Source organism: Amphiura filiformis, chromosome 8 (genome assembly GCF_039555335.1).
Source record: "Amphiura filiformis chromosome 8, Afil_fr2py, whole genome shotgun sequence".
NCBI classification, from domain to species: domain Eukaryota; kingdom Metazoa; phylum Echinodermata; class Ophiuroidea; order Amphilepidida; family Amphiuridae; genus Amphiura; species Amphiura filiformis.
The window spans coordinates 33,212,088-33,284,176 of record NC_092635.1 but is presented as its reverse complement, the minus strand read 5'-3'; the positions used below and the strand labels follow the sequence as shown (position 1 = coordinate 33,284,176).

Sequence of the window (72,089 nt, the reverse complement as noted above, 5' to 3'; positions counted from 1 at the left end):
TAATCCGGTACAAGCTTTAATAACGGGGGAGCATGCATTTGTATGAGAAAGGAAATCTACCATCTTATCCAAACTCCCGTGTTAATCCAATGTACATTTTGCTTCACCGGGCCGCCCTGACTTGGTCGCGTTTAGAAGAGGAGTGCCACCAAACCGTAATAGGTCCAAATTTAGTACTTTCTGTCAATCAAGTATGGTTTATTTTCTACATGTCAATCTTTAAATTATTAGCATGGTAGTTCGTATAATAACGGTGGAGCGCCTTGATCAGTAAATGATAGCAAACCCGTGAAAAATCCCCAAAACTCAGTCAGTGGAGCTCCACCCGTACATGTCAATAGCGTCATTATCGATTGGATTAGTCGACCGTAGCGAACAATTCGATCGCTCATTGGATTAATATTATCACGTGGTAAGAAATGTGCATTGGACAATCGATTACTATGATGGTTTAGTACTACATATTTCGGTTTAATCTTCACTAAGCGGGTTTATGGCTGAATTTGCCGTGGACAAAACTGCACTATGAGACCAAGTGACAAACTCTAATAAGCTGTGACATCATCACCCAATTTACATCTCGCCGTCCACAGCCAATGCAATTGGACATGACATATCGTCAGCCTGCTACGCTAATTGCCTAAGTCATTTTTTTGTAATTTTGAGAACAAAGAACAAAATTTGGTTCAAGCATGCATCAGTTACGTAATCACCCTAATTATTTCGGATTATTCCCTTTCATTTGTATCATTATCATTTGTTCTCGTGAAAAGATTGGTGAATAAATATGTTTAAATCCATGCTTGAACCACTTTTTGTACTTTGTTCTTTAATTACAAAATTGTCTTAAGCAAAAAGCGTAGCAGCTGACGATATAATTTATACACAATGCGACAGAATACGATGTATTATGCAAACAACCAATTTCCTTGCTCCACGGTGCATCGGGTGCAACTCTTTATTATACTAAATAGCCTTCCCAATTGTACGTGGTGAAGGCCACACTCTACATACCTCGGTAAAAAGAAGATAGCTGAAAATGTATGTAATGAGCACCATTGGCATGTTTACCTAACAGCTTCTGATATAGCCAAACTTTATGAATATTGCAAGGTACATGAAGTGAAAATATACGGATGGTGTCCAGATTTGGCTCGAATACATCTTAACTGGTCGATAATATCGAGTGAGTTTGATACTTTTTATGAATGAACTGTAGTATGAATGGTAGCAATGGCATTATCGGGCCTTGATTCACTACAAAACAGTCAAAATGCTTGGTTTCAATTACATCGGTACGTGAGTCGGCATGAAATATAAAGAAAACATATTCAAATCAATATTAATTGCGATATTTCGGCCTAAATACATTTGTTTAGCAAGACTCGGCTTTCGAAAGGAGTGGATACGTGCAGTTGGCCTATACACTTGAGTGTGTGATTATTACGTAGTCAATTCACCACACACGGGTGAATGGGAGATGTCCTCCAAATTTTTCTATTGTACTCTCCTTGTGGGTCACCTATTAGAATAAAATACGAAGCCAACGTTAGCCCTTTGTGCAATCCCAGAATTCCGAGGTCAAAGTTTATACAGGGGTCAATTTGCAAAGTTCAAATTTTATTAAAACTTATTCCAAAATAGTACTGAGGTCAGAAAGGATTCAGAAAATGTATAGTTTGATCTAGCTACGGTTTATCGTGACGGAGTTATGAGCGAAAAGGTCGAACATCAACATTTGGCCTGTATATGTTTCAAAACAGAAAATATTTCGCCTTATAATCAAGAAAAAGAATAGTTTTCACTATCTACGACAGTTGGTTATATTGAAATTACAGCAAAATAGGTCACAACCAATAAGTCTGATTGGGTATTAGGGCGGGTCATAAATAGGGAAGGTTTTTATTTCAAATCAGCCATGGCCAAAAGGTGTTCCACTTGACCCCACTTGAACAAATATGCACTTTAAAAAATAATTGAAGTGGGTCTTCAGACCCCACCACCACCCTTATTCCGCTATATACTGAAATATGCACATTTTGTCAATATTCAAAGAACAGATACATAATGAGAGGACATGTTGCTTCAAAACGTACATTTTATCCACCCAGAACCACTTTTCAAACACAAATTAATCATCTACTATAGACAATAGTCTATATACAATACTTTTCTCTGAATTTCATAACACTTTGTATGCTAAGATGTCCAATATTCACCATTATTATGTTTTGATGGATCCAAGTTGTGATAATATTGGATCCAAAACATAATAATGATAAAATTGGATGCTTTACGCTCAATATTTATTGGTCTCGCTATGAGTTGTAAAATATTGAACTCGACTACGTCTCGTCCAATATTTTAAAACTCATAGCTCGACCAATAAATATGAGCTCAACCGATCCAATTTTATATCAATATCGCATAAATAATGCACATACAAAACTGGGTAACTTCTAATAACATAGCCATGACAAAATTAGGTTGATGTATTATTACCGGACTAGCTTAAAAAGGAATTAAATGAATCTGTAGCTGTTTATATGTGACCCATCATGACAAAACCCGTCATACGTCGCCACTTTTGAAGATAGATCCCAATAAACATTACATTTTATATTTTCATGGACACAAAAATTAGCAAATATGACAAACATGACAAATGATATTCCACTCATATTAGCGGTTTACTGTTTACCTTCAGGAAATCAAAAGTCTTTTCAACCATTTTTGTGTATATATACTGGACCTTAAAATCATCCTTGTATACTTACCTTTTAACACGTTTAATGTCACTGGTGATGCAAATTATTGTCAACTGACACTACACTTGAAAGTCTTTCTTTGATTCAAATACTGGCATTAAGGCACGTGATCGGCAGATTTGACGAATGTAACCATCCCTTGCCTTCTGCCCCGGTCCCCGCACTCCGCGCATCTGCGGGTATTCATGCTTGTCGGTGAACTTTAAAAACACCCCCTTTTGCATCTCATTTCGCGAAGTTTTTAGGGGAAAACACCCCTTTTTTTACCGATTTCGCGAATTATTTACCCTTCGACAATACCCCTATTTTCGCTAAAACGCGAACGATATTTCTAATATACCCTTTTCTGGCAGAAACGCGCAGGCTGCTCGATGAAAATACCCTTTTTTTCAATTTCGCGAACATGTGGTTTGAAAAAACACCCTTTTTTGTGTGTTTCGCGAATCGCGTTTCTTCAGCTGAAAACACCCCTTATTTCGCGAAATTTTCGACGAGCATGAATACCCGCGGATGCGCGGAGTGCGGGGACCGGGCCTTCTGCCCATATATATGTGAACTACATAGGGCATATAATTTGACAACAATATTTGCCAATCTTGTCAGTCCAACAATCTTGTCAGTCTCTGGAGTGCTCTACCAAGGAACATTTGCTGGTTGGCGAGCAGGTGCAACCCACTACCTACAGATGTTCCTTGGTAGACCCCTCAATGGCAAATTTGTCTTTTGCATGGTAATGAGTTGCCATTCAGAGCTTTGTTTACTCACTATGATGGGCCTACCACAGGCCCAACCTCATTTGGTGGAAAATCGGTAGTCAACTTAAAGAGCACCTATCTCAAGAGACATTGTTGATTTCAAACCAATCCGCAATCAAGACTTCCCCATTCCCCAAGTTGGGATCAAAAACTCTTGTACAAATTTTGTATGGCAGTGATCTCAGGTAACTGGCCAGAAGATCTACTCAATGAACCAGGTGGTCTAAATCATTCATGTTGGCTAACAACTGCAGAACGAATTCTATGCTTGTATATCAGAACACCTGAGCCTTCTGTTGGACTGACAAGATTGGCAAATATTGTTGTCAAATTCTACGCCCCTATGTGGTTCACAATCAAAAGCAATCCTTCTATCACAGATGCACCTAGAAACTTCTTCTAGATGATAAAACTTTTGCGACACTTGACAACCACTGAGAAGAACATAGCCAAGAGGGCAATGCAAAGAAATGCCTTTTCTGCTCACCCAGAAAACCTCCTCCTTGCAATGGCAGCTGACAGCACTCAAATCATTCGTGAAGAGGCTGTTAGATGGATACTTTCTGCACGGAAACACACGGTCAATGTTGCAGAGCATTTTGACGGCACAGGTGAAGATGTACAAGACGAGCTTGCCAATGTAGAAGTAGAGGGATATAGTGATGATGAAGCAGAAGGAGACACGTTTCCTGATGAAGACTACCCAACAGATGAGACTGTACGCTTTTTCAAAGTCCCTCAGATCAAGTTTGGAGCATCGGCTTACAGCAAAATGATAGATTGGCGCAAAGAGCCTGTCACTGAGCCACCTCTGACAAAGCACGTAACTGATGAGCAGGTTAAAGATATAGTAAATGTCCCACTAAATGTACCCAAATATCCATGCCACACACAATCAGTAGAAAGAGCGATAAAGTTGATGTCTGAAGCCAGTGAGAAGGTATATGGGCAGAAGGCAAGGGATGGTTACATTCGTCAAATCTGCCGATCACGTGTCTTAACCCAAACCGCCTAAGGGCGTTTTGGCGACAGGAAGGAAAGAAGGAAGGAATAAAGAGAAAACAAAGAAAGAAGTTGTTTGCTCTGGGTGGGATTCGAACCCGCGACCCCTCGCATGCCAAGCGCTGGGTCGGCGACACTTTGCCACGGGTGTTGGGCTTCGCTGGCCAGCGAAACCGTGCTTATATATCACTTAGGGCGATTGCGTCCACCACGTGGGATGCACGCACGAACAGCGCATATATCAAGTAGTATTTTGAAGTACCCGTCCTGTTAGGGTTAATGCCAGTATTTGAATCAAAGAAAGACTTTCAAGTGTAGTGTTAGGTGACAATAATTTGCATCACAAGTGACATTAAACGTGTTGAAAGGTAAATATACCAGGATTATTTATAAGGCTAATATGAGTGGAATATCATTTGTCATATTTGCTAAATTTTTTGTCCATGAAAATATAAAATGTTCCCGTCAAAATTCCTTATTTTCAATGTAATGTTTATTGGAACGTATCTTCAACAGTGGCGACGTATGACGGGTTTCGTCATGCTGGGTCACATATAAACAGCTACAGATTCATTTAATTCCTTTTAAGCAAGTCCGGTAATAATACATCAATCTAATTTTGTCATGGCTATGTTATTAGAAGTTACCGAGTTTTGTATGTGTATTATTTATGCGATATTTGTGAATATTGGACATGTTAGCATACAAAGTGTTACGAAATTCAGAGAAAAGTATTGTATATAGACTATTTTCTATAGTAGATGATTAATTTGTGTTTGAAAAGTGCTTCTAGGTGGATAAAATGTACGTTTTGAAGCAACATGTCCTCTCATTATGTATCTGTTCTTTGAATATTTGACCAAATGTGCATATTTCAGTATATAGGGGAATAAGGGTGGTGCTGGGGTCTGAAGACCCACTTCAATTATTTTTTAAAGTGCATATTTGTTCAAGTGGGGTCAAGTGGAACACCTTTTGACCATGGCCGATTTGAAATAAAAACCTTCCCTATTTATGACCCGCCCTATTGGGTATTGACTGACTTATTACTTAGGTAACATGGCTTTTCAGGTATTGCAAAATAAATTACTGGTTAAAATGGTTATAACAACTTAACAAGTAGACCATTTTAAGACCACTTTTTCAAAGTCGGGGAAATTTTTCTATTTTGACACATGTGGAGCCCAAATGCAGACCTTCGACCCTTTTGCTCATATCTCCGGAACGATAAGTCGTAGATAGTTCAAACAATATATTTTCTTAATACTTATGACATTATGAATATTTTGAAATTGATTTATGCCAGTTATGTTGCTTGTATCACCCTGTCATGGGCTTAATTGATTCGCTAATCTGCAGTACTAATCAGAACGGTAAACTGCATATCCTTCAATACACGCTTTTTCAATGGGAAATGAACTTTGCTGCTTGGATGATGTCACGAGAGGTTAGCATTTATTCCGTATTGAAAAGCGTGTACTGACGGATATGCAGTCGACCGGCCTCTAATATATAAGAAAATCACGAAATATGAAACAGTGCGCCTGAATGGATCTGGTATATTGAAAAGGGCAACATCTACTCTCTGGTCAGGGGATACTAGTAAACCTGCTTTTCATGATCTAGATCAATATATTATTGAAAATTAACACCTTGATGTTTTGCAAAAGTTCATTCTACAAATCGTATACTTTGCAAACTTGCTTAATTTATTGTTGTTAATGAGTTATGTACGTTTTACAAAAGTGTTGTTGTTTCAGCCCTCTTTACAACGTAACTCAAGAACCGCAGCACCTATAAAAGTATATATGTGATATTTTAATTCTTCTACACGCTCGCTATGAATTGAGCAATGCAGTTTTTGCCAAAGCTCACTACCATTCGTAAGATGCTGTGAACTACCAAATCACAACAGTTTAAAATAATTAATAACCTTAATGTCGAAACACATAATTATTAAATCTTTCATTAAAGGTAGTATTCTATTTTGGGACACCCGGTTTAATTAACCAAAGTCATAGATAACATCAAATATCCGGACAATAGAATAACATTCTATCCGGTAACCGGACATAATGAGATTTTGCTCACACGATCTACTCATATGCAATGTCATTGTCATCGTGGTACTTTGGAGTCATATCTGAATTGCTCAAGGTTTATCTGATGGACAATGTGAATCAGCCATTATTTGCAAATGTATGGTTCAGTTTTCAGAGCATCATCTCAGCTGATTATTGGTCATTTCTGTAGTATCATATCAATTTGCAAGCGCTCTTTAGCAAAGTCATAGTTCAATGAATTTACAACCGTATGACAAAACAGGCGAAATCAGTAACTTTTTGCAAAAGATTTGCAATTTAAAGAGAATTGGCCATTGCTCATTCTAATGAAGCTGGTATATGGCCAATATAAGTGTGCTCTTTCATTTAATGACATAAAATTTGAAAAATATTGTAAGGAACACTTTGAGGTTGTGACTTTTAAAACCTACATTTAGGTCAAAAATGTGCTTGGATAGGGAGTTTTTTACAGATTTACCACATTCGCCTTGCTATAACATTGAATTGCGTTATCTGTTAACCTCATGTAAAAAGTGTTTTAGGGGGGAAGTGTTAGCTTTCATTCGATACCAAAAAAATTCTGATTGGATGAAGGGAACACTTGAGGTTTTGGCAAAAAGCAATCACAGAAGTATATTTTCCACTAGATCTCACACAGCCTCTCTTATGATGCTATGCACTCAACCGTGTAGTATAACTAGACTCGCTAGTTGAAGACTAGAATAATCAGACTTGTAGTGACTCGACTCGAAATGACTCGACTCGACTCGACTCGACTCGAGTTTTGGTGACTCGATGACTCGACTCGAGGCAAGGTGACTCGACGACTCGACTCGACTCGAGTGTTGATGAATCGATGACTCGACTCGACTCGAAATTTAATGACTCGACTCGATGACTCGAGGCTTGTGACTCGAGTCACTGTAGCTGAATCGACTTTTTAAAAATGACTCGAAAATATAAATTATACCTTAATTTTTCTAATAATACCTGCATGTTTTCTTCCACACATCTCAGTGTATTGTGATTCTTATATTTTACAAAGTGGGCTTAATATCTCTCAGCATTTTTATAATAACTTAAAATATAAATTATATGTATGTGTGTACAATGTACATGTATGATTGCCTGTCGATCTGGCTAAAGGATCCACCATATTTTGTCTTCGGACTCATGGACTGGGACCCGTACCCGTACCCGTACTCATGGCCTGGGACCCGGACCCATACTCATGGCATGGGACCCGGACCCATACTCATGGCATGGGACCCGGACCCGTATTCATGGTCCGGGACACGTACCCATACCCATGGGTACCATACAGTATAGGGCTACACAAATGCAAGAAATCCCACTGTGAGTCCTCTGATCATAATCAAAACAAATAGGTTACATCATGGATGGGGTTGGGTTGGGAGTAACGCATGGATCCAGATAGCAAGCTATAGCAAGTGCCCTTAATTTTAATTTAGCCTGGTCCTGGGCCCTGAAAAAGGTAAATCCAGCCCTGGCTACACAAAATGTACATGAATGCTACACACATGTCATTGTAACAGCCTGTGCACACACCCCTACATGTATGCTACATGTCTCATTCACACTATGACTGATCAATACAGAAAAAAAATCCAGCAAACTGGGAAAACATGTCGAGATACTTTCTTTTCTGTGGTGAATTTCAAGTTATCATGTTAAAATATCATTATTATAGCTTTTATAAATCATTTTGATTATTCCCCATCCAAATACACTCCTCTACATGCTGCACACATGAAGAACTTACATTGCAATGTGACTGACTGGTGTGAGCATTTCCACCAACCACATGTACTTCTTGTGCCCAGGCTTGGGCTTGTGCATCTGAGTCAAATGAATAGAGAGGTTCTTACCATATACAGACATTTGGGATGTATATGAATTTTAAAATATTAATAAAACATGGATATAATTATCCAGATGTGCATAATAAGACTCAAAAGCTACATCATTGCTAAATATATGTTGAAATTAGTATTGCACAGTCTGGCTGTCCATACTGTACATAGACATGGTTTTTTCACTTGCATCCCAAAATATGCCACCTTTAGGCTAGATTCACTATGACCACCAATATTTGATCTCTTTTGTACTTGATTAATTAATTTCTTTATACCCATACCCATAATAGGACACATACAAGTACTTCAAGTCCCAATTTCCATACCACTACTGGACCAGTACCCGTACTCGAGTCCCAATTTCCGTACCCATACTCGTACCCGTAAACATGGCTCCGTACCCGTACTCGCACCCTATTTTGGAATGAACCCGTACTGAATACTCATGGCTAGGGATTCGTACCCGTACCCTTACCCATGACCTGAAATCCGTACCCATGGCCTGGGACCCGTACCCGTACCCGTACAAGTACTCGTGGTCCGGGACACGCACCCGTACCCATACTCATGGCGGGTCCTAATGGCAATACTACAAGTCTGACTGATTACTGATTTCCACAATGCACTGGATGGAGCACATAAATTAATATTATGTACTCTCACTGGGATTTTAATTTCAAAAAAGTACAAATTCATGCAAATTGGGCTATCAAGTTGACAGCTGGTATCATGAGCATATAAAACGTGAAGTGACTCGAAATGACTCGACAAAATATATCCGACTCGACTCGACTCGACTCGACAGAATGGCCTGACTCGACTCGACTCGACTCGACTGACAACTTCAAATGACTCGACTCGACTCGGACTCGAAGGCTTCATGACTCGACTCGACTCGAGACTCGAGGGCTCGATGACTCGACTCGACTCGGACTCGACTTTCAGTGACTCGACTACAAGTCTGAGAATAATATCTGTGTACTCGGGTCTCGGGTGTATCGAGGTGGAAACTGTGCGTAGATGCATTTACAAGAGAATCGTTTTTGTAGTCAAACCTGTTCATATGGGGATTATCCTTTTTGGCAGTTTGAATTGTGCAAATGGATGACGCATTGGAGTGTGTCGTCCTTCGGTGGAGCAGAGAAGATGTAAAAGAAGGAGATAGATCCAGCTATCCTCAAACAAAATATGTGTGTTGCCGCTCATTCAAAAGCAATCACGCTATTTAGGTTTAACAATAAAATACAACAAAAGGGTTCGAACCCATGACGGGTGTGATACACAAGTTGCTGCTTACTGGTTTTAGGGAAAGGTCAGTGTCTGTAGGGGAGAGCGGGGAGTGTTCGCCCTATTTTTTCTGACCAGCCTAGCGATGTCAATTTTAAGGTTAGGGATGACCTGATTAGCCCATGTGAAAGCCCTATGTCTTAGCTATATACGGCCACAATCCAAGACCTATAGGCCTTACAATAGCAACAGGATAGAGCAAACAAAAACGTTTTGCAAAGTGGCGAACTTGCCCCATATTGTGGCAGGTTCGCCCATATGGTGGGGTAAGTTCACCCTAATCACAAAAAAGGTTTAAACATTGCATAACAATAACATATTCAATGCAAACATTTAGCAAGAGTATACAGGGCATTCATTCTCTTCTGGGGAGTCACTAAATTTGTTGCAGGGGTCGGGTCAGGGTAAAATGTAGGGGTCCAAAGTGAGCTTAAACGTATCATGTTTACAACTTCGGGGAGAAATGGATTAGGACATAAACTGTGGTATGAGTAATACCGATATCACATAACTTTAAAAAACATGTTTTTCAGTAGTTTTACCTTGTTTAATGGTTTAATTATCAATATTTTGCATAATACGCTGATGGGGCAGGTTCGCCCTCCAGTTTGGGGTAAGTCCGCCTGGGGAAGATATAGGGCGAACATGCCCCATCCTCAAAGGGCGAACAGAGCCCCTTGTGCACATTTTTGTATTTTCTTCAGGGTATGCAAAACACAAATCGAATAAGGAGATTATAACTGCATTAAATCTTTGACAAATCCCATATGTTCCCAATACAGATTTCCATTAAAACCATCTGTATTTATGTATCAATGATAATACAACATTATGAATGCAAGAACAAATTACGTTTTGGTGTAATTTTTTTTTTTTGGCTGCAGTTCGATGAACACGTCCCTATATGTCGCGTAGCTAATATGAGAAGTTTATAATGACCTATGTCACCTAATGTTGCCATCACCAAATTCCCTGATAGCCGTAGTGCTGAGAAACAAGGGGTGGGCGAACCTGCCCCTAGGGCGAACACTCCCCGCTCTCCCCTATACCATCAATACCATGCATACCATGCATGCAGATCCTAACATCCGGCAGTTTATTTCAAATAAAATATGACCGAAGTTCCATGGCAAATAATAATTTTGCACGCTTGGTTACGCTTTCAACCTCTACGATTTATGATACAGACTATTTTCAATTATCAAAATATCTTTATTAGGTTTGCAGGAAATGACAGGAAAATACATTAAAACAATAAAATATAGATGATCAAAAATTATCCGTTTCTAACAAAATCCTAAAACACTCTCCTAAATAATTAATATATATTCCAAAATGGGCGGATTTTTTTGGAATCTTTACAAAACTACATTTCTTTCTTATAGTATCCACGTGCGGTATCCCTGCAGAGCAACATCAGGTTCTTAACACACACGTGTGTTACGGCTGCCTTCGCAAACAGCACGAACTCGCAAACCAGTTTGCATATCGGTCTTTGACGACGGAAACGCAAACTTTATCGGGTAAGGAGAATATAAGATACAATCGTACGTATGAAGATTACACTGATTAAAGGTCGTATTAAGGGCGCGGTACACCAAATAACTATGTAAAATGATATATATTATAATAGATAGATGTTTAGCAAATAGGGTATTTCTTAAAGCAAATACTACTTTCAAATAATAGTGCTTAGAAAGTGTTACAAGTAAATATATGTGATATATTGAAGTGTTCAAATAAGTATTTAAAACCTGAACATTTTAACAGATGAATCAGGGTCCTCTCCTTTCTTTATAGCAGAAATTTTAGATGCATGATACACTTTTTGCATGAGTGAGTGATTTAGAATAGGCCTACTAAATTCTTCAAACCGAATCATGCTCACAAGAATGTGAAGAAAAACCTCCAAGAATACATCGCAAGACTATTTTTTCAAATCTTAAATAGAGTATACTTTGTTAAATGTTCGTATAATATACTATACTAATAAGGGGTAGTGGTGTTGAATTATAGGGGGCAAGCATTTTTGGGCAGGTCAAAAGGGTGGAAGGGGCAACGATAAACCCTAACACACATACGATGGACCTGCTGATGATGCAGTGAATTCTCCTAACACTGCTTACTGTGGAACTTAAAACACTGTTAAAACTAGCTGCCTAAGAAAGAGGGCAGTGTGCTATTTTGAGTGGTTATTTTGTACAGAGTTTGCGTTCCCGTCCAGTTTGCGTTTACGGCCTTCACACACGTGTCATACTTTCAAGGAATTATCTATAGAAACATTGGACATGGTTTCAATTCTGGAGTGAAAATTAATCAACCGTAGTCGACAAGGCACATCACATCAAAGGCTACTTTCAAGTAGATGTGTAACTACTTGAGAATAAAGGACTATGAATAGGTGCGACAGGATAACCTACGGGATTATCTCAAGGATATAATTCCGTTCTTCCTCCTTCTTTTTCAACTTTCCTGGGTGGAGTACACGAGAAAGTACTACCGTAAAATTTACAGTTTTCTTTTCGATGAGAAATATATAGCATAATCGTACAATTGGCCATATTTTTCAGTGTGGAGATGATGTTGACATTATTTAAACTTGAATAATTAATTACAGTTTCATTATCGTCCTAATAGGCCTGGAAAATACAGTATTTCACTGCTTTTGTTAATTACTGACTTATCCTGTCAACTTTTGGCCTGTTTTACAGTATTTTACTGTCATTTCTTCTTTTATTTTTTACGATGTACAAGATATGTTGCGTAATGCAATTGATCTTCCTATATCCATGCTGTTTGTCTTTACATTAGGAAACGAATTTGGTGAGCCACCAGCCTGGGTGGTTCACGCTCCAGTAATTTCAGATGATTGAGCTCAGTAATACATCAAAGAATGTCTTCCAATTCATGAAAACAAATAGATAATCAGCTTATCGGATTAAAAGCTTAGAGAGAAGGTCTTGCTGCTCAGCGAGTGTTTGTAATTATCAGAAGCTTTTCTCCAAATTCATTCTCTAATGACACTAGTGACGATCGTCATAAAATGTTGCAGCTATCCAGCAAACAGAAAAATGTCGGGTTATATAAAGGGTATAACGTTTAAATAACATTCAAAAACATTTCTAATGTTATTTAAGTGGTGATAAAATAATTTACAAAACTGTTTGCCAAAAATATTTTACAGTCATTTGACAAACATTTGACAAACATTTTTTGTTTGTTTATATAATATAAAACGCTTCTAAAATGTTTTCATGAACAAACAACAAAGGGCGTTATTTTTACAGTAATTTGACAAACATTTGACAAACATTTTTTGTTTGTTTATAAAACGTTTCTAAAATGTTTTCATGAACAAAGAACAAAGGGCGTTTTAAAAACATTATTTTATGATTGCTGGTAGGATTTATTACCATTAACTAAAATGTGGACTTGAATCACTAAAGGTCCTTTACTTTAAAGAGATAAAACCCATTCCGCTTGTTAATTAGGCCTAGTTGTGCCTTGACAATGAACTTTTTGTGTCATTCTCTCAATATTTCCACGACAAAAGCCGGGGACAAAAGTAGACCTATATGTGAATTATGTGTCTTCCAAATTGAGACGCAATGTTAGGCCTACATGCGTTATTTATTTACAACAGTCATAATAGACAATTTCACCTTCTTGCATTTGCCTTGCTTAAAACGTGCTTTACCACTTAATGTAAGTGAAAGACTCCCTTGTGTCGTATCATGATTGAACTTTAATGAACTCATGTTTAGATTTTTTTGGGGAAAAGTAGTGGAATGATCAATGGCATAGAGCCGATAGCGCCGATTGGAGAAATTGTTTTCTAGCCAGGGTAACAGGAATGTTCTGGGACGAAATCATAGGTTCAGTGATTCCCCTCTAAACAGTAACAGCCTATCAATCATATTAAAAAATAATAACCTCCAACTTTTCTCATGAACCATGATGCCCTTCCAATCCCGGAATTCCCCAAAACGCGACATTTTCTAGAAACATTATAACATTATGCATGCAAACATCGCCCTCATTCATAAACCGGAACTTTGAAAAAGCCATGTCCATAATTGGAAGTTTAAACTTTTATACAAAGCTAAAGATAACAAGAAGTTCACAACACCGGGTTCAGTTAGTCAAGGTTAAAATCCCCGCTCCGCTGGATATAAACTGAGACTTGAACCTCGACAGAATTAATTGAACTCATGAGACGTGAACACTTGCTTCTGTGAATTTGAACATTTATACGGGACATTTATACACGTGAACACTATGGCACAGTTTCTTATCAAAGACTTCATGCCATTCTCATACGATAGTGCAGTGAGCAAAAGAGATTTCATCGAGGAAAGAACTAAAGAGATTTGCGATAGAAAGGTAATGTTTCATTGATTCTTTCTCCTTGAATTAATCATAAGAACTCTGATATACAGTATTCAACGTCGCCTTTCGATGGTGATTACTTTTGGATGTTCACCCTTTTAAAAATATGGGGAATTTTAATCTTGGTCTTCTTCAGTGAAGTTTTGTAAACTTAAAGAAATAATGTTGAATCTTTTATATGAATGGGGATTCTTTCAACCCTGATGACTTTTTGGCATATTAGTAATGTTTACACATGTTCCAATTTACACCTGATGGAATCAGTCAAATTTGTTATGTAAAGGGTTAACATAAAGAGTATTGTGAATCTTCCATGGAACTCCATGGCCATGATAGTTTCTGTCATTTTACCTCATTATTTTTCCTTAACCAGTTACAGTAATAAGCATATCATTTTATAATATTTGGCAAAGAATAACTAATTTAAAATGTTGTATTAAAATTATTATAGCTGTTAAGTTTTTTTAAAGTTTTGTTTTTAAATTTATTTGTACGTTTTCATTAAAAAAAAATAAGCTGAGCCAATTTTGGAAAACAATCGCTAAGTTAAACTAATCGTTGTCTGTATGACTTCCGAGCTATGCAGGTGGTCCGCTCATATTAATAAAGGTTGGCAACAAAAGGTGAACTTGGCGAACTTGAGGATCATTAAAGTGATCGTTGAGTTGGTAGACTATTAATGTTCTTTAATGTTTGTGTTCACATAGTATCTTTATTTTATTACCATTGAATTTGTATACTGCATAGTTTATGTCAGTACAACTAAAAGTGAATACAGTTCAATAAATTCTTCTTTACATCGATGTTTACTTTATGTTAAAGGCCCATTCAGTGATCACAGCGAAATTGTAAACAAAATTAAATTAAATTGTCTATAAATATTGCCTCGGGTATTTTCGAAATGAAAAATTTGGCAAAAAAACAAGGAACACAGTCATGTTGATGTCCCCTGATGAGCAAATCACTGATTTTCTATAGGAAGACGTCATAGCATAAGATAACTATAAAATTATATTTAAATACTCTAAATTCCTTAAACTAAACATTTAATCTATTCGAATGTAATGAGGGATATATCCATATAGGCTAAAAATGATTAATCTAATAAATTAAAATTGAGCTTTAACTTTTTTAATCTAATAGATTGAAATTCAAATTCATTAGATTGAATATGCATTACTAGGATTAGTGCTATTTCAATCCAAGATTATAATCCATGCTAAGATTTAAAAAGTCAATCTTATGGATTTGAACTTCAATCAATAAGATTACCGGTAATTAAAATGGTAATCTAAGCTCCATTTTAATATTAGATTAAAGTTTTTCTTTAATCTTGGATTTGTCCTTCATCGCAATCTATATAGATAACTTTTTAATCTTAGGAATTTACAGAGATCTTCATATCTAGTTTTTGACAATCATTCAATCAATAAGAAAGAAATGTAGACAATCAATGATTAATGTTAATTTAAGATTTGTCAAACGTTTTGCCGTTCTAAATATTTATACTTTATGTTTTAGACCAACAATTTCGCAGTAACGAGACCTAAAAGTTTCTATAATTCCAGTGTTATATATGTCATATTGACATAACATCACGAAAGTAAATTACTTGGTAAAAGATGATTCACGTGTAAAACTATTGCAAGTTTTCTCACCATACATCATAATAATAGACGAATGTGAAAGGAAATTTCCCTTAATACTTCAAGTTCAAGGTAGGCCTATTCAATTTGTCAAAAATGCACCGAACGAATCTCATCCTCGCTTCCGGATATGTACGTACTGCGCAAATATGTAAAATAGTAAAGCACACTACAGACACCATTGACAGCATAGTTCACACCAAAACCGCTTAAAGGAAGAACCAACATTGAATAATTTCCTAAATTGGCCGAGTATTTCTGGTGGTAGGAATGTTGGCAAAGCTTTCTTTGAACGACCTTTTGCCCAGAAGGGTTCCGGGATGAGCAAGTGGTTTCTTTGTTGTGTTTTGTCGAAAGATATTATTTCTGGAATTAATTATACTGTAAAAAATCCCGGATAACACTTTTTTAACTTTTCAACACGTTTATTTCCGTACTTTACACCCGGACTTTACACGTAAAAGTACTAAACACCTCAAAAGAAATAAGTCCCCCTCTGAACATGTCGTCATAACATCGTAAGGTTTCGTTTTGTACCAACAAAACTAACTTTGAAATAATTATATGACTGTTTACTAAGTGCTGTGTGAAAATGAGAGATTTCCATGACTTCAGGGCTGAATGAGCCTAAATTGAAGACAAAAAGTGCCCTTTCCAAAAGTCACAAAGTAGGCCTATGCTTGTTAACTGCAAGGCGTATTGGGACAAGGAAATGTATTTTCTTACGGAGCTATCAGCTGTTGAACAAAAGTTGTTCAGCGATTGTATAATAATATCGCATTGATCGATTGGTTATTCAGGCGTTTCATTGAAGGATGAAAGTGATCACTTTTGATTCACTTTACGCTTGGCGGTCGCCCTGGACAGACCTGTTGTGCTTTTATCTAGATTTGCATCTAGATTTCGCGGATTTCTTAGTTCTAAAAATAGTTCATGCCCGTTGTATTCTATATAGCATGTGCCCACTTCATAATCTAATTCACTATGGTAGCAGTTTCCACGCTTTTGGATGAGTTTATATCAACAGAATTCTTCTAGCTGGCTGGAAATTACAGCATATTGGCATTGCTCAAGAGAAGAGTAACGCAAGTGGCGCTTACAGACAGACACGTGTTTTTGAAGCGGTTTCGCAGGTAAATGGTGGGATGACCATTAATTGTGGTAAGCTCACCAATGATACGTCTATGAAATGGCGATGGTAAGCAGCGAGGCAAGTTCTATCCTTTCTCCGGTTTTTCTTTCTCCATGTTGGACAGTTTTTTTGTACGAGGAACTAGCCAGGTTAGTAAATTTTATGCATGCATAGCTTATAATAATTCCGTCGGTGATCGGAATTTTGATTAATAATTCGAAGACGTGGATGTCATTTATACACCGATAACCGAATGGAGAGTTCATTACAGGAGCGTATTAGTAGCTGCCTGAAGTCAAACTTAATGGCAATATTGCACCGATATCTGTATATGTCGGGTGAAATGAAGGAGCGTATCAATAGCTGCCTGAAGCCAAAATATGGCATCATTGTTGTCAGCATTCCGTGTTATACATTATTAATAGGATTACAGGATATTCATTTCAAAGTAGAAGTCAAAATATACATTAGCGTTTTTTGCAGTTTTTTGTAGATTCTAGATTTGTTATCATAGATAATAACATTAATAATAATTTGGAAATAGTGTAATTTCAACCATCAGATTTTATCACAGAATACCTCAACCTGGAGCAGTCGGAAGTCCCGGGGTTTTCGTTGTTACGAGGTAGAAATATTTGGTTTGTGCAGTTTGAGCGCTATGTTATAATCAACCCCTGATAATAAAAGGGTGGTTGAGATGAGTTGTTGATATTCAGATCTTGCCTAAAGATTTGGACTCCAATTTCGTGGTGTCAGAGTTTGAGTAAAACATGTTTAAGAGCAATAATTCCGCAATTACATGCAGATGCAGTTTTTAAGAAGATACAACTAAGCAATCTGATTTTGGTTAGCAGAAGGATTGGAAAAAACAGGTTTAAAAGAGGAATTGTGCCAACATTCAGAGGTCATTAATTTTGATATTCTTTGTTTCATATTGAGGAACTCAATCATGAGTTTCCGATTGGATAGGGGAATAATGTCATCTGGCTATGATTGCCTTTATATTCCAAAATGTATTGTTTTATTTCTAATGTTTCAGAGTTCGAGCTAAAGAGCAAGATTTTAGCTTTCGATAAGTATTCAGATGTTTGTTCAAAATGTATAAAGAAAAAATAAGCGCAAGTGCGTGAAATGCCAAATCTTTTAAGATCGTTTACTTGATTCAATTCATTTTCATTTTTTGGTCAATGTAATAGTATTGATTACAAGCAGGGTTGTCGTCTAGTCTTGCCAGCAAGACTTCAGGCTTTATCATAAACATAATGACATCTACGGACCCGATCAGATAATGTCATAAAGATAAATAAAGATTACTGAGTTACAGTTACTGGAAATAGGTTGTAGTCATTTTTTAGAATAAGCTTCCAAAATATGCAATTTTTTTTTTTTTTTGTCTGGTTATCAGAATTCTGTCACATTGGCATAAAGTCTCAATATTAACAGTTATTGAGAGTTTTAATGAGAATCTTTAAGCTCAATAAGTTACGTATCATTCTTTTTATATTGATTTGATAAAATTGATAGCTTTGCGAATATAATATCAGGCTTCTTTATGTTAACGGTTTTTGTTTGGGATCTCATATCTGCATAAATTACCGTACGTTTATCTAAGTTATCATCATTGGTTAAGTTCCGGAGAATTTAAGGATTGCTCCTCGAGTTTGGTGGAGCCCCGGATAGATTACTTCTCCACTGGGAAGAGTTCAAAATGTTGAGATTGTTAAGATTATGTTTCTTTGTTTTTCTAAATTCCCCGCGAAGAGATTGCAGATGGATATAAACGAGATGTAGGATTTGGGTAATTGAGTATTGAACAGCTAGTGGTGAGTTTTCTTTCGCGCAAGGATTCTGATTTTGGTTTTCACAGGGTAGAGTAGATTCAATTGTCTTCTATGTAGATGAGAATTCTGCTTGTCGTATTCTTTTATGTCAAGAGGGAGTAAGGCTGAGTTACATTCCTTCAGGTGCATTCCCTGGTTTCCAGAGCTGGTGAGGGTAGACGATGCCTGCATAGCTATCTGGTAATCTGTTACAATTAGGCTTTTCAGTCTAGTTTGCATAGCATAGGGCTAATATCTGTGCTTTGGGCTAAGTGCGGTCCCGTTCATTAATGTCATACATAAGTTAAGGGCAATCTTGGTTGAGGGAGAAATGGTAGTTTTTTCTTTCAAGCGCAGTTACGCGGTGGCCCGTTTCCGTTTAGTATAGCACATAATATAGTAGTTCGGATTAAGACAGAACGGACAGTGAGGCTGTTTTCACTGGATATAAATATCACGAATGTGTTTCTAAGAGGAAACATGAGCACAAAATCAGAATTATTGAAAAGGTGTTCATGTATGCCTTTCCAGGTATATTCGGTAATGGTTCTCTTTTTGAGACTGCCTATATTAATATAATATGAATGAAACATTGGGTTTTCTGAAGTTAGTTGAGTTCCAGAAAGGAGTTGGCGTAAAATAATGATTTTTTAAGGAAAATTCGGGAATTAGTTATTATGGAACGAGAAGCGTTGATAATGGTAACCAAGTTGAGGTTTTAGAGGAGCCAGAGAAATGAGTCGGGCATACTTGATAATATGCAAGGGTAATGTTAATTGTCAACGAAACAGGGAGATTAGCGGACAGTGTAATTATGTCCACTGAATTTAAATTTGAATTTAAATGCTATGAAGCTAAAACACAGGGTAAAACATGATTCGAAAGCGGATTTAAAAGTTCATTGGCAGAATATTGGCTGTAAATGCCATGAGTGCGACCTAAAAGGAACCAGAGGGTATTACGAGAGCCTGAATGGACAGCGGGATTAATAGTCCATTGGCTGTACACGCCATGATTGTGTTCCTAAGAGGAACCAGAGCGTAATTATGAGTTATGGAAAGTACATTGGAAAGTACACTGAACACGGTAGTTTCATCCACTGGCTGAGAATGCCCCGAATACGTGTGTTCCTAAGAGGAACCAGAGCGCAATGAGTACTTAAATGGAAACAGGAATTTCCATTGCTGAGGTATGAATGAATGAGTTCCTAAGAGGAACCAGAGCTTAATCATGAGTAATGATTTTCTGATCAGACAGCAATATTAAGTTCATTGGCATCGAATGGCATGAATGTGTTCATGAGATGAACCAAAGCTTAATCGTGAGTTACTGATTGGTAAGCGCAATTATGTCTATTGGCTACGAAGGTCATGAACGAGTTCCTAAGAGGAACCACGGTGTAACGGTCTTTATAAATTCGTTACAAAATGGAAATAGTTATTGTTCGGGATGTTTTCTAAAAGACGTCTACAGAGCATGTATACTTATCGTAATCGATATATAAGGTATAATGAAATTTATACTCCGAGTGAGAGTAGATAGAGCAAAGTAAATGCCAGAAATATTTAAAATTTGCTGATATGTTATAGCAAGCGTTTTTAATCAAAGACGTGTTCCAAAGAGGAGCCAGAGCTTAACTCAGGAATTTGATAAAAATAGTGTTCATTCTGCGTTTGTTCTTTAAAAAGAAACAAGATATATCGTTTTGTAAGCGCACAAAGATGCCTAGTGTTGAGAAGATAATCATAAATAGGCCTAATATCAGCTGAAGGCCGGACATATTATATATATATAGGCCTATACATTATTAGCAAGTCAAGGCGCAATCCAAAATTGATATAGCAGCATGAGGTTTAAGATTGTCGGCCAGAAATCTAACGATTCAGATATCAATTTAAAGACATATTATACTGGCATTCAGGCATCAATATGCACGCTGTGATTTCAACTACGGTAGTCAACAAATCCGCTACTAAGCTGTTCCCCATTTCGGTTTCGTATTCTGTTGCAGCTATTCGCAATGACTTCACCTGTGCGAATTGCGAAATTTTTTATTATTTCTTGAGTAGACTGATCGTGTCTTTCCTTTTTTGTTGTTACCGTTCCGGCCATCCGAGTCATACTAATAACACTTCGAGAACATAGGTCTAATCATCAGTGTTCTACGCATTAAAATATGGCAATTGGCATTATGATGTTGATATTTTTAATACTAAGCTTTAATAAGTCATGAGATTTCAAGCAGTGTTTTTGGCTTGGAAATTGGTTTGCTAAAGAGCATCCGGCAAAAAAAAAAAAAAAAAAAAAAAAATTCATGGAGATGAATAGCATTCGTATAATGCCTTCGGACGTTTTGCTTTTAGCAGGTTTTTTCAGCGAAATTTAAGCTTTGAAGAGATGCGGTATTCAGATTTTTAATGATGCTCTTCACAATTGCAGAGAGTAGCAAATAAGGTTTTAAGTAGGCAAGGATCTAATTCTTCAGATCAAAGCTTTTTGCGGGTTCTCATTCATAAATATATTTCTGAGGTAGTAATGTTATATAAAGGAACACACGTGTAGGCCTATTTAGAAAGCTATAGGCTAGTTGCTATACATATACATTATTGCATGTTGCATGCTGGAATTTTGAAGGAATTTTTCCTATAGTAATAGCTCAAGATCTGGAGGAATATGATTATGCGGCAGCCCAGTCAGGTCGTGAAGTAGCAAAGTGTTTGCGTTCACAATATGCCAAAGATACGGTTGTGTTGAAGATATTCTTCAAGCTCGTACACGTGATTAGGCCTACATGGATTAATGTCTTGTATCAGATCATGTACAAGTTTTCTCTTTAGAATGAGAGCAGTTGCGATTTCACTATTTGCTTTAACATTTAGAGAATTGTTTAAACGGTTTCACGGTTCAATGTAGGGCCTATGCTTATTTATGGTTAATTGAGCCCTTTTCTCGATAAGCCCGTTCTTTGGTCTTTACGGGAGGAGCTGCTGCGACAAGGCGTCATATCCCATGTGAATGTTGTTTTTGTGTGTATTTATTATGTTTAGGGAAACAGCGGCAGCGCGTATGAAAATGTTTTATTCGCGTTTAAGCGCAGCGCATTTAGCGAATAAATGTATTTTCTTACGGAGCTATCAGCTGTTGAACAAAAGTTGTTCAGCGATTGTATAATAATATCGCATTGATCGATTGGTTATTCAGGCGTTTCATTGAAGGATGAAAGTGATCACTTTTGATTCACTTTACGCTTGGCGGTCGCCCTGGACAGACCTGTAAATTGTCTAGATTTCAAGAGAAAAAGGTTAGATTTTGTTTTGTAAGAATGCTTTGTCCTAATTTGGAGTTTGTTGGTAAATTGATCTAATTTTTCTCTTGGTCTGGTAAGTAGGCTTAAGAGTAGGTTTTTTTCCTGGAATTAGTACAGCCAGGACATACCGGTAGATTTTCCAGATCCCAACAGAACGAGGTTCGGTTTTGTTTTTTAACATGTTTTAAGAACGCGTTTCTCAATGTCGAGTTCGTCGGTTAAGCTAGCCTAATTTTATCTTTGGTCCGGTACCGTACGCAGGTCTAAGGATAGGCTTTTAGCATGTATCACGTAATTCAGCACAACACTAAGTCCAGAGCTGCTGCGACAAGGCGTCATATCCCATGTGAATGTTGTTTTTGTGTGTATTTATTATGTTTAGGGAAACAGCGGCAGCGCGTATGAAAATGTTTTATTCGCGTTTAAGCGCAGCGCATTTAGCGAATAATGGAACTGACCATCTTACAACTCACTGTGCTGAACTCTGCACCAAGGGGATTTGCATGGCTGAATGATCAAGAATCGATACACATTAGTAAGGGTCGGTTCATAGTGAATATTCGAAGGCGAATATTCGGCTTCGAATACGTTTTGGGCGTCAAAATATATGCGGCTTCGAATATAAAACTATGAACCGGAGAAAGATATATTTCTACAATTCACAGCGTTGCCCTACTGTTAACAAGTATTGCCCGTTGACCAAGGTAAGCAAAATTTAGAGAATTTCCTTAACGAAGTAAATAAAATCATAATAGGTAAACTCCATTGAACTATTGTCATGATTTAATGTCTATATAAATGGGTCTAAATAGGAGCAGTGGCGTAACCAGTGGGGGCCGGGGGATGCAAGCTGCCCCCCGGAAAAAAAACCCTGGAAGAGTCAAAAATTGGGAAGGGAAAAGGGGAAAGAGAGAAAAGAGGAAGGGAAGAGAAAGGGAAAGAAGAGAAAAAGGGGAAGGAGAAGAGAAAATGGGAAAGAAAGAGGGAAGAGAAAGGGGACAGAAGAAAAGAAAAAGAGGGAAGAAAAGGGGAAGGGAGAAGAGAAAGGGAAGGGACTCAAGGAGAAGAGAAAGGGAAAGAAAGAGAGAAGAAGATCTATAGGCCTACTACTTTCATTGTGAAATTTGTACTCTGAAACACTGATATTTTCTAATATGCCAAAAACCAGGAGCTTCATGGCGCTCAGCCCCTTGACCCCTGCCTGGGCTTTGCCCCTGGACCCCGTAGTAGACCCCACCGACTCCACCCGTTTAACGCTTTTCGGGGCATTTATGACCTGCCTGTAACAGAGCGCGGAGGTTGACCCATACCTTCTTGTATGTTTCAACTGCAAAGCAAATCAAGAAATTAATGAGTCAATAGATATAAATAAATAAAAATAAATAAATAAGTCAATAAATACATAAATAATTAAATAAATAAATAAATAAATAAATAAATAAATAAATAAATAAATAAATAAATAAATAAATAAATAAATAAATAAATAAATATAAATAAATAAATAAATATATCAATATCATAAGATATGATTGAAGCGACGACAAATATGACAGCCCTCACAAGTGTTATATATGAGACCACCCACGGTGACCAACCAAATATATATCTGTCGAGTTCAACAAAATTCAACTCCTACAAATATATTTCAGGTGAATACTTTTTTCATTGGCTGATATCCACTTGAGATCGGTATCATCAAAGTAGTATTGCTCTCATTTCATGATTCATTGAGCAATCAATTTTGGCATTTGACCGAAATACGCGTCAAAAGATAAAAGGTCTCGTTCCGAACTTGTGTAGGCCTACATTGCTAGGGCCTAAATGTGTTTTAATGCCTGATTCACAAATTATAGAAATAAACAAGAATTTATTTTAAAAGAACACGCAATGATATGGTACCAACGCTCGTGGTTTTGGTTGTTCTGCATAGTTTATGAAGATATTCATTGCAAAGCGCTATATATATATATATCCATTCCTACATATTACTTATTTTGCCCTCTTAATTATTAATTATAATTATGAATTTGACTGATAACAACGCATTACATCTTTATTCCGCCCAAAATAACATCGTTTATAGGTGCCAAAAACGTCAAGAATTCCGCTAGTGCGGAAAAGATGACAAAAATGGGTGAACCTCCATGGCAAATGCATTTTATATCAATAACCAATGATTTACCACCCCCAGACCCTCACACATCCTCTGCCAGGGACAGATGCATATGGGGACCTAGAACTGGGGCCAAACATTATTTATGTAAAACCGGGGTGGAGGCATAAATCTGAATTTGGAGTTAGACTTTTTTTCTGCATCAGTCGATTTAAATGGAGCTACGTTAGTATGGAAACATTCACTTGTACATTTAGGTTATGTTTGTAAGCCTAAATATCATATTATTTGCATAAAACATTACTTACCATCACTACAGCATTGGAATGCTATTGCCTGCCAGGCATTTTCCTTTATTTTCATATCATATAAAATGGGTATGCTTGTACTGCACTAATAAGGGCACACCACTAAATCAATGCGCCATTTGTGTAACCCTAATTAGTTCCGGTAAAATACAGAAACTATTTGAGGCTTTAGACTTATTAATCAGAAAGAGTGGCGAATTATAGCGTAAATAAAAGTGGAAAGCCTATACATAAATTTGAGTCACCAAAAAAGTCGCATTTTTATCATTATTGAGAAAATAGGTCCGCGAATTAAAAAATGGCAGAATCGGGTTTGCAGTCTTGAGAGCATGTCAAAACACCAAAAAAAAACACGTCTTTTTGGGAAAAAAATCCATATCTTCAATATGAAAGGGCAAAATGTTCAATTGATCGTCGGCTTTTCCTCCCAGCTACATACACTTTAAGAAAATATCATTAGATTTATAATATTTACTTCGAGGACTGTTATATATCAATATGTGAAAAATATCAAATTTTAATAATTTGTCATGAAATTTGTATTATATCGTGAATTTCAAAAAATGAAAAATTATTTGATATCAGAAAGACATTCTTCGTATTCATAATGTAATTCGATATGTCTGATGTGCTCTCATGTCCCACAAAAATACTGTCGAAACGCTCAAAACGCTCATTCCAGATGCCTTAATTTTCATTGGGGATTTTTGAAATCATCGTTCGTTGAACGATATTCAGGTGACCTCGAGCCTTTCATATAAATCAATAGTATCTCACTATCAGTTGCGCGATATTTAATCCGGTTCAACTCGGCGTGTCATCATATTTTATTCGTTGCCGTATATATTTTGACGTCACAAAAAGTATTCGAAGCCGAATATTCGCCTTCGAATATTCACTTTGAACCAGCCTTAAATGTTCACTTGGTGAGGATTTTAAACTGCACTCAATCACATGGGGTTTTCCATTAGTAACAAGCCATGAATCAACTTTTGTGACAAGCATAGGCCTACTTTGTGACTTTTGAAAAGGGCAGTTTTTGCCTTCAATTTAGGCTCATTCAGCCCTGAAGTCATGGAAATCTTTCATTTTCACACAGCACTTAGTAAACAGTCATATAATTATTTCAAAGTTAGTTTTGTTGGTACAAAATGAAACCTTACGATGTTATGACGACATGTTCAGAGGGGGACTTATTTCTTTTGAGGTGTTTAGTATAGAAGGCGTTGATTCCCGCGTTGATTGCGATTAACTCTGACATTGCGTTTACAAGGGTATTTTTCATAACAAAACACTCCAAAATGCTTATAAACATCTCAAAAAAAGTAACTACCCCCTTAAATAATAACCATTGTTCAAAACTGGGTGATTGTATTACAAATCTGTAAAATGCGTTGGAAGCAGAATTTATTGCTGCACATTTTGACACCTCATTTGTAGCATTTGACTAAATATTGACGTCACAGCGTACATTTTAATCAATGTAACCCAAGATTTGAAAGTTGCAGTAAATTGTATTGATTTTGTATTCAGTGTAATGGAAGGAAATCTGTGTAATGATATCTTGGTGTTTTTGTATTGTAAAAAATTGCATGTAAGTGCAACTTTCAAATATGGACCTCACTACATTAAATTGACCGGTAGGCCTATTTTATTGTTTTCTGGACTATCGTATCAAATGAGGTGTCAAAATGCGCAGAAATAAATTCTTCTTCCAACGCATTTTACAGATTTGTAATACAATAGCCTCTTTTTGAATAATGGCCATTATTTAAGGGGGTTAGTTACTTTTTCGAGATGTTTATATATATATATATAAGATATAATGATACGATGCACTATTTAGCAAACCCGTTTTATTTCTTTTTTTCTTATTTCTCAGTTTGAAGATGATGGATTCATGGTTGTTGACATTGGAGATGTATTAAAGAAGCACAAAGAATGGCTTAGAGAACTACCTCAAGTTACACCATTTTTTGGTAGGTTAACTCATAGACTCTGGTTAACTATGACTTCAAACTGAAACTCAAAAAGTGCGTATAGCAAACTATACATTGCCGCACAGTTACTTCACACCTAGTAGCAATTAAACTCAACTCATTAAATTCAGTTTTTTTTAGTGATTTTACTAAAGAATTCCAAAGCAAATGACAACATTTTCGAATACGTATATCCTGGATTTGTCAATTTAGATCTTACTTCCATAATTTGACCGAAATTCCTTCCTATTTTACTATTACAATAATTGCGGGAAGGCATTTCGGTTGAAACTAACTTCCTGTAAAACACATGATCCATGTATTGTGTGGTCAAAATATTCCGGTCATTGCAATCAGTTTTATTACATGCAGATGAATAGTAATTATCAATATTCCGTTAATATTCAATATTATTTTGTTCATTTTTCTTTTTTAGCGGTGAAATGTATGCCATACACCCCCTTGCTTAGTGTGTTGGCGGCGCTTGGATGTGGCTTTGATTGTGCTAGTCTGGTAAGTAGAAAACAAACAAGATTCTATATTTGAAAACCAAAAAAAGATAATATGTAAGAAACAAATAACAGTGGTCAAAATCAAAATCTTAAATCAACTTTTCATGAACTTCAAACCGCCCGGCCACCTCGTGTTATACAACCCGTGACAGGTAACTTTGAAGTTGCAACTGTTTATACGATTGGGTAGCTTTACTCCGCGGTTGTATGACGTCACGGTGGTATAACACGAGATTGCAACTAAACTTTGGTCGGTCATCAAATGACCAAAAAGTCAGTACCAACAAAGTTGAATAGTGGTCGGTGTAATGACCACAATGTATGATGATCAGAAGGAAACTAGACATACTTAGGGTTTCCGAGATTAGGTTAAGAAGTAAGAACTAGTTTAACAATATGTTGACACTTTATTTTTAAATTTTTTTTATGGAAGTACTAAGGATATGGGTTGGTTAAATGAGGTTGATTTTTTTCTATACCACAGGAAGAAATTGAACGAGTCCTTAGTCTGGGCGTCTCACCCTCGCGCATCGTATATTCTCATACCCGGAAACAAAGATCATATATTAAATATGCTTGTAAACATAATGTTGACCTTATGACCTTTGATGATGAGGCAGAACTGTTGAAGATTAAAGATGTATTCCCTAAAGCCAGGTAAGTCACGTGATATGGTAGCTACAACTTTTAACAATGTCTGAAAAAAAGCTTCATAATATAAACTATAATAACTTAAAGGTGGGTGTTCCGAGTGAAGCACATGCTTTTACCTTCTCATTGAGGCCCATGACCCAAACATTCTTATTTCAAATTTGAGTTCCAATGCTCCGGTGGTTTGGATTCTTGAAGCAAATGTATCACTGTGGCTCATACACTGCAAATAAAAAACAACAAAAACTCAATAATAAAATAAAAAGGAACATGTTTATCAAAATGAGTTAATGGAACTCAAGCTTGGAACGGTCCATGGATTTTCCATGGATTATATAGCATGTGTCCCTCACTGACCAATCTGCGTAAACAAACAAACAAACAAACAAACAAACAAACAATATTGATTGACTCATTTTGTTGCCCTGTACGTTTTTTATTTAACATTTAATAATTTGGGTCATACACCTTTAACAACATTTGTAAGTGCAGAAGACGCTTTTTACCATTTTCAATATGTGGTGTTTTTTTTTTCAATATTTTAACAACAAGATTTTTTATCTTTTTTTTTTACTCACTGAAGGTTACTACTGAGGTTGAGCATATTTGACCAAACAGCTCAGAGTCCATTTGGCTTTAAATATGGCTGCCACCACAAGAACGTCAAACACATTCTGCAAGTCGCTAGAGAACATGGATTGAATGTGGCTGGAGTTCAGTAAGTAAATTGTTGCTCTAAATCTGATAACAGCACGTTGTATTAAAGGGAGTGTCCGGCAATCATAACATTATGCCTTATATGTTAGAAAAATAATTATCAAGCACGAATCACATGGTTTTATTTAACACAAACTCATATTGACCATAAAAACTAATAAAAACAATCGGCTCTCAACACGCGATATTCAAAATTCCCGCGCCGAAATTGTCCAAGTGCAATGACGTAATGGTAATGGCTCAATTGTCGCTCAATTGTCGTCATCAGCCTTCGTTGTAGACGGGAACGTCATTACACTTGACAATTTCGGCGCCCGGGAATCTTGAATATCACGTGAGAGACGGATGTTTTCATTCGTTTTTATGGTCACTATGAGTTTGTTTTGAATCAAACCACGTGATTCGTGCTTGATAATTATTTTTATGCCATAATGTTGTGATTGCCGGAGACTTCCTTTAAAGAGAGAATAGGCAAGCCTCAAACGCACCCCACCCAGATCCGACCCGATACACCCCCTAGCAACACCCCACCCCAGCACCTCACATATACACAACCACATACCCGGTACCACACCCCTATGCGAAACAGCATCACAATATTGATCAAGGTGCGTCATTGTGTATATATTTTGGAATCATCAATTTTACTTTGTGATGCCCGGTTATGATGCTACGAAAATTCTTATCTTTAACATGTAGCATTTACGTAATAAATTGAATGCTTGTGTAGTCATGGTAGTGATTTGCAAATTATTATTCTCACGATCGTCATTTCAAAACTAATACCCCCTAAAACCAACATACTAGCTGTGGGAAACCCTATATCATACCTTACCTAAACACATTCAGGATGTTCCCATGTCCTCAAACTTCCTGTGATTACAGCAAAATGCAACTGTCTTGCACTTTACCGGTCCGGGTTAAACTATAACTTGTAAGTGACGTTTCGACACACCGAAACAATACAACTTACTAACCACACTTTCCCAAGGATAGACAAGCAAACCTTGGCAAAGTAGGTTATTTTTAAACATGACGTAATGGATAAGACTAAACCAATGCATGGAATGTCTTAGATATTTTCAAATAAGTATATGACATCCAATCAGAAAAACACAACCTATTTTTACTAGATCAAAACTGATTTGACTTACAGGAAAGTAAGGGTTGGGTGATTAGATTTATTGGCGCTATTGGTTATTCAGACCATTTACGATATTTCCCTTATTTTCCAATACCTTTATTTCATCACAACCAATACGGGAGACAAGGTTAGCGCGAGCGAGTATGGACTGGAAAGCTGGAAACCAAATACACATCTGCGAACGACCGGGACTCGAAACCGGGACCTTAGTAGTGTAAAGTGACGATAGATCCGCCACGTTAATTCCCCCTTAGGAAACTTATATATAAACAGAATTGAAAAAAAAGAACCCAGTCTCACATCCCTGGTTCCACGGAACATTTGCTCGTAATGTGCAGTGAGGGGTATTCATGTAACCCTGCGTCACTCATATGGCATATGGGGAGAATATGTCTAATCTCGTCTACTACTGTATATTGTTTTATACATAAACAAGTTTTCTGTTTATATATTATATACTTTATATATTAATTGGTCAGCATTTCGTTTATTTTACTATTTCCAGTTTTCACATTGGAAGTGGTAGCCAAAACCCAACGGTATTTGAGAGTGCAATCCAATTCGCAAGGAAAGTGTTTGACGTTGGTAATGAACTTGGCTTCCACATGAATGTCTTGGATATTGGCGGGGGTTTTCCTGGGTCTCAACGGTCTTCCTATCCATTTCATCAAGTAAGTGCCACTAATGTTTATTCTCATTTGATTTGAAGAAAGTTTACATTTAAAATGAATCCGTTTTATTAAGTAACACAGATTACATTTAAAGTCAATTTGAATTTACATTAAGCCGAATTTCAATGGCCCCAACAAGTGATTAAAATAATGTTCAATGCAAAATTAATTTTTTCTAATCCTACTTTTATTTCACCCCTTATCACAGTTTGCATATTCGGTCAGAGAAGCATTAAATACCTCTTTCCCGCCAGAATCTGACGTAACCATCATCGCCGAACCAGGCAGATTTTATGTAGAATCCGCAGCAACGGTGGTAACCAATGTCATCGGTGTCAAAGTTGGACGACAGAAGACTATATCCGACAGAAGATTTTCAAGCGCTACCCTGATGAAACGAAAGTCTAAAGTTCCAGTTTTTAATCGTCAATCTAGCACAATCCAAAACCGGATTAGCAGAGGCGAGTCCATTAGTAAGTATAACCTATTAATGGATATTTCCTATTCATTATCAATTTAAAACAATCATTTATGGGAATGGAGCAAAACTCGTATCAAAGTAGTTTTACCATTTGCAGCAGAAACAATGTGTAATGCCATAAGTCTTATAAATAATTAATTTCAGTAGAAATCAAAACTGTCATTATGAAATACGCACACAGCCCCAAACCCGCCCTCACTTTATACCCACTCTTTTTAATATGAACACTTCATACTGCAGTTACTGTCCGTTTTCCTATACACAATACACAGTGCTCTCACCATTGACGCGTGACCTCTACAAATAGCGTACGTTAGAAGTATATTGCATTTGCCTAGTTAACATCACTGTGTGAAAAATAACCGGCCAATATTTAAACTATTCTCCGAACTTCTAGCAAATATATTTCTCTAACATGACCTAAAATTACAGCTAGGTTAGATGTTCAGAAGGGGTCGCACTTTCGTAGAATATCAGTGAGGGCAAAGCATAGCTAGCTCATAGCTAGCCAACTCCCCGTGTTAATTGAATGGAGATTTGACCGAAAATATTGAGCTATATTGGTAACGGACCGCTCCGTTCTGAAGGATGCCACAAAAAAACGGTACAAGCTACATTTAAACTATTCTATGAAATTCTAGAAAATATAGTTTTGTAACATGTCCTAAATTTTTAGCTAATTTAGGTGTTTGGAGAGGGTCGCACTTTTGTGTTTTAGGAAGGATATGTAAACGACAGATAACACCAAAAATATGAAGAAATTATTTCCAAACCGTGTTAAGTCAACAATCATTATGTTGCTCATTTTCAAGAATGCTGGTTAACAAAAAGCAGGCCATTGTCTCATTTCGTGAACAAAGGTCCACATACCTTTGTTTCCTTCCGTTTCCTTTATAATCGGTTACCCAACTGAAGCTATAATACCAGCTTTATTGCGATATCGCACACTAAAACAGACACATGTGCACAACCAGAGAAGATCCGATTTAATCAGTTGAGCTGTTTCAATGAGTGTTATCTTGGTTTAATAGCTTTTAATGGGGTTCAAGTCCTGCAAAGGTCGAGATGAATTCTACTGTAGACATGACTGCATCATGTAATGATGAAATCAAAACTCGACCGCCGGTTGACCGACGGTTACCGGTGGATGAACCGCGTTCCATTGTTTAGAACCCCCCGGAACTGGTGATCGACCACCGGTGGAGTTTTGATTTCATCATTACCATCCTTCGTAATGCCAGTAACGTAACGTGCGCGCTTTGAGGGATGCAACCATCCAGAAGTGTGATAAATTATGCCGCTTTATTCTTATTCTAATTAATGTACTTGATGTCTTTGTTTCACTATATAGGTCATTTTGCTGAAATGATGGGTCTACCAAGCCACGACAAACCTTTGAATTACGACTACATGTATTTCGTCAATGACGGCCTCTTCACATCTTTCTTACGCAATTTATTTGGATTTCCTATGACACCACCACAACCACTAAGAAAGGTATGTATGGCATTATTCAGTAGCACCAAACGGATTGCATAGCTTATCCGTAGTGTTCAAAGAGTTGACTTTTCACGGTTCATGGTAGTATTAAGGTGAAGCAGAATGTCCAGGTCCCGAGCAGAAATTATTTGACATATCCTCAAAACAATGCAATTTAACCCAGTGATATCATGGGCATTTTGTAATTTTGTACCGTAGCGTGTGTGTGTCCAACATCTTTAGGACAAAATTGCATGTTATTTTGAGTGTAGACAATATCACTTTGAATTATAATTTTCTAATTATGACCTTCCAATGTATCCATAACTTCAAACCCCACCATGCCCAATCCGGGGGAATAGTACCACCGATGGACAAACCAACAAAAACATTCCTGTTTCATAAATCAATGCTTTTACGCGTTTTCATTTTATTTTGATAGGTGAGTGAAGACGAGGATGAATACCTTACAATGGTGATGGGAGAAACATGTCCAGAGGAAGATATCATCGCAGATGATTGCTGGTTGCCAAAGCTCAAAGAAGGCGATTGGATCTACTTTGAAGGTAATTATAACCACTAGGCGGTTACCCGTATTTCGCGGTTCTCGGCTGTCATGGTTATTGGATTTGCAGATCTTTATTATTATGTAAATAAAATCTGTACCAGAAGACAAATGGGACAAAACAGGTTCAAAATTGATGCAGCTAAACAGCTATATAAATAAGGTATCACGACTAACACATTCAAAATGTTTCATAAATGTGGCGACAATTTGATGCTGTTTTTGTGATTTGGAAGGTATGTGGCGAGATCGCCATTGAAAACGAATTATAAGTTGCTATATCCTTTGAGATCAAAATGACAACCCGTCCAACACCATGCTAACAGCTTTTAATTCACAGTACTTAATCAAAGTCAATGATATTCTTATAAATACACAGATATGGGAGCATATACGTGCATGTCAACGGGATTCAACGGGTTTAACAAGCAGTATTTTTACTATGCTGTGCCGGAAAATGTATGGTAAGACACTTGCATTTGTTTTTGTCGTAAAATCACATCTACAGCAAAATACATCAGTAATTGCACGTTTATTACACATGTGTTTCTTCGTATAAACAGAGTGTTTCGTTAAGTAGGCATATCTAACATATTAACCATTTCCTTATACCTTCTTTCGTATTTTCAGGCCTTCTATAGAGCCTTTATTTGCTGCATGTACGGAGAAAGTTGATAAAATACAAGATCCTAACATGAACGACAACCACCATGAAGATGAGGTTGATGGACGCAAAAGCCTCCTTCTGGACGTCTATAGTCTCAAGGATATCTAACTTCACTTTCACATCAGTGGTGTAGCTAGCTTTTCAAGACCAGGGGATCACAAAGTTGCTAATGTGCCGACGACCCAAACAATTCGATACGAAATCAATCGCATCCAGAAACTTAATTGAAAAAAAAAACCAACAAAAAACCCCGCTTTTTGACGTCGGAAACGCTTACTTTTCAGAGATTTGATAGATTTTACAATGCATTTTCAGGCAGTTTTACATCAAGAGTCATTCATGTGACTACATTTTATCAAAACATTTTGCCATCATCATAGAATTATTTTTCTGCCATGTGGTGAGATGTACCGACGGCTTTCGATGTAACGTACCGACGGACCGACTGTCGGCACGTACCGGGTCTGTACTCACGCCCGCCCACCCTCTTAATTTGGCTACGCTACTGTTTAATGGTGTTTCCGTCCTTGTTAAACATAAAGGCGCGAACCGAAATGGTCAGCCTTTTGCCACAATACGTTATCATGAGTTCGTCACAGGAATATTCCACGAAAAAGGATGACATGTGATGACATGTGTAGCTACCAACGACCGTATTATGGCTTTATTCACTGGACGTATATTCCAATAATTATTTCAAGATTATGTGAGAGATTTACGCTGATTTTGAAATAAGAATACAGGAATGATCTTCTCTCAATAATTTATGAATGGTGAAACACCCGTAAAATGGAATATTAGATCTCAGATGTTAGAGGCTTTGAATAACAACATCAAATTACTATTGTAGTATTCATCTCCAATAAATCTTCAGTCATCAATTTTACCAACACAGATGAACTTTCATGAACATCAACGTTTGTAAGATACGATGTTGTAAATATTTATTCCATATTATTTATTGAATCTGTAATTATACTTAATTTATTTGAATATACTGTATTTATGAGTGTGCATTAAAAATGCCAAGATATTAAAACAAACATGTTTGTTTGTTATTAAAATAGAATTGTCTCTAACACTGTCATTCACTCCTCATGAGGTGCATTTAACATATGATCCACCATGAAGATGAAATTGGTAGATCAAACATAATGCAAACACTTCCATCATGACGTCCATTGTGCTATTCCAGTTGAAAGCCATACACCCCTATAGAAGACATAGCCTTAATCATCCATACAGGGAGTTTAACTTTCAAATGGAATCACTAATTGCGGTGAGCCCATTTGAAACTCACACTCCCTGTGTGGAAGATGAATGTAATGTCTTCTAAGTGGGTGAATGTATTTCGATTGTAATAGCCCATTGCCTCAACGGAATCTTACAACTTCAACTTTAACGGCAGTGACGTGGTCACCTGATTGAGACCAGGTGGCAAAAAATTGCTAGATGTACTGACGGCCAAAAAACAAAAAATTTCGATACTTAATCAAAATTAACCGGTTACAGAAACTTAATTAAACAGACAAAATAAAGGTATTTTGACGACGGAAACGCTTACTTTTCAGAGATTTGATACATTTTACAATGATTCATCAATAGTCATTCATGTGATTACGTTTAATCAAAACATCATGCCATCAACATAGATTTTCCTACTATGTGGCGAGATGTACAGTCAGCCTTCGATGCAAGGTACCAACGGACCGACTGTCGGTACGTACCAGGCCTGTGCTCACGCCCGCCCCACTCTCTTAAGTTGGCTACGCCACTGTTTAATGGTGTTTCCGTCCTTGTTAAACATAAAGGCGCGAACCGAAATGGTCAACCTTTTGCCACAATACGTTATCGAGATTTCGTCACAGGAATATTTCACGAATACGGATGACATTGTGATGACATGTGTAGCTACCAACGACCGTATTATGGCTTTATTCATTGGACGTATGTTCCCATAAACATGGATTATGTGAGAGATTTACGCTGATTTTGAAATAAGGAATACAGGAGTGATCTTCTCTTAATAATTTATAAATGGTGAAACACCGTAAAAAGGAATATTAGATCTCTGATGTTAGAAACTTTAATAAACAACACCAAAGTACTATTGTATTATTCATCTCCAATAAATCTTCAGTCATCAATTTTACCAACAGATGAACTTTCATGAACATCAACGTTTGTAAGATAAGAAGTTGTAAATATTCATTCCATTTATTGTTATTTATTGAACCTGTAATTATACTTAATTTATTTGAATGTATTAAATTGGTGCATTAAAATGCTCAGACTTTGAAGCAAAAATGTGTTTTCAGTTTTCCGTTCAGCCATGTTATAATGCGTAGGGTTTTCCCTGCCAAAAATACTATAGTCTTTATGACAGTGATTGTGCGTTTCTCAAGAGGAACATTTCCCGGGTTTTCCTTAGTAAATATGCGAATGGTTCTTTTTTATTAATCACAAAGCCGCTAATCTCACCACGTCCGCAATGAAGTGATATATACGCTCATCGCGCATCCACTCGTCAATTGATCTTCTGACGTCAGTCGATGATCACCGACCTAAAAGGCAAGGGGCAGCCTATTTATTTAATAATCACACGAAGAGGTACGGCGCAACCTACTTTGTTGCAAACTCTCTGCAGTTGCATCAGCAGATAGGTGAGGTCTGCTTGTTTTCTGTTGACAAGGAACAGTCTTCAGTGAACGGCTCTTTCCATAACCACCATACCTTTAATTTAGCAGATAGGCGAGGTCTGCTTGTTCTCTCTTGGTAAGGGCAGTCTTCAGTGAACGGCTCTTTTCAGAGCCACCAAACCTTTTACATTAGCAGATAGGCGAGATCATAAGGGGAAATTAAACATGCTCCAAATTCACTCATAAACATCAAATTATTCACCTGGACCTGAAGATCACAACATTGTAACATTTGTGTGCGTAGGTTCTATAATTACCAAGTTACGAGGCTCAACAGGTATAAGCTTAATTTTCATGCTGTACATGGGTTCAAAATTAAAGTTGCTCGACTTTTTGTAAGGATGGAGGCAAGTTGTTCGTCAAGTTCATTCAACAGATTCAGGTAAAGAGCAGTTTGCACTATCTTCGAAATTCCGAAGATTATATGATCAATAAAAATAAATCCATTGAATCTTATTAAATCTTGCTGACCATTAACTCTTTGCTGTGAACATCCTGCCCAGTCATTGCAGATAGTAAAAACTATTCTTTTTTCTGAAACCTTTAAGCTAGACGAACATTGTCCACAATTTTTACGACCAATGGAGCACCTTTGACTTTTGGCCATTGTATATACAACAAGCAAATCAAGCTTGGACATTTTTTTTCTTTTAGACTGAGGTCGTAAGCGAACAGACGAATAGTTTGACATTATTGGAATAAATTAATTTCCCTCTTGATCCCTTGGAGCCATTTTTGGGGCCATGTTGAGGGTCAAAGTCTGCTTGAGAAACAACAAATTCGAACTCAGTGTAACTTTTGTGCACAGACACTTACACCACCACTGAGTCACTCGCTGGCTATTTTTGCTATGATGTGTTATCGTGAGACGGATTGTGTTGCTGTGAGACGAACACTAAGCAATCGTTTGCCTGTTTCTTGCAAAATACACTAGGAACCAGGATAACCCATAAAAGCCAATGTTTCAGGCTTATTTGCGTAGTATTGTAGTTCGACTGCCAGACGTGTTCTTTCCACAGTGGCTGGACCTCTGTCAGCATTGAGCATTTTGAGATATGGAGGGTCAAATCGACTGTAAATTATTGACAGGTTGTCGGAATAATATCAAGGCCGGAACTGGTAAGGAGGCGCAATTGTCGGCTGAAATTTGTGAGGGCGCTGTTCAGGTGCCCGTAGCTCAAAAGTTCGACTAGATTGGTCACAAAATGATAAATTTTTAGACTTAATACTTCAAGAAAATCTATACGACATTTTCTCAACTTTGATACAAAAGGTAGAAAAACGAATTTACTTACGTGTATTTTTACGTGTATTTCAATGGGACGATGGGTAACGGGCTGTCGATAACAAAACAACCCATTTTCTCATTATCGACAGTCTGTCACCCAGTAGAGATAGCCCGTCACCCTTAAGGTTACACTTGCTTTCTTGCCCTGTGGGCCCTTATATCGGGGTCCCACTTAGAGTGTTTAGTAGTTAAATAGGAGTCGCCGGCTTCGGGCCTGCCAGCCCTGCGGCCTTGATGTTTTTTTGTTGATACTGGGCCCCAGTAACCAACAGTAACCTTAATGTAACATTGATCAAAAGAGATGGTAATTTCGACAAAAATAACCTTAATGTAACATTGACCAACAGCAACCTTAATGTAACATTGTACCAACAGTGTTATACCGTATATTCAATGCGATATAGACTGAATATCGAATGTGATTCAGTGGCAGTGCGCTATAGACTGAGTATTTAAATAGAGAGACCAGATTGCATTTGAACGGATGCAGTGGGCTACGAATCCCAAATTTTAACAACGAGGCGAAACAAGTTAACTAATTATAAAGCAAAATATTTTGTCGAAAATGACCCTGCACTTTATTGAATACTAAGGTTTTCCCCTGCTATGACACTGCAATAGTACATCCTTTTCTGAGAGAAAGATGGTATCAGTAAAATAGAAACAGAAGAAAAACAACTATTATTTCCGATGTCATGATTTATAAGCTAAGTTCAGGTAACTGTCCGGGAGACCGACTGACTCACTGAGACCTAATTTGGAGAAACAACAACCTACTGGGCGTGTCATCCACTATGCCAACATTCGTAGGCTAACGGCTCACATGATCACGAGAGATGTATTAGACAAAAGCAACTTTTGAAACATAATTGGACAGTTGGCCTACAGTATATAGGAGCATTACTGAAGTGATGATGAAGACTCTCTGGGCGCAGCAATCGTAAAATACCTGTCACCATACTTTGAAAAATGGAGTTCTTCAAGACGTTGATGATTCTGCAAGAGTCCACGAGAGCTTGAATCTTGATTGAACGCATGACGATCACCAATTTAACATCTGGCTCGGCACCCGTATACCGCGTCGCTGTACCGCACCGTTTTTACCAGATCGCGCTCTAAAAACAACAAACTCGGTCAAAAGGTCAAGTTGGACACAACTGCGCAGTCTCAGTGCAACCAGAAAGTGGTTGCAAAAGTCCATCACTTTTTTCCATAATAGTTTTCTCCTTAGATCTGTAGATTATTAATACACAGATTGGAATTTTCCATACCTGTGCCCTCTAAGCGTACTCGAATTCAGCTGACGCCGGCATAGCGTACATACCTGGCGACATCGCTTATCTTACGCGCGAAGTTTCTTTTGTGTACGCTCGCGCTGTTTGCGCTATTTGTGAGTTTGCTCACGCGGTACCTGACTTAGCGTCGATCCCCTGAGGCAACATGGCATGTTTCCGCGGTATGGTTTTCTCAGTCGTCAATCCAGACGGTTGACGACTGAGGGCAGCAGTCTAGGTTGGTGCGGCTTCACCGCTATGTGCAGACTTTACGGTGCTCCACCCTCACAGTCTCATCGCCCCGATATCTTCATGGCAGAAATCGCCATGGTAGGTTGAATCCACCGCCACGCATGGCCATTTTGTTCCGACTTGTTTAATAGTTTTGAGTCGCATAATGGGCCGAAGGACATCTGACTAAGGATACTGACAATAGCCCGGTGACCATGGGTGACTGACCTCGCTAGTGTGTGAGTGACCATGGTATGCCATGTCATCTGCTTTTAGACTACCTCCACGATTGGCCTATACAATGCGCTATATAGTCGGCACGTATAAAATCAGAATTATTGTCAGTTTTTGAGTTCAAGACGCAAGCTTCTTTCTCAAGACGCTAGCTAACGACTATCATATCTATTCAAAACATATATTCAAGTACAAGGAACCACATCTGGTTTCTCTAGACGAAATCATTTACGGGAGATATTCATCATTTTCTACCCCGGTATCCAAAGATTTTCGGCTCATAACAAACTCGTGCATAGCACATTCACGTGTATCGATCCCGGGTATTGATTTTAGTATCTCTGATGCACCAAGTAATTATTAGCCAGGCGATGTCGGTGTGCTCCTTAGGATCGCGAGGGTCATTATGACACTTCAGCGCGCACCTTTCAGGGCAAAACGATTTGGTTCATACACGATAAGAGGAAGGATTTGAAACATTTTAAAATCATTTCCACAAGATGACCTTGAGCATTTATTGCCTTATAGTATTACGCTTTAGACAGGGTAAATTTTCCTTTTTGTGATCCTTGCTATCCCCTTTATTGTATGTGTTCCACTTTGTTTTAAAAATAACATTAATCAAAATGGTTTCGGTTGTCATGTAGTGCTATGTCAAGCCACAGTTTTCCTCAATTTGATTAGATTAGACTAGACTAGACTACAGTTTATTTTGCACAGAGTTAAAATCGTAGCCCTGAACCTCTTTTAATAGTCTTCTTCGGGCTATAAACTACTCGTGTGGCTATATACTACATGTACTTTATATTAGGCTATTCTCATCAGCTGGTCCGCAAAAGAACCATCAGGGCCTGGCTACACTGCTCTCCACACCCCCCTCTAATGTTTGTCCTACTATTGGGATATCGTGCAGTGAGTATATCGAAGAAAATAAAGTGGAAGAGGGGGAGGGAAGAGAGATGAAGAGGAATATACGACGGCTCTCTGATACTTCTTTGTTATCATGGTTGTATTTAAAATATTGAACGTCGCAAAAATATTCGGGAGCGAAAATTCATTACAATACATGGAGTATAAATAGAACTTATATACTAGATAAAGTGCAATGACGTACCACCCGGTAATAGTTAAGTTAATTGTACTTTAATAGTTAGTTATTAGTAGTCCTTACAACCAACGTCGTAAAATGACGTCACTACGTAAACAACGTACTATTGACCTACCTTGACCTATGCCGTTCACTCCAACTGGGGGTTGAGTGGTGGCATCCGCATCACAATGTCCCGCCAAACTGTTCTGTCATCTGTTGTACGGCTGGCATTTACTATGGAGTTTAGGTCGGTTCTTTTGCAGTCAGCTAGCAGGCAGTCTCTCCACCTCTTTGGCGGTCTTCCTCTAGGTCTGACTCCCTGGATGTGACATTCAAAGGCCATCTTTGGAAAAAAAGAGAGAGGCATACACTGGACGTGGCCAAAATAATGCAGTCTCTTCCGGGTTATTCTGTCCAAGATGGAAAATTCAACACCCAGGGTTTTGCGGATGATGGTGTTTCTGATCCTGTCTCTCCGTGTTACTCCCATTATTTTCCTAAGGCACATCATCTCGAAAGTGAGCAGTCGATTCTCATCCTCTCTTTTCAATGTCCAGGTTTCTGCTCCGTATAGCAATATTGACAAAACAAGGACCTTGTAAAGCTCAATCTTGGTGTTGGTTTGGATGTCCTTAGCACTCCAGATACTCTGTAGTCTCTGCACATCTCCTAGGGCTTTGCCTATTCGAAGTTTAATATCTTCTGAGCAGGATCCTTTTTGGGTGATCTTTCCTCCCAGGTATGTGAACTCCTCTACCTGCAGAAGCTGGGTATTGTCAATTGTGATGTTCAGATGGGTGTCTTCTTTGCATATGGCCTGGACTTCTGTTTTAGCGATATTTATTTTGAGTCCAAAAGCTGAGCTGCTTTGATGAATGAGGCTAACCAGTGTCTGGAGGTCTTCTTCACTGTTAGCAATTAGTGCAATGTCGTCTGCAAATCGTAAGTTGTTCACCACTTGTCCTTGGATGTTTACTCCTATGTTGGTATCGTGCAGGGCATACAACATAGTCATCTCCAGTAGTATGTTAAAAAGTTGGGGTGAGATTACACATCCTTGGCGAACTCCAACCAGGGTTGTAAACCAGTCTGTTAGTTCCCCATTTACTCTGACAGTACTTGCAGATTTATTGTAGAGAGCTTTCAGGAGACAGGTGATTTTGTTTGGGAAACCAAAGAAGCCAAGTGCATTCCAATGTACTTACTGCCACACTGAGTCGAAGGCTTTTTCGAAGTCGATGTAGCAACAGAAAAGGGCCTTCCTCATTTCAAGATGCTTCTCAACTATTTGCCTGAGGGTGAAGAGTTGGTCTATGGTTGAACGTCCTGGTCTAAATCCTGCTTGGGACTCTGATAGAATTTCTTCAGTTCTTTTCATGATTCGGCGTTGTAGAATAAGTGTAATTACTTTGCATGCATGGCTAAGCAAGCTGATCCCTCGGTAGTTGCCGCAATCAAGCTTGTCTTTCTTCTTGTAAATTGGTGTGATGATAGCCCTCCCCCAGTCATCTGGGAAGATTTCGCTGTCCCATATTTTGGTGCATAGCATATGTAGGATTTCGATCCCTGTGCTCCCAGCTGCTTTGAGTCTTCAGCTGTGATATTGTCATATCCGGGGCTTTGCCATCTGACATCTTTTTAACAGCACTTTCAATTTCCTCTCGTAGGATGGCTGGTTCTATCTTGCAGCTGGGCATCTGGGGAACACTTTGCGTTAGCTCCTCATCTGTTGGGTTCTTTTTATTATATAGTTCTTGAAAGCTTTCTTTCCACCTATCCTTTACTTCCTCTGATTCAGTAAGAATCTGTCCATCTTTACTTTTGACGGTTTGCATTCTGATAGAGGCTTTTCTTGTAATTTTCTTGATGGTTGAGTACACTTCTTTTGACTTTGCTGCCTGATGTGCATTGTCAACTTTTTTGCAAAGGTCTTTGAGCCACTGATCTCGGCATCCCTTGACTTTTCTTTTTATTTCACGACTTAAGAAGTTGTATCTACTTCTCTTGGTTGGGTCCTTTATTTTTTCTTGCTTTGCTCTACTTCGTTCGTTTGCCAGTTGGATGACTTCCTCGCTAATCCATGGCTTTTCTTTGTGTCCTTTTTTGTAGCCAAGGACTTTTTTGGATGTTTCATTGAATGCTGTCTTGATTCCTTCCCACATAGTTTCAGTATCTGTGTCTGGTTGCTCCAGCAGTGGGGCAAATCTACCCCCTATTTCCACCTCATAGTTTTTCCTGTGTTCTGGGCTTTTTAGCCTGAAGATATCATATTGTTTCGGGTAATTTGGTTTCTTTTTGGCATGGAATTTCAAGCGTAGATTTGTTATCACGAGTTGATGATCTGATCCTACATCTGCGCTAGGGAAGCTCCTCGCATTGGTTACAGAGGTCTTCCATCGGTTGCTGATAATAATGTAGTCTATTTTGTTGTGGGTCTTTTGGTCTGGCGACTCCCATGTCCACTGTCGGCTGTCCTTCTTTTGCTTGAACATTGTGTTGGTTATAAAAGGTTGTTTACTGCACAGAAGTTGAGCAGCTTTTCTCCTCTGTCGTTCCTTTGCCCATAACCATGGTTTCCTATAACGTTCTCCCATTGTGTGCAATCACATCCAACTTTTGCGTTTAGGTCTCCCATAACAAGTAGGATGTCATTTTTTTGGAGTCTTATTTGATAGTAGTTTGTAGTAGGTCGTAGAATTCTTCTACCATCTCTTCTGAGTCGGCTGTATTGGGTGCATAAACCTGTAATACAGTCATGGCGCCATTTTGGGTCTGGAATCTAGCTGATAAGAGTCTTGCAGAAATTGGGTTGTACCCTAAGAGGGCATTTTGTGCCTTCTTGTTAAGTAGAATTGCAACTCCGGCACGATGTATGGAGTCGTTTCCGGAGCACAGAATTTTGAATCCTTTTGAAATGAATTCTCCAGAATCAATCCAGTGAGTTTCGGCGATTCCCAGTATTTCCCATTTGTACTTCTCTATCTGGTTCAATAGAATTTCAAAGTTGCCAGTCTGGTACAAAGTTCGAACATTCCATGTTCCAATACCTATAGTTTCTTTGGCAGATAGTAGTGCCGCCGTTCCCAATGGTTTATCAACACCAGCCCGGCTAATTGGGGGTCGACTTGGTGCTAGTCCCGCTTTGGTCTTAACTTTGGGAAGACCATCAAATCTTCAATTGGATTTAGGGTTGCTGCGTCATTCTGTTCTACATGTTGTAGATCCATTGGTAGAAGTGGCTGGTTAATAGCAGGGGCTTTAACCCTGGTGCTGTAAAGGCTCTTCATTGTAATGCAGTTTTGCTCAAAAGTAAGCTAGGCGGATGAGCGGTCCTCTCCTAGCCCCCCTGATCTGTCCGTAACTTCCTGCACTAGTCAGAAAGTTAACAACCCCGCCAACTAGAAGGTAGATCAGGACGTTTACCCGTATTCGCACAAGTCGGTCGTCCCCTCACACTATGCTAAACTACATGCTATATGCTACATACTATGCTACACTACATGCTACATGCACTATGCTACCAGGGACGGTCTCCTCCTTGTTGTCCGTCATCATGCGATGATAAGAGAATACAGGTTTAGGGGGTCAAGAGAATACAGGTTTAGGGGGTCTATTAATAGCTATCAATATTTAATTTTAAGTGATATCCAAAAGTATGCTAATTAGGTGAAACTAAATATTGAGGTATTCAAAAGAATGCTAATTCAGTGAATTAGAAGGTCAACGAATCAAAGTTCGATCCTGGTATCCAAAATGATGTAAATAAGATGAAGACATTTACGTGAACATGTACGCCTACAATATTTCGCATTATCCAATATCTCTGGTGGTGACCCTCATCTTTTAAATGAGGGAATCTCACCAGTCGTTTTGTTACGTTTGCTAATTTTGCTTCAGTTGCTTTGCAGAATGAGCGCTCATTGCAAAATAAGTTGAAGTAAAAATAACTAAAAGTGTTCTGCCACAAAATAAGAGAGAAAGAACACTAATGTTCTGGCTGTAAGAAAAATAAGATCTGGAACGAAGTTAACAAAAACTTTTGCAACAGTACAGGGTGTATCAAAATATACCCATCAATATCCAATGAATAGGGTCAAGACTGCTACATCAAAATGCAACATAACAGCCACCTCATTTGTGTGATTATAGGTCATCAAATAAAAAATTGTAGTTATTACAAGAGGATATAATGTTAAATGTGGAGGAAGCAGGTGTTTTATTAGAGCGGATCCAAAGCTCATTACTGCTCGATCTCGATTTCAGTCATAGGCACGTTAATACAGATACCCAATCGGGCTGGGGTCTCAGGTTGAATGAGGTAGTCGAATTCGGCAGGTTGATCATGAACGGAGGCTTATAGGTTGGATACAGGCACTGTCATTTATTGGTTAGGGTTAGTTTAGTGTTAGGATTATGTTTAGAGTTAGGGTTAGGATTAAGGTTATGAATAGGTTTAAGGTTTGGAGAAGCTTACACAGAATAATTACATGAAGGTTAGACCCCCTCGTAGCTTGATGATTCAAAAGCTAGCTAGAGAGCGCTCAAACAAGATCAAAACGCTCATCAGAAAAGTTTCTAAGTATTAAAAACCGAAATACTATCGTGATCGACCAGTAGTGTGAGGGGTGGTGCAATAATTATGTGTACCCCGGGGGTGAATTCTCAAAATGGTCTGCCAAAATTGCTTGCCCCCCTTTGGCCGTGCTAAAAACCTTTGCCCCCCCTTTCGACGTGCCAAAAACCTTTGCCCCCCTTTTGACGTTCCAAAAATCTTTCCCCCCCTTACACATGCAAGATTTTGGGGAACCCGAATTTAAAACCTTAAATTGTCTTAACATATAATGCGAGCGCCGCGAACTGGAAATTTTGGATCTTTGAACGTGTTCGTAACGTTTTCCTACGCCTTTTAGGGCGTAATATAGAAACAGTGCCCAAAATATCTGTGCCAAAATTGCTTGCCCCCCCCCCCCATTTCGACATGCTAAAAAATGCCCCCCCCCCTTTTGGCCTGCCAAAAAATCTTTGCCCCCTATAATTCACCCCCCGGGTACACATAATTATTGCACCACCCCTGATGATCGGGTACCAATCATTTTGATACAGCCTGTATAATGTTAACATTAAAGTCACACAATCAGATGTTCTGTTTGTCTATTACTATGCAGGAAAATGTAATACTATTTTAGATAAAATAATTAGTATAAATATTGGTAAAGTGTCAATTAGTAGATATCGATAATATCCACAATTGATATAATTAGTTCACTGATTTAAGAATCGGTAAGCTCATGCTGTCATTTAGTAAAGACAGAAATATAAAATGATGTGAAGTAATGACGTCATGAAAAAAAATAATGTGATGAAATTAAACGAAGGAAATAAAACAAGATAAAAAAATCGGAGCTCTTAACCGGTTTATGACCTCGGCTATCAACATATAGCTACATAAACAGTAAAACCTTTCGATGCTATCCGGCCAGTTTATGTGTGTAGCATCTGGAACTGGCTTTTTTTTTATATTATTCGTGATTTTACGTGAACACTATGGCACAATACATTGACAGAGACTTTATGCCTTACCAATACGAACGAGGATTGGCCAAGGATGAATTTATTGAGAAAAGAACACAGGAAAAGGGCGACAGAAAGGTAAATAACGTAGTGATATAGATTTAATCTTAAAAAATACTAAATGGTGCGGCGCGGCTAATAAATTTAGTTGTTGACTTTATTCATATCCTTTTAGACACACGGCAATGCTGTGGTGAAAGTTCATCCAGGATATCTTTCGTGTATTAGTAGATAAAAAAAGTAGACTTCCATGTTCTAACCAATATAACATCCAAGAAATCTGTTTGTTACACGGGTCTACTGACACTTTAATCTAAATTTTAATTAAGGTACATAAAATTTTACATTATTTAGTAAATATTACATAGTTCTGATGTAAACTTTACTTGATTATTATGAGGTTCTATGCTTACAAAACGTTATGTAAACATTTCTGTAAACATTATGTGTGCGTCCGCGTCTGTACTTTTCAGAGTAGACTGACTGTAGACTTGCAGGGGTCTAAAATCCGCCATAGCAAATTCACTATGGTACTCATAATGTAGTGAATTTGCTATGGCGGATTTTAATAGGAGGCTGAATTTGAGCTTTGTAGAGGACACAATTTCTGACTGTATACAACATTGTTCTGTTATTAACAACGTTTGAATGCTCCTCTGGGGTCAAATATTATAATCTATTTGCGTACGGTAAGTTTATATCATTTAGCCCCAGAGTGGCCATTCAAACTTTTGGAGTGAGTACAGCTTTTAAGAGCCATATTTTTTAAAGCATCTCCCACTTTCAAAACTGCTTTACTACAAGTGTATTTTAATTCTGACCAACACTTATTGGTATCTTTTATTTATTTATTTATTTATTTATAACATTTGGCAAAAAGCACAGGCAATACCCAATAGTGCTCAAGGAGCACTAAATTAAAGGGAAGCCCTACATACAAAGCGAACAAAAATAAACTGAAAAGCAAAAACAAGATAAAAAAGACAACTATTGGAGGGTTTTAACTGCAGCCCTGAAAGCGGACAAGGTGGGACAACAGACAACATTTTCTGGCAGCGCATTCCATAACATAGGACCAAGGTGGAAGAAACTTCTTTGACAAAGTGTGAGGCGGCTGAAAGGTGGGTAAAGAGCTCGGGAATGGTTACATCTTGAGTTGGAACGCGGATGAGGAGTGAATACATTAGGAGCAGATGAAAGGCCGGCAAGAATTTTGAACACATGGCGCACCGTAAAGGAGTCGCGACGGGCCTCAAGAGAGGGGAGGTTAGTTTGGGAAAGAAGGCTGTCATGATCCAGGTCCCAAGAATGTAATATGACCCGGCAGGCAAACCTCAATCCTCAATAAATTTGATAATATCAGAACAATATTGCCCAAATTCAGACATTTTACCAAATTTAGTCGCCATTTTAGGCTTATTCACTACATGAGCACCCTAAACGTAAACTCATGGAAAGCACATTTCTATGACACCATCTCCAATAAATATTTAGCCTGTGCGGTTTATGCAGACCCCTTTCAGACTAGTCCAGGGGTCCATTCCACTAAACATTTATCCCTTCGTAACTCAATGCAACATTCGTAAAGTTACGAATACTCAATACTAGATGTAACTTTACGAAGGGTCCCTGTAGTAAACCCCTATAACTTCGAAAGGTACAGTTTGTAAGTAAGTTAAATGAAATGGAATTTACGACTCGTCGTAAGTTACGAACGATTTCCAGACCTCGTAAAGAAATATTCCATACTTAATGCCAAGTCTGTATCATGATATTGTTCCTTCCGTAAAAGTAAGACCTAAAATATTCTCAATGCCAAAGAAGATAATAGCACAAAGTGGACATATTGTACAAATCATGATCCACATCACATTCAAACTAAAAGCTAATGTGCAAAATTTTTCATATAAATTATACACACAGTTGCGTGTATTAAGGGAAGTTTGGACAGTATTTATTGTGGGACATTAGAGCACATCAGACATTTGATATCAGAAAGACATGCTTCGTATTCAGAATGCAATTCGATACGTCTGAGGTGCTCTCATGTCCCCAAAACTACTGTCGAAACGCCATAAACGCTCATTCTAGATCCCTTAAAGGCATTGAAATGAGACCTAGATACACAACACATTTAAACTATCATTTTAATATTTACCTATCGCACATTTCCCACAATCTTGTTGAGACTCCTGCCTGGTATTTATTTTAAGGGTCTCTTTATCTTTTCAGTTTCTGTTTTCGTTTTCGTATTCGTTTTCGTATGTCATTGTTATTCTAAAGTGTTAGCCTCCTAGGTGTGACCAATCTTTTTGTCACTTACTTATAAGTTAAAGCAAGGGAATTTTTGTTTTCGTTTTAGTAAGTTATGTTAAATTCTGACATGAAAACTTGATATGAGAGGGTTGGTGGTAATCTAGACAAAAGAAGTGCCTACATTTTACGGTCTTAAATTCGCGATAAGTTGTACGGTTTCAATTGACTTGCGTTTGGTGTACAGGCACTTACGCCTATGCGTGAGTGGCTCGTAAAAATAGTCTGGCATCGAAATATTATATTAACCATAATGCCAAGTAGTAAGCAAAAGTCGGTCCGATTGGCGATTAAATTAGTAATTACGTTATATTGATATCACGTTATATTGATATGCAATACAAAAGAATTGCAATCTAGCGAAGGTGTTTTTTTTTCTATTCATTCTTCACAATAGCATTAGCATGTTTATTTTTGCGGAGCTGATTTTTGTTAGTCATTGATCATACTGATAAATTTAGAGGAAGGGGAGATATTTGAGACTGACAGACTGTAAAAGTGAGAGTGGGAGGGGGCGAGGGAGAAAGAGAGGAGAGGGAGAGACGGAAAGACTAGAAAGAGAAGAACACATGGGGGGGTCGTTAATAACAGCGAGTCTGTGACCTTCCCGGCATTGAATAAAGCCGGCAATTGTATTGCATATTCGAATTATATAAACGCTCTTGTCCAGCGCAAACTGAGTTATATGATTACATAATTAAGGTGATACCATCAGTGTATACTATTATCAGTGTATATGGTTATTGGGGGTTATTTATTTCACTAATAAACAAGACCATATGCCTCTAAAAAGAGATTTCAAACATAGTCAGTATAACGCTATCCTAGTGTACAAACCACAACCGGACTATTTGTTTGTAAAGGATGTTGAATTGGATTTTAATTGTCGAAAATATCAAAAACGAAAGCATTAAAAATGCCATATTTTGTAACCGCTGATATCTGTTTGATTACTGAGCTACGTGAACTTGCTCTAATTGGTAATTCGTGGGACATCCAAACCAAGGCAATTATATTGTTCCGTTCTCAGATTGTGTAAGTTAAATTTTATTCTGAGGTCAGTGTCTCAGTTCATCAATTTAATAAGCACTACTGTGTGCGAGCTCTATGGAACAACATGTCAAGATAGATTTTATGCCTTGGGCATACGACAGGAAAGTAGGAAAGAGAGACTTTATTCGGGACAGAACACAGGAGACATGCGACAGAAAGGTAACCATCTTCATATTTATCTTGAATTGTTTTGTTACAGCTGCTTTTTGTTATACAGCACATTGTTATAAATGATATGAATCTGTCTTAAGCATGATGCTTTAAATTTGTATGCAGAATGGAGTATATATTAAGTATATATTTATACAGTTATTATATTTGAACACCAGTATTACCCAGTATAGTAACTATATTGATTATTACAAGAAGCTCAGCATACTATTAAAAATAGGTTACTCCCGGAGGGGGTTCTCCCTGGTTGGAGGTATACGGGGATGTGCCACGGTTTTGGGGTACTTTTCAGCAACATGCGCCCAATTGGGCGCATTTGGGCGAAAGTGCCTCTAAAAGCACACAATTAGGGCAAATTTGGGTGCTTTTTGGATGTTTTTTTGTGAAAAATTGGTATACTGATGGGTGGCAAAAACAGCAAAAAGTAAGTATAGAGAAAGTCAGCATCCTAAAGTCTTCGTGGCACATCCCCGTAAATTTCTTTCGAAGACCCCCCCGAGGTTACTATTAAAAAGTACTGCTATTTTGAGAAGTTGTACAAATTAACACTCATTAATCTATGCTTCTTTTAAAATAAGTCCACAGACGTTTCTGTTATTGTGAAATGTTAGTTTCAATAGAATGTAAATGATTTACACAATACACTGTCAACCCAAACCACTGTGCCCAAACACGTGCAGACAAGCAAATAATGTGCATGCGACTTTGCTCCTTTCAAATAAATCCTCTCTATGTTATTGTGAACTTTTAGCTTCAAAAACATACACGTTTGAGGATTTATTTGAAATTGTTCACATGACATTTACAGTTTACCCAAACACTTACAGACTATTGGTTCTCTGACATTATGTTTTGGTTCTATGATAAAGGGCAGTATACAGCCTGACTCAAAAAAAACTGTGCAAGTGAAAAGCGCCCTCTTTTGGCAATTAGAAAATACCGTTGTGACATGATGCTTATATCAACGTCAAGGGCGCAGTCTTTGCTCTCAAATGCCGTTTGTTCTGTTTAATTTGTTTGTTTTAATCTCGAGATATGTTTAGTTAACAACGAAAAGGTAAAATCACAATTGTGCCACTTTTACAAGGGAAGAAGGTTTTTGAGACAGGCAGTAGTTGCATAGAATGATACAAATACCCAATACTAGAAGTAACTTTAAGAAGGGTCCTGTGGTAAATCTCTATTACTTAAGAAGGGTACCGGTTTAGTGAAATGGAACTTACGACTCGTCGTACGTTACGAACGATTTCGAGACTTACGAAGCTTCGTAAAGTTTAGTGAAATGGACCCCAGAAAAGATAAAAAGTTTAAATTTGAATTTGATTGAACGTACTAAATGTTATATTGTACAGATTGTATGTTTATAAAGTTACATTGTTAACAGAAGAATAAATGACATCAATTTTGTTTTTGAACGAATAACAATAACATAGGAAGTTTTTAATATTTGCAGTTGGATTGCATAAAAAGGGAACAGACATGTGTTTATAGGCCGGAGCGCCTATGTCCCTTTCGAAGCGATTGTTACGGACTCCTCCGTGTGATGTTACATGGGGGTGGGGGGTGGAATCGTTACCCAAGAGTCTGACACCTTCCCGGCATTGAATAAAGCCGGCAATTGTAAACGCTCTTGTCCAGCGCAAACTGAGTTATAGTCACACAGTTTATCATGATTTATAGGTGATACCATCAGTGTATACTATTATCAGTGTATATGGTTTAATATTGCTTTTCACTAATAAACAGACCATCTACCTCTAAAAAGACTTTTCAAGCATAATTAATAATTATAACCATAGATTTGGTATAACGTTATCCTAGTATACGAGCAAACAAACCGCTAGCGGACTATTTGTGTGCAGAGGACGTTGAGTTGGATTTGAATTGTCGAAAATATCAAAAACGACAAAATTACAAATGAGTGAACTTGCCCTAATTGGTAATTCGTGGGACGTCCAAACGTAGCAAGGCAATTATATTGTTCCATTGTCAGATTGTGTAAGTTAAATACTGACCCGACTAGGTTCGTGTCTCAGTTTAACAATTTAATAAGCACTACTGTGTGCGAGCTCTATGGAACAACATGTCAAGATAGATTTTATGCCTTGGGCATACGACAGGAAAGTAAGAAAGAGAGAATTTATTCGGGACAGAACACAGGAGACATGTGACAGAAAGGTAACCATCTTCATATTTATCTTGAATTGTTTTGTTACAGCTGCTTTTTGTTATACAGCACATTGTTATAAACAATATGAATCTGTCTTAAGCATGATACTTTTGTATGCAGAATGGAGTATACGGTATATTAAGTATATATTTATACAGTTATTATATTTGAACACCAGAATTACGCAGTACAGTAACTATATTGATTATTACGAGAAGCTGAGGATACTATTAAAATAGGTTACTATTAAAAGTACTGCTATTGCCAGAAGTGTTGAGAAGTTGTACAAATTAACACTCATAAATAAATAAAATAAATATATTTCGGAATTTATATAGCGCATTTTTCACGTCAACTAGGCTGGTTGCAGCTGAACCTGGCGCAAACCTATCCGCACTTAGATTGTAACATCCACCCATTTTCTGCAGCTCCCCAAATTCCATTGGGTGAAGGAAGTTTTTGATAACCAAACAACTAATCACCGATTTTGAAGCAGGAGGAAACCGGAGATCCCGGAAAAAACCTGCGAGAGCGAGCATGGATCGGGATAAACCAAATGCACATACAGGCCTTAATCTACGCTCCTTTTAAAATAAGTCCACAGACGTTTCTGTTATTGTGAAATGTTAGTTTCAATATGATGTAAATGATTTACACAATACACTGTCAACCCAAACCACTGTGTTCAAACACGTGTAGACAAGCAAATAATGTGCATGCGTCTTTGCTCCTTTCAAATAAATCCTCTATGTTATTGTGAACTTTTAGCTTCAAAAACGTTTGAGGATTTATTTGAAATGGTTCACATGACATTTACAGTTTACCCAAACACTTACAGACTATTGTGACATTGTGTTTTGGTTCTTTGATATAGGGCAGCATAGTTCCATAGAATGATACAGGGCCTACAGTATTCACAAACATTCCCAAAAATGTGAATACTTGAACAACTAATTTGGGCCGTGTTGGCTGCATTTTAATATAAAATTCTCCTGTGAAAAGTTAATGTTTTTGTCACAGATTTGTCGACGCATGGTCAGTGGTGAAGCTAGGGGCAAAACAATTCTGCGTCTCATCTGAAGCGTCTTGGTATTGAGGGTAAAAATAAATAAAATAAAAACTGCCCACCGACTAAATTTTCCTTATTTACTTTCTTGAACCGTTTTGGTTCAAGAATAATAATACGGGCTTTAGTATCTTAATGCGTCACTATATTTACAGAGCAGGAATTATTAGTGTGAACAGAATTATTATTTTATAAAAATTTATCCGATAATACAGGCTGTATCAAAATGACTGGTACCCATCAGTTTCCAGTTTATTGAAAAGCCTGCTGCTTCCAAATGTAGTATAGGATCATATTGAAATGGCCACAATTTGTAATTTACAGCCAGCCTCTCAGAACATTTATCTACACATTAGGTGCATCGTATGTTGCATAAACTGATGGGTACCAATCATTTTGATACACCCTGTAGTTCTTCTGGCAACTTCTGATACTCCGTTTAGTGCTCCTTGTTTACACCAGGCACAAAAAGAAACTCGTCAGTTTTTATAGTCATCCTTGCTGTTCAACAACCTGATAATTTTGGATTATTCTGAAATATACAGTTAGTTAACTGGACTGTGCTTTCTCATTTGACATCCTGCTCGTGAAAATCGAGCAAGAATTGACCAAGATATGAGCATCCAAACGTTGTTGAACAGCTAAGATGACTATAACTGACGAGTTTCTTTTTGTAAAAGAAATGCTGAAAATATCTGATTATGATTAGAAAATATCAACTGTTTTCTAATTAGCTTTCAATATACATTGTCACTGAATAATCTGTGCTGTAATGATGATGAACTACGAATGTATCCAACAGTGTTAATGGCTCTTAAAAGAGCTAAAAGCATCGTTACGCACATTTCAAGGTCACTGTTAAATCAAAAATAAAGTCAAACATAACAGAGTGTACACTGTAATAGGATGAACCTGATGAATAAAATGATGATAAATTATCTAAATGCGTTGACCGGATTAAAAGATTGTATCCTCATCCGGGGTTGACGCACTACGCCAACAACAACAACAACAAGACAGTTCCTGCGACCAAGCGCTTCAAATGAGGAATTTGGAGAGAATCTCAGGAATGACATGTACTTCAAAGCCAGTTCCACATTCACAAAAATATAAAATGGCTTCTTTTCGGGTTGCAAACAAGTACAGCTTGTTCAATTTATTCTTATATTGCCCAAAATAAGGCATTTAATATTATATAGGGTCTAAAGCTTACTACATGTCATAATATTAGTTATCACAAAAAAACGGTTGGTTTGTATAAACGTACTGCAGGAATTTTAATATTAGGAAATGCTTTTTGTTATATTTCTCTGGAAAGTATTTGTACAAAATGTGTATTTACGATCCAGGTCTTTATCCCTGTTCTTTGACATCAATTGTTCAATGCAAAGGTACCACGTGAACGCACTGGTGCAGGGTGATATATTCACAAATTGTTTAAACCTATTAGTATGGCAATTAATCCTGTTACATCATCACTTCTACGGCGAATAACATAATCTTTTGCTTTTGTTTCTTTGTTTCTAGTTTGCAGACGATGCGTTTATGGTTGTTGACATTGGAGATGTATTGAAGAAACACAAGGAATGGTTGAGTGAACTCCCCCGTGTCACGCCTTTCTTTGGTAAGTTATCGCTATTATGGTTGAGTGAACTCCCCCGTGTCACGCCTTTCTTTGGTAAGTTATCGCTATTATGGTTGAGTGAACTCCCCCGTGTCACGCCTTTCTTTGGTAAGTTATCGCTATTATTAATTTGCAAGCATGTCCTTTTTACATGTATTATACAAAGACACTTCTCCTAAATTTTGATGCCAAGAGCAGTAGCTAATGGATAACCCAGCCACAAGTCTGTCAGTGACCAGCAATGGTCAACTCTGAGGACACCTTATACCATAGTATATAGGTGAGTTTAAGTTGAAGACGAATGTGGATTGTGGAATGGATTGCTGAATGGAATGAAGTACCACAACTGTCGACTTGGTGCCTGATCAGTCTTGAATGGTTTGGATGAATCGAGTTTGTAAACATCTTGCTAGGATTATATAACCTATATAGTCACAATGTAGTAATTTGATGTATTAGGTCTACAATACTGATAAATAATTTAAACGGTATCTTTTCAGCTGTAAAATGTATGCCATACACGCCATTGTTGAGTGTGTTAGCGTCGCTTGGATGTGGCTTTGATTGTGCCAGTTTGGTATGTATTACCAAAGAAGTTCTTACCCTGGTAATCTAGGTGGTGGTACGAACCAGCTTCCCTGGAAAATATACATTAGATTAGTTATCAAAATGAAACTTAAAACTCGTGCTCATGGAAATAATTAGTTACCACGTACGTAATCCATGATTATCAAAAGAAAATTCAAGCTGTATATTGCTTACTCTCTTACTAGGACTCATACACTCTCTATCGTTGATGTAACGGTGTTCACAAACATGGAGCTTTTCATACGTTGTAAATATTTATACAAGTTTAATTTAATTATATACATATTGTATGGCAAACACGTTTTTCTGATAAATTATAAACTATTTTTAATATCACTCTAACACAGGAAGAAATTGACCGAGTTTTAAGCCTGGGCGTCTCACCTTCACGTATTGTCTACTCTCACACCCGGAAGCAACGGTCGTATCTCTCATATGCTGCAGATAACAAAGTTGACCTTATGACCTTTGATGATGAGACTGAATTAGTGAAAATAAAGGAAACGTTCCCAGAAGCGCGGTACGTATTTTCTTCTTCAAATTCTGGGATATTTCAGGTGATATCAGGGTCAGAATTTCGGCGTGAATCAGATAATCGATTCTCGCAAAGATTCTCGTAAACAGATTTGTGTGAATCAAATTTGATTCCCGCAAACGTTTGTAGTTTACACAGAAGTTGATTTGCGAGAATCAAATGATTCCCGCAAATTTATTCTGCAAGAATCAAGATTGATTCTTGCACTGTGAAACAAAATTCTGACCCTGTGATACTGACAGTAGGATTCACAGTAGATTAGTGACAAGTCTACAAAAAACATGACATCGATGAAAAAAAATTGCAATCAATTTTTGTACTTCGAACTGTTCCAATGATACCGTTAATATTTTAGCTGAGACAAAAGTGTTTACAAGTTTAAGCAATACTTTAACATTTCCATAAAAATATTTCACACAATATTACTTTTCACTATCAGCCAGTTAATTTTGAGCTGACCAAATGAGGTTAAACAAAAATCTTTTTACCTTACTAGATTATTGCTACGGTTGAGTATTTATGATCAATCAGCACAACATGCCTTTGGCTTCAAATATGGCTGCCATCACAAGAACGTCAAGTCGATGCTGGAATTTGTCAAAAAACAGGGACTACAATTGGTCGGGGTTCAGTAAGTACAATCACGTCGACCGTTGCTTCAGTAGCAACGCACTGAAATCTGTTAACATAACCTAAATACCCGATATTCAAATTCATTCACTGAATTACGGGTCTGAACCCAACATTGAACCGAAACCTAATATCATAAACTACAGCTTCAGTATTCTAGTCTATACTTCTAGTATATAAGTCCATCAGTATGCTTCGTCTATATTTATAAATACGTATTTATAAATACGCGCGTGACCACCTCCGTGCTGCTATAACAGATTTTAGATAGGAAGTCTGGAAGTGACCTTCAACACAGCGGTTGGTCTTCCTGTACATTTGAATGCAAAGGCGGTAAACAACAACAGACTGTGCAGCAAAAATTGTCTATTTAAAGCCTTAATGTACGATCTTTTTGAATTTTTAGATTTTTCTTTTGATAATATGATATGCAATCATTATGAAAGTTCCCAATATATTTGGACGCGAAAAACATTGAGAATTTGCAAAGAAACAACATCACAAACTTTCACCTTTATCACTCGAAATATCTCGCACTTCTTGGATCAGGACGGCGAGTGCGGCCTCAGAGTTAGTCTCCTACGCAGCCAGTTTGGTTACGCTCCCTCCACATGTGGAGGGAGCGTGTGGAGGGAGCGTAACCAAACTGGCTGCGATTTTTCGATCGTTCCGACATATTATCATAATCTGAATAATTATGGTAATATGTCGGACCAACAGAAAATCATCCTGTTTTACTACAAATACGGCGAATTTGACAGTTTGCTCATAGATTTAAGTTGGAACATGTGTAAGTATTACAAATATTCCAAAAATCGGTTTTGAAAAAAATAAATGTATATTCTGAAAAAAGATCGTACATTAAGGCTTTAATAGTATAAGAAAGTTTTGAGCTGTGGTAGTCTTCAGAGCTGTGGTAGTCTGTAGCTTACATCCACAAGCCTTCGGTACCACTGGTTTATTCGGAGTTCGTCACGTGACCGCTGGTGATTGTATGGTCACATGAGTTGATGATGTTGTCATAACTCAGATGGAGGATGTACCGGCTCTGGTCCCTGTTCAGATTACAGTTTCGTGTCTTGATGAGTATGGCTGCGCTCCTCTACGGTACTAGTCACTTAAGTGGTCCAAAACGCGAACATTGTCCCAATCAATGAGGTGCTTTGCCATTATAGCGTGCTCTCCAACAGGAGAGCTAGGTCTTTCGTGTTCCCCGAGTCTATTTCTCAGAGGGCAGACACTCTCAACAACATAGGTGAATCGTACAATCAGTACATTGAAAGCCGTACACTGCACCTGATTTATCCAATTTATGTGTGGGATCTTTAGTATATATATGATGAGATCTGAACAGCCCTTTGAGGCTTTCAGTCATTCCCTCTGCGTACGGGAGAGTCACACTGTCCTTGTTGGGGGGTGGGGGGGTAGTCAGTGTTCTTGTTCCGACTGCTGCGCCTGTTGCTGTTGATGCTGTTATTGGCAGTGATCCAGGCCCATTTACGGTATCCATATATAGCAAGAAATTTACGAATTCCGGTTATCTCCTCTTTCTTGTCGGCCTATGTAGTTATAATGGTGTTACCCTGTCAACTAATTTGTGCTGGAGGGGGTGGTGGGAAGAGAAATTCAAGTACTGGTTGGTGTGCGTATCTCTTTGCGGTACACTTGGTTGGTGTGCGTATCTTTGCGGTACACTTGGAAATTGAGTGAGTCATTAGGAGCGCGTTCGACCAGAACATCCAACATAGCGAGCTGTTGACCGTCGTTCTCGCGTTCCATTGTGAATTTGATCGAGGGGTGGAGAGAGTTGATATGGTTTGTGAATACCGTAACTTCCGATTTCTTAATGATAACGAAAGTGTCGTCGACGTATTTTCGCCAAATTCGCGGAGGATTGGGATAAGATGATATTGCCCTTTCCTTCCATGATTCCGCGACAATAGGGGAAACTGGTTGGCCCATCACGGCACCTTAAACCGGAGCATAAAATTCGTTGTTGTACTGAAAATAGGTGGAGGTGAGAACATAAGAAGACCGGTTATGTGATTGATAGTCATATTGTTGGGTTGACCCAGCGAGGCATCACTCTGTAAGCGCGATTCAATGATGTTGATAGTTTCGTTGATCGGTGTGCAAGTGAAGAGAGTCGTGACGTCAAAGCTCACTAATTGCTCATTGGTTGTACTACAAAGTCAAGTCCTTAATATTGTGGATGTGGTGCTCTAAGTTACCAATACGTGGCGAGATTATTTCGGCAACATCTCACTTCACTTTTATATAGCTGATTTAGTACTTGATTTTGACTCTAAGCTTTCTCAAAGCTGACGTCCCCCAAATACACCATTACATTAAGTGTTTTATGATCAGTGGCCTGGACTGCCCTTGTCCTCATCCGCATGTGCTGCGTTGTGTTGTTGTGTGGTGTGCTATGCTATGCTATGCTATGCTGTGCTGTGCTGTGTTGTGTTGGGGTGTGTTGTGTTGGGGTGAGTTGTGTTTTGTTGTGTTATGTTATATTATGTTATGTTATGTTATGTTATGTTATGTTATGTTATGTTATTCGAATGTAAGTTCATACGTGCTGGTAATAAACAATTTCCAAAAGTTTAAACTGACTTTCAGCACAAAAATTCACTAACCTTGAATTTTCGATGTGTGACACACATCTTCATCAGAAGAAGTCCTAAGATGTTGTGATGGACTTGCCCATTTGTTGACCATTGGCGACTTTTGGTCGAATGAGGGCGTTGTATAAGGTTGGCAATTCCAGTCCTTGATCGCGATTTAGTTCTGGCGATTTTTTCTTGATCTGGATGGCCTCCGCACTAAACGGGGTACTCTCTATCATCCTTGGCTAACACCTTTGTGGATTCCCAGTCGATGTTGTGGCGAGAGTCTGTTCTATGCTCTGCGGCAGCAGAGGGTTTGCGGCTGGGGGTGGTTGACTTGTGCTCCTTCAGTCTATCTCCCAGTTGTCTACCGGTCTGGCCGATATACGAACTGGTACATTCGCCGCAGGGAATCTCGTAGACTACACCTGATTTCTTCTCTGTTGGCGTGGGATCCTTGGGTGAGACTAAAAGTTTCCTCAGCGTATTGTGCGGTCTGAAGCTGGTTGCAACACCGTAGGATTTAAAAATACGCTGGAGCTTCTGTGACAACCCCTCTATGTAGGGTAAGGTGATATAAGTAGATGATTTCCTGCACTCTACTTGATTGGCATTAGTATGGCTTCGTTATGTGGATGACACATACGTAATTCTTCGCGAAACAGATGTGGATATTTTCACGGAGCACATCAACAGCCAGAATACGCACATCAAGTTCACAAGTGAACCGGAAGTGGACAAACATCTCGCTTTCCTGGACACTAAAATCACACGTAACGTCGACGGAACTCTAAGTATCTCCATATACAGAAAACCCACACACACGGATCAATACCTCCATTTTGATTCACATCATCCAATCGCTCATAAATTAAGTGTCATCAGGACATTATTTCACAGAGCTGAAATCGCGGTGACGGATCCCGAGGAAAGGGTGAAGGAAGTGGAACATATTAAGTCCGCCTTAGTACATTGTGGATACCGCAATTGGACTTTTGGTTTGGCTAAAGCCAAGGATAAACGTAAGAACACTCCTGACCCTCCTACTAATGCCAATCAAGTAGAGGGCAGGAAATCATCTACTTATATCACCTTACCTTACATAGAGGGGTTGTCACAGAAGCTCCAGCGTATTTTTAAATCCTCCGGTGTTGCAACTAGCTTCAGACCGCACAATACGCTGAGGAAACTTTTAGTCTCACCCAAGGATCCCACGCCAACAGAGAAGAAATCAGGTGTAGTCTACGAGATTCCCTGCGGCGAATGTACCAGTTCGTATATCGGCCAGACCGGTAGACAACTGGGAGATAGACTGAAGGAGCACAAGTCAACCGCCCCCAGCCGCAAACCCTCTGCTGTCGCAGAGCATAGAACAGACTCTCGCCACAACATCGACTGGGAATCCACAAAGGTGTTAGCCAAGGATGATAGAGAGTACCCCCGTTTAGTGCGGGAGGCCATCCAGATCAAGAAAAAATCGCCAGAACTAAATCGCGATCAAGGACGGGAATTGCCAACCTTATACAACGCCCTCATTCGACCAAAAGTCGCCAATGGTCAACAAATGGGCAAGTCCATCACAACATCTTAGGACTTCTTCTGATGAAGATGTGTATCACACATCGAAAATTCAAGGTTAGTGAATTTTTGTGCTGAAAGTCAGTTTAAACTTTTGGAAAAATGTTATGTTATGTTATGTTATGTAGTTTTCATATAGGAAGTGGAAGTCAAAATCCGGAGATGTTTGAACATTCTCTGCAATTTGCTAAGAAGGTTTTTGATGTCGGCAATCGTATGGGTTTCAACATGAATGTTTTGGACATAGGAGGAGGATTCCCTGGATCCCAACGTTGCACCAATCCATTCGTACTGGTAGGTGATCCTGAAAAGATTAGATATTTATTGGATTATGACAATTAAAAGGAGAATAATATGCAGCCTCCTCTCCCAGAAATGGATCTGGTTAAAGACAATGTTTACCAAGCGCCCATTGTCACCAAATCTTGATTTACCTAGTTTTGTCAATATTTTCAATCCCACATTAACTGGTCCGCCAACAAAGATTACTATTTAATGTTAAATGAGTAGGAAATATTACCGCGTTGGAACTATTTTATCGTTCATTGTTCAAAATAGAGCCACACCAATCATTTTCCATTGATCAGACTCACGTGCCACCTTCAAAAACGACTCCATCATCTTTCTTGGGAGGCCTATAATTATGCATATATTACCACATTAATACAAAGTGCACTTAAAGCCATAATGTATAATTTTTGCCCAATTTCAATTTTGTTATTCTTTACCCAAAATGCAGAAAAAATATTTGTAGTAAATTGCCGGGAAGGCTATCTGTCCATTTTAAACTTAAATAACAAGGGAAAGTGTCAAAATTGCTATGTTGACCTACAAAATTAACACATTTTGCAGATTGCATTTAGGTTTAACTTGGGACAGATATGGCTTTAACAAAGTACCTAGTACCTTTGATGAATCCTCATACTTGATAATGTACATTTGATCAATGAAGATATAGTCAATGTGCAATATGTTTCATACCATTTCAGTTTGCAAGTGCAGTCAGAGAAGGAATAGAGAACTATTTTCCTCCTGACTCTGGCGTAACCATAATCGCTGAACCAGGCCGATTCTACGTAGAATCCGCAGCAACACTTGTAACCAATATCATTGGGTATAAAATTGGACGAAAAGCAAGAAGATCTACTGGAGGAAGTGGAGTTTCCAAGCGAATTTCTACCATTTCTACATGTTCTAACTCAAGTAGAAGAAGATCACGCCCCATGTTGACCCGTCAGCCCAGTTCAATACAAAAGAGACTTAGTCGTCATGAATCCATCAGTGAGTGCATGGTCTTGATTATTTAAATTAAAGATGCAAGTTTGAAAGAATAACAAACAATTTAACTAAAAAACTAACAAACAAACTAAATCTTGTGATACAGAGAGATTATAGATAGCTCCTCCCAGCAGCGAGTTTAAGGTCAGGTATAGTTCGATGTCTATGAATAGTATCTCCTCAAATTTGGAATTTATCAGCGTAAACATTTCTTGCTTGCAGTTAAAGATCGTGGCGACCAACAGTGTGAAGAATAATATCATAAGCAATGTCTGACGCCATGGATGACATTGGTTTTATCCAATCTTTTGAGAGTTTAAAAACATTAATTAGACCAAGTCAATTCCGACAAGTTAATTCAAATCTCTCTGTTTATTTTGGTATTTTACCAGGTCATTTTGCTGAGCAGACGGGATTACCATCGCTAGACAAACCTTTGAATTACGACTATATGTATTTCGTCAACGACGGGTTATTTACATCTTTTCTGCGAAATTTGTTTGGATTCCCTATGGTGCCACCGAGATCATTGAGAGATGTAAGCGTTTATAACTCCTGAAATTTTGATATGATGAAGCAAAATCAGTCGGAAGTCAGAAATATTAATTTTAACTGCTCACATCTCACATCCAACTTCAATGGAGTTTTCTGTAAAATGTAGCTTTGCAAATGTTGTTTACAAGTCTATAAGAAACTGACTTCAGACTGATTTTGCTTGGTCAAACCACAATTGTGGTAACCTAGAAATATATATCAATATCAAAAATCTAGGAAGTACGGGAAAAGGAAAAGTTGTGGTAAACAATGGCGTCGCCTACCGGTAGTGCTAAATGGATACTTCTAACATTTTGAAACCCAATTTTCTTGCGATTGTTCCCATAATACTATCAATAATTGTTTGCATAAATCTACTTGCATGTAGGTAGACGACGATGAAATGGAATATGAATGCATGGTAATGGGAGAAACTTGTCCTGAGGAAGACGTCATCATAGACGAGTGTATGCTGCCAAGGCTGGAAGTTGGCGATTGGCTATTTTTTGAAGGTATGTATTGAGAACGATTCCCAACTCCCACTAGTGACCATAATATGATATCATCCTGTTCCTATTATCCAGTATTATCTTTAGAATATTTTGCAATCAGCAGTTGTAAACATTTGAAAGGTTGCATCGTTAAAAAGACTATTGGTCTAGCGCTTTATATTTGCAAGTAATTTCTCGATTGCATCACATACTTTGTTTTCTACACAGATATGGGAGCATATACGTGCATGTCAACAGGATTTAACGGCTTTAACAAGCAGTTTTTCTACTATGCTGTACCAGAAAATGTGTGGTAAGATTGGGCAATTTTCTTATACATACATACACCCCCACACAACCACCCACCCACCCCTACACACCTACATACATACATACAACAAGGCGTTTATTACCCGCCATTTCATAAAGACCACAACGGAAGTAGGGTAGTGTTTGCTTGGTGTTATTTACTGAAAAGAGTATCCGAGACCATTGTACTAAAGGAATATGGCACCACGTCTTATTTTGTCCTATAGCACTATGACTATTTTTCTGTCACACCCTGGTGATGTAATGAAGCATAATAATTAAAATTTGCATAGTGTTATCGTTTCGTTTAAGTAAAAAATGAAAGCACTATGCAAATGTTCAGGGTACGATATAAAGAGCCATCGGGGCGTCGATAGCGTTATAGGACCAAATTAGACGCTGTGCCTTAGAAACGCCGCTACTATGTAATACATTTCTTTAGCAAGCCAGATGCTACTTTCACATTAACCGCTCATACGGTGGTTTCAGGAAACATGATTCCAACAGCTTCTGGGCCGCGCTTCCCAAAAGACGCATGCACTGGGTATCATTTTACCGAGTATGGGTATCCGCTGATCCTGCAGATATTGCAAATTGCCGGCATAGCTTGATCATTTCGTCTTGGGTCTATAATATGACCTGACATGAAAGTAAGGAGATTTTGTGGCGTACGGCGTAAGCTACATTGGCAATATTAATAAGCTATTGCATTTTGAATACTCGGAATGTCCTTCTGATATCAAATCATTTAAGGTCTTTTGGGTACAAAATGTATATCTTTAATAAGAAATATCCTGCAGATAAAGGTTAAATAAGAAATAAATAAATAAATGTCAACATTTAAAAATTATTTTCGGCTTTTCCTACCAGCTACATACGCTTTAAGATTTATAAAGTTCCTTCGAGGACTGTTAGATTTATAAAGTTTCCTTCGAGGACTGTTAAAAGTCAAAAATATCAATTTTTAATAATTTTCCGTAAAATGTGCATTATATCGCGAATTTAAAAAAAAAAATCTAAATTATTTGATTTCAGAAGGACATTCCTCGTATTCAGAATACAATTTGGTGTGTCTGATGGGGGACTGCTCTATAATCCGAAGGTTCTATAATCCGAAGGTTCTTTAGTCCGAAGGTTCGCTAGTCCGAACACGTGTTCATAGCATTCGTTAGTCCGAATTTTAAAAGAGGTTCTCTAGTCCGAAAAAAAATTGAAAAGAGGTTCTTTATTCCGACGATTCTTTATTTCGAAGGTTCTATAGTCTGAATTTTAAAAACGGTTCTCTAGTCCGAATATGAAAATAGTCTCTATAGTCCGAATTTAAAAAAGGGTTCTATAGTCCGAATATGAAAATAGTCTCTATAGTCCGAATTTTAAAAAGAGTTCTATAGTCCGAATATAGAAATAGGCTCTATAAAAAGAAAAAAAAAAAGGGTTCTCTAGTCCGAAATTGTAAAACGGTTCTATAGTCCGAAACGGATACCGTGTTCTTTAGTCCGAATCAGTAAAAAGGTTCTATAGTCCGAATATTTAAAACATTAACATATACTGCGCCCTCTAGCTAGATAATACTAAAGCAGAGTATATGGCAAACGGGATATGACGCTACTGCTATTAAAAGGGCGCACACCACCAAATCACGATGTAATCAGTGACGATGTAATGTAGATGGATTCCGGTAAAAACAAAAATCTTTTTAGAGATATTTTGGCCTTTCTGTGGAAAAAAGAGAGGCATGTTATAGCTTAAATAAATATTTGAGATCTATACATGAACTTGGATCGCCCAACAAGTTGCATAACACAATTTTTTAATAAAGTAGGCCCACGGATTGAAAAATGGCCAGAAACGGGTATTCCCTGAACGGGTCGAAAATGAAAAACGGATAAAAATGAAGAAAATATCACCAGAATAAAGGTGAACGTTAATGTATGCTACGAAAAATATCCAGAGAAACCAACCATGTTAAACTTTAGCGGATTTATCTTTAACAAATGATGATTTGACACTGAAACAAATGATAAAAATAAAATTCGGACTATAGAACCCGTTTACCAATTCGGACTAAAGAACACGGTATCCGTTTCGGACTATAGAACCGTTTTGCAATTTCGGACTATAGAACCTTTTTTTAAATTCGGACTATAGAGCCTATTTCCATATTCGGACTATAGAACCCTTTTTAAAATTCGGACTATAGAGCCTATTTTCATATTCGGACTAGAGAACCTCTTTTAAAATTCGGATTAAAGAACCTCTTTTATTATTCGGATTAGGGAACCTTTTTTGAAATTCGGACTATAGAACCTTCGAAATAAAGAACCGTCGGAATAAAGAACCTTCGTAATAAAGAACCGTCGGATTAAAGAACCTTCGGACTAAAGAACCGTCGGACTAAAGACCTTCGGACTATAGAGCTTCCACCGTCTAGTCTTCTCTCCTCAAGTCCACTCGCTATCCCTTAATATGTTGTGCTGTGAGCAAGCTTTTGTGTTGATAACTACAAAAACGATGAACAGCCAACACGAATACGCACAAATAACAACATATTTCACTGCTTTATTATATTTTTTTGCAACTAGATTCGAACCCGATTCAGAAAACTCTTAGTTGTCTTGCACTATGCTGATGATTTCAACTTTAACGGTTGAATTACTGTACCTATAGCTTAGATACCACTACCAATGTTATATGTCTATATTTTGTTTATACAGGTCGTATATCCAACCACTTCTTGCTAGATGTAGAGAGGAAACAGAAGGCAGTCCCGTTCCTCACCAAACTTCCAGCAATGGTATGAACGGCGAAGATCAGCGTGAGAACACCGTCACCGAAATCCTTGAAGATGTATTCTCGCTTGAAGAAGTTTGAGAGATTCGACCAATTTATTCACACTAGTGACTATTATACCCAGGCCCGAAGTCAGGATTTATTTTGACAGTGGGGTTTGTGGTACTTCCAAACTTTCAATATATACATATCAAAATATTTCCATATTACGACCCTTTTTGGCACAGTTTTGCGCAAAGACGTTTTTAGCATTGTTTAGTTATTGCGGAATGCGTCAGGTATTTATACCGTGGTAGTACCTACAAGATCGTAGTTAAAATAGGTGGGGCAGCGTCATGTTTAGCTGAATAAGACATGCTAGATACAAGAAATGAGGCTCGCTTGTTGAGGGGCACATAATGTATCGCGTTGTATGCCTAATGCGTAATACCTGCATTATAAAAAGTTTCGTTTCTTTCAGAATAAGATAACTTAATTGCTGCTATAATAAAATAGTTTTTAGTTATTAAAATAGTAGGAAGTAGGAATGACAATAAATGATAAGAATTTTGGTGTCCCAGCATCCACTATTCACAATATTGGAGCTGCCTACTATCCTCTATGACACGGTAAAGGGTAGCAAAACAAAAAGTTATTGCAAAAAGTACTTTTTCCTACTCTCCGTTGAACATATTTTGGTGACACACATACACAATTCTAATGTATTTTAAGGTTAGCAAATATTTTCAGCTGTTGCGATTTGGTAGTTCACAGCATCTTGCGAATGGTAGTGAGCTTTGGCAAAAATTGCATTGATCATCATTTCACAACAAGTGTGTAGAAGAACTCAAATATCACAGATATACCTTTGTAGGTCCTGTGGTTCTGGAGTTATGTTGTAAAAAGGGCGGAAACAGCAACACTTTTGAAAAACGAACATAACTCATTAATAAATCAAGCAAGTTATCAAAGTATATGATTTAGAATGAAAAGGTGGTTTCCTTTGTTTTCATTTGCTTGGTTCCAAAATAAAAGTGCATGTATCTGATTAAAATTAACATTTTGTGGAAAAAACACAAAATCTATTTTACGAAAATGTAACAATATTGCTTTAAATTGTTGGTGAACTCATCATTTCTCCCACACAATGCGTAATTTCTTTTTGCAACCTGCAAACTTGTTAGGGTTAGGGGTCCGTATCATGCGGTCCATATGATAAGTAAATACACATCCCGGCATAGGCCTGCACACAAGTGAAGAGAGACAAGTTACGTCTAACAGATCGATTTGAACGTACCATTGGTCTGAAGAGGAGGCATCTCTGGAGACCATAAATCAATATGACCTTCATTCAGCGAGGATAAGCCAAGCACGAAAAGTTTCTTGTTTAGCGCAACTATAATCATAATGTAGGCCTATAATCATAATCATAATCATAATCATAATCATAATCATAATCATAATCATAATCATAATCATAATCATGATCATAATCATAATCATAATTATAATACAAGCTTCCATCAAGTATGTGCGAGTAGGAGGATTTGTTTGATGATCTTGATGCTTGAGTTAGACAAGGATCTTTACCTCTAGAGGTAATGGTCCTTGTCTATAAGTACACAACACGATCCAGTAACATTTTAATCATAGCCGTACAGCCCATCTTTCCTATTCATTTTCTATCAACTTTGTGTAACAATTATAATAATTATTGTAAAAAAGAGATATTAAAGAAAAGAATACAATTATCATTTTGTGATACACCTTGTTATTATTATGTTGTAGTCCCAATACAGCCCTTTAACCCTTACGAAAGGTTTACACCGGAAACTCCCCTGTATTATGGAGACTTGAAAGATTTTACAGGTATACGTCTCAGATTGAAAACAGTGTTAAAGCTTTTCACCATAAGTGACTCTGGCATCATTAGGATCAAGTATATAATTAGGACTAATCTTTGATAGCCTTGTTGGTTGGAGATTCTGACTGAATGTTCCGTTGTCAAAGTGTTTGTATATTGATAAAGCCATTGATCCTCGTCTTATTTGTTCATTTTGTTACAGGTTCTTTCCAAGGGGTCTTGTATTCCTACAATTAATGTTTTATTAATCTTATTATACTCTCCATTCATTGTTGTCATGGTGATTTATAAAATTAAGTGAAAGAAAAGGAGTTCTATAAAACAAACATTCAATGTTAATGCTTTAGACCTATATATTAAAGCATATAATACCAATAGTTATTGCTTTCCACCATATGTCATCTGCCTTTCGAAATTATACCGATTTTATTTTAATCAACAAAAATAATTTTACTTTTAGATTTATATAATATTATTATTATATGTTGAAACAAATGTTGTTAAAGATCATCAACACTGCCTGGGTTGAAGGAAAAATCCCTGAAGACTGGAGTAAAGGTCTAATAACCCCTGTATACAAAAAGGGCGACAAACACGACCCGGCCAACTACAGAGCTATTACCCTCTTGTCAATCCCGTGCAAAGTATTCTGTAGGATGTTTCTTAACCGAATACAACAGACTGTAGATAACCATCTGAGAGAGGAACAGTGTGGGTTCAGGAGTTCCAGAGGCACCTCAGATGCGGTATTTACAGTACGCCAAATCTATGAAAAGGCTAAAGAAAGACGCATTCCAATAAAATGGAACTTTGTAGAATTCAAAGCAGCATTTGACACCATATGGAGGGATGCCCTTTGGAAATGTCTGCGATCAGTAGGAGTAGACACCAAACTGGTGAACCTCATTGCAAAAATGTATGAGCAAACCAAATGCTCAGTTGTGGTAAATGGAAAGATCACCGATTGGTTTGAAGTCCTAGTTGGTGTTAGACAGGGATGTATTCTCTCACCATGCCTCTTCAATCTATATCTGGAGTTTGTCATGAAGGACAGCCAAAATTTAGGCTCAGGTGTGCAGATGGGTGACATGTGCATTAACAACATCCGATATGCAGATGACACCACACTCATGGATATGGACTTTAAGAACCTTCAAATCTCCACTAATGAATTGGAAAAAGCATGCAGCAGCTGGGGAATGAAAATTAACCCAACAAAATGCAAGATCATGTCTGACGATCCAAGAGATATCATGCTGAACTGTGGCTTTAATTATTGATTTAAGAAGGCAAGAGTATACAGGTATGGATTAAGCGATGCATTTATAGGCAATATGAATACAACAGACCATACGTACATATCAAGACCAAGAACAATCCATTCAGCTTGAGACAAAATCCCTAAAATTACGATCGGCACACAACACACAATATTAGGCAGAACGCAACTAAACATGCGCAGTGCCATTTTGGATTCTTTCCTTAAATTAGCACCTTGAATCTTTCGTCGTGAGATTGTAACGCGAACAAATATAAGAATGTATAAAACAATCATCAATAAACATAAGGATAAATTGAGACAAATGAAAATTACGATAGAAAACACCCACGCCGTTCCCGTATCCGTTGCGATTGGGACATTATAGGTCTGATCCGATAATTCATTCCCGACAACTGTTGGTTCCACATCAAAATATTTCGGCCTTGTTATAAAGGGCAGCCCAATACAAACATCAGATAATTCATAATAATCAGAATTGGGGCCAGCTAAAATAGAAGCAGGTAGACTTATACAGAGACCCAGAATCCACGCACCAAATACGCAGCTAATAGCCGATGTCTTTGTAAAGTGATGGTCACTAAACGGAAAGACTAGAACTAAATATCTATCTACCGTCATCAAAATCAACAACAGAAGTGACGTTTCACTTGAAAGAAGAGACATAAAACCAGCTATCCTACACCCAATACTGACTCTCCACTTATCAGCAAATCTATAGTAAGTATCACCATAAAACGCATCAATGCATGCTATTAGAAACATATATGCTCCCATAAGAAGATCAGAAAATGCCAGGTTTCCTATCAAAATAGCCTGTATAGTTTGGACATCCTTTGATCGCTTTTCTACGAATTTGGAAATAAGAACAGCAATGTTTCCAACACACGCGCTGATACCAATAAGCCACATAAAGACTCGGAGAACTTGATTTTAACCAAATTTCCACACATAAAGAAAATAGGTTGCCTGTTTGTAGTTAGGCATTGGTCTAAATTGTTGAAGTAACAGCACATTTTGTGGTCATCAACTAACCTAAAGAGAAAGACGAAAAAGAAAAAGATACACCATTTTAAACTATTTTGCTTGTGCTTTGTAACATAGATCTGAAAAACGCAGCTCGAACGGAAAACGTAACGTTTACTGCAACGGAAAACACAATGTTTACCGCAACGGAAAACGTAACGTTTACTGCGACGGAAAACGTAACGTTTACCCCAACGGAAAACGAAACGTTTACCGCAACAGGAAACGTAACGTTTACCGCAACGGGAAAGAAAACGTGAATATAATCGGGCTGTAATAACACTGGTCCTAATAGATGCTTCCTTCAGGGGTGGCTAATTCAATCTGTTCATTCTTTCAGAGATCTTACTACAACTGTATTACCAGCATCTTGTTCTTGATACAATATTCTGTTGCACTCAAATTTCGGGACGACTCTCCGAAGTACTGTCCAGTTCCAAAAGATATTATATATTCTTATGGCAATGATGACACTCATATTGATGTTACTTTGACCATTTACCACTTGCTCTTCAGGAGCGGTTTATCTATTCCGTTCCCCCTGACAGACTAAAGAAGCTTATTAAATCAGTTTGAAGACCAATTATAAATCCTCTCTTGGGATAACTACGCACTTGGGGGGGGGGGCATAATCCACATCCGTCACTAGGGACAGCACCTTCGCTGGGGAATACTGCAGTTTTTAGAATTGTGGAATTAAATCAATTACTGGAACTTACTTTTTGCAACTTTGCTACGTTGCGTCTGGAACCACTAGACTTCATCAGGCAACTGACCCACTGTACCGATCAGTTGCCTGATTGCCATTTTTTCATTTAATTCCAAAAGTCTCTTGAAAACTACTTGACTAAGAACATTCACTCAACTGCCGTTTTTCTTAGATTTATGCTGGAACCGCCCGGGTTATTAGAGCTTGAGAGATATGACACAACTGCTCACTTTGTCTAGTAGTTTTTAAATATATCATTTTCATTGTGTTTTTCTATTTTACAGAATATTAAATTTACTTAGCTTACAAGAAACTTAAATTCTGAATGTCGTCGAAAGCTCCACCATGTACGTCAATTTGTTTTTTCTGCTTTCTGTCATTGGTTACCAGAACTCTGTAAAACAATAAAGCAATTTCAATGTAACTAACAGTGACCCGTGACTTTCACCATAAAGGAGGACGGATGTGGGGAGCAACATATAGCAACATGCAAAATTTAAATATGACAATAACAACAAAAGGACAAATATGAAATTGTGAATTAATATTCCATATCCCTATTCACTGAATCCTTAATAGACCTCAGACAACCTATACTTCTAACGACTCATTTTAGATAATGACGACTTATTTTTGTTAGGTAAGGGATAGCAAACTATGAAAGGCATAAGCCCTGAAGAAATCCGAGCAAAATATATCTAAAGCTTGACGGGTTATACTTGTTTAACTGCAATCCTGTTGAAACTTAATTTGTAAATTATAAAATAGACGGCTTGAAGATGCGGTTAGGATACGGTGCGATATCGTAGGCTCGGACGGTATAAAACAAAAACAAAAAAAACAAACAAACAAAAGAACATGGGTCCAGTTGAATAGTTTTATAAGTTCATTTTCATTGAAGTAAATATTGCAGTTAAAGGTGTTGTTGTAATGTAACTTTAAATATTTTTGGGAGAATCAAACTACTCAGAAATCTTTAAACAGTTACAACCTAGATTTTTTTCCAAATATTACTTACAAAGTTCTCAAACGAAACAGGTCATCAAAATCTCCATCTCCTATAGCACTCAGTGAAATGTTCCATAGAATTCTGGCCAAAAGTAGAGAAAATAATGACATGATATTAATACGTGAGTGGAACCTAAAGTTGTGTATAGGCAGAAGAGAAAGCAATGCTGCCCCTTAGGGGCACACCATTTGATTTATGGAGGATCTCACAGTGATGAGTAAAACAATCCCCACCTAACTCTGGATAAAGGTACACATTTAAATCAAAAACATAAAAATTTAGCCGCCATCGGCGGCACCTCCCTAAACAACAACAAAAACAGGCCGACCCAAACGCCCATTACCCCTGAAAATCAAATGATACATCCCTTGGGTATGGTGTTAATATGCAAGTGGAACTTAACCACTCATTTGCTTAAACATAGTCTGGCAATTCTGTCCTTGCACAACAATAAGTATACGAAAACCAACTGAAACTTTGGCGAAAACGAGTTGTTACTTTTTATAATTATTCATATCGTTATACCGATAATCGCTACCAAGGTGACGATTTTTGCTACTTACAAATTCTTCAGCTTTTTAAGTGACTTCAAAAAGCCTTTACTTATGTCCGATATTTTGTTGTAAGAAAGATCCCTGTAAAATTGGGTATAGTAAATGTTTTACTGTACAGGTCAAGTCACATTCAGAGTAGAAACTAAGATCTCAGTTTATAATGTAAGATCCTACAAATTTACTTTGATTTATTCCTTTGTCATCATG

At 37.8% G+C, this 72,089-nt stretch overlaps 1 protein-coding gene across 1 annotated transcript; it reads left to right on the top strand.

Moving 5' to 3' along the window:
* The first annotated feature begins 13,847 nt into the window (after positions 1 to 13,847).
* On the top strand, positions 13,848 to 66,169 carry LOC140159487 (uncharacterized). Its single transcript, XM_072182976.1, has 22 exons — positions 13,848 to 14,135; positions 26,353 to 26,449; positions 26,886 to 26,962; positions 27,446 to 27,618; positions 28,196 to 28,330; positions 29,979 to 30,144; positions 30,353 to 30,617; positions 31,977 to 32,122; positions 32,547 to 32,670; positions 33,049 to 33,133; positions 33,300 to 33,441; positions 45,682 to 45,801; positions 54,024 to 54,120; positions 54,621 to 54,697; positions 55,056 to 55,228; positions 55,740 to 55,874; positions 60,189 to 60,354; positions 61,050 to 61,341; positions 61,731 to 61,876; positions 62,261 to 62,384; positions 62,592 to 62,676; positions 65,387 to 66,169. Exons 1-22 carry the CDS (start codon positions 14,031 to 14,033, stop codon positions 65,541 to 65,543), a joined length of 3,087 nt encoding a protein of 1,028 aa, XP_072039077.1. The 5' UTR covers positions 13,848 to 14,030; the 3' UTR covers positions 65,544 to 66,169.
* The last annotated feature ends 5,920 nt before the right edge of the window (positions 66,170 to 72,089 follow it).

What these genes read in the sequence shown, in the direction of transcription:
- LOC140159487 (XM_072182976.1), top strand. Translation starts at nt 14,031, where the DNA reads ATGGCACAGTTTCTTATCAAAGACTTCATGCCATTCTCATACGATAGT. An exon ending in TTGAATGTGGCTGGAGTTCA is followed by an intron (nt 28,331 to 29,978) that starts GTAAGTAAATTG and finishes TACTATTTCCAG; the next exon opens with TTTTCACATTGGAAGTGGTA. An exon ending in TAGTCGTCATGAATCCATCA is followed by an intron (nt 61,342 to 61,730) that starts GTGAGTGCATGG and finishes GTATTTTACCAG; the next exon opens with GTCATTTTGCTGAGCAGACG.